The sequence below is a fragment of the Megalops cyprinoides genome, chromosome 15, assembly GCF_013368585.1.
Source record: "Megalops cyprinoides isolate fMegCyp1 chromosome 15, fMegCyp1.pri, whole genome shotgun sequence".
NCBI lineage: Eukaryota > Metazoa > Chordata > Actinopteri > Elopiformes > Megalopidae > Megalops > Megalops cyprinoides.
Window position 1 is genome coordinate 6,516,586 of NC_050597.1, and position 60,948 is coordinate 6,577,533.

The 60,948-nt window shown below is 44.9% G+C and overlaps 2 protein-coding genes across 5 annotated transcripts in view; one reads left to right on the top strand and one right to left on the bottom strand.

Moving 5' to 3' along the window:
* LOC118789858 (echinoderm microtubule-associated protein-like 6) overlaps positions 1-19,688 on the top strand; it is a 116,726-nt gene extending 97,038 nt beyond the window's left edge. Inside the window, exons 29-44 of the mRNA XM_036546546.1 lie at positions 344-358; positions 3,179-3,187; positions 6,207-6,285; positions 6,548-6,677; positions 6,874-6,972; positions 9,255-9,428; positions 10,093-10,301; positions 10,776-10,933; positions 11,687-11,801; positions 12,269-12,457; positions 13,707-13,879; positions 14,673-14,835; positions 17,235-17,338; positions 18,003-18,156; positions 18,302-18,402; positions 19,188-19,688. Of these exons, the coding sequence (XP_036402439.1) occupies positions 344-358; positions 3,179-3,187; positions 6,207-6,285; positions 6,548-6,677; positions 6,874-6,972; positions 9,255-9,428; positions 10,093-10,301; positions 10,776-10,933; positions 11,687-11,801; positions 12,269-12,457; positions 13,707-13,879; positions 14,673-14,835; positions 17,235-17,338; positions 18,003-18,156; positions 18,302-18,402; positions 19,188-19,212 (1,897 nt within the window). The 3' untranslated portion in view covers positions 19,213-19,688. The remainder of the gene's footprint in view (positions 1-343; positions 359-3,178; positions 3,188-6,206; positions 6,286-6,547; positions 6,678-6,873; positions 6,973-9,254; positions 9,429-10,092; positions 10,302-10,775; positions 10,934-11,686; positions 11,802-12,268; positions 12,458-13,706; positions 13,880-14,672; positions 14,836-17,234; positions 17,339-18,002; positions 18,157-18,301; positions 18,403-19,187) is intronic.
* A 3,130-nt stretch (positions 19,689-22,818) lies between these two features.
* On the bottom strand, positions 22,819-50,140 carry LOC118789662 (reticulon-4-like). Of its 4 annotated transcripts, XM_036546164.1 has the most exons (9): positions 49,254-50,140; positions 42,331-42,381; positions 39,617-41,170; positions 30,570-30,777; positions 28,969-29,107; positions 24,325-24,394; positions 23,610-23,656; positions 23,308-23,366; positions 22,819-22,900 (listed from the first exon to the last, which is right to left on the bottom strand). In XM_036546164.1, exons 1-9 carry the CDS (start codon positions 49,753-49,755, stop codon positions 22,858-22,860), a joined length of 2,673 nt encoding a protein of 890 aa, XP_036402057.1. In that variant the 5' UTR covers positions 49,756-50,140; the 3' UTR covers positions 22,819-22,857. The 4 variants fall into 4 exon arrangements, with proteins under 4 accessions (XP_036402057.1, XP_036402058.1, XP_036402060.1 ...); XM_036546165.1 differs by lacking the exons at positions 39,617-41,170; positions 42,331-42,381 and having other exon boundaries at positions 49,254-50,105; XM_036546167.1 differs by lacking the exons at positions 39,617-41,170; positions 42,331-42,381; positions 49,254-50,140 and adding an exon at positions 35,285-35,590.
* Positions 50,141-60,948: the final 10,808 nt, after the last annotated feature.

Sequence of the window (60,948 nt, forward strand, 5' to 3'; positions counted from 1 at the left end):
TCACTTTAAGTACAGGTCACCACAGCAGTTAGTCAATTATAAGTAAATGATCCAAACGTGTTCCTAAGCCTGTTTTGAGCTCAAATGTAACAAATTTAGAGGATAATATTTAGTCCATCTCATGTATGAATAGAAAATCACATGAGATCCGGACGTTTTGCTGTGGGGTTGGCCTGGTCACCCTTGTTTTTCCAAGCCCACGCCCCTCCCTGAAAATGACAAAGAACCATGTCCACAGCTTGCTCCCCATTGGTCAAAGCCAGCCATTTTCCACCTATCCCCCTTCTCTCTCATCAGAAACTCTTAATATCTGTGTTATGTTTTAACTTGCTTTCCTCTGGAGGCAGGGAATTGTCAAGTAAGTACCACCTAATATAGCCTGCATACAACAAAAAATGATTTAACAAGCTACTCATGTACTGTATATACACTGTAGACGGTGGTGATCAACACAAAAACCACAGATCTCTATCAGCCTGGGCCCATTCAGAATATATACATTTATCTTAAAGCATTCTTTTCTTATTAACATAAATGCAGTTTAATGGTAATGTAAAGGAAGTACATTATGAATGTTTGGAGCCAGTGGTTTCCCAGAGTTTTATCAAACAGAGATTCATCTACCTAAACGGATTCTGGCTGAAATTGGGGCACACATTTATTGACTTGGGGGCAAAAAAGAAGCTGCAGAATTCCTTTTGAGAGCAGACTATGGGATCAAGAGGTTTGCCTTATTACAATGAGAATGATGAGCACTATAAGTCGGTCAAAATATGTTTTTTAAATTATTAGTAGTACATCTATCACGTGTTGTGTCATACTTGACGTTTATGTGTCCCATTGTTTGATGTTACAGGCAAATGTTTCTTTTTGGTGTATTCATTTGGGTTTCTGTAATATTTCTGAATACAATTAATATGTCTTCCCATCTGGGATTTTTATGCATTTTTATGAGAGATCCCTTTCATATTTAATGGGAGGAGTGCTTACTTAAGATATTCTGGGCCAAATTTACTAAAGAATAAAGCACAGTGTAAAATGTGTGGGTTCTTAAGCAACCAACTGTCAAACAGATACACGAGGAAATTAACATAAGGTGTTGATCACTTGTAATGTAATTTATTAAATACGAAGGCAAAATATAGGCTGCAAATTTCCATAAAATACATACCTTTACAACAACAAAGAAAACCGGATTCAGGAAATGAAAGCTAATGGAGAAGAGCTGACAAAACATAATTTCTTGCAAAACACTTGGATGCGTTTTGTATAGTTCACAAGTGTAATCATTAGTCCATAAGGTATTTGCGCTACATTGCCGTTTCCACGACAGCTTGTGTGTTTATTAAATGTATTACTCGGAAGAGGACACGAGGGTCTCGGGACTATTTTAAACAAATTAAATGGGAAACAATTACCATGCAGTATTTACCACCGTAAATCGAATTAAGCGGCGCTGCAGGGGAGCGGCCCGTTGAAAATTGTAGTCGCACTCAATTGTTGAGCGGGTTATGGACGAACCTAACGGCTAATGGGAGAGCAGAAGGTAATAATAATAATTTTACAGTTTAATTACTCACGGTATCCTGTTTTTATAACGTGTTTGATGCCTGTGCATAACATTAATAAAATGTATTCATTTAAAGGAAAAGCGCAAAATGGAATTAGTGTTGCGCTTATGATTAAATTCATGGGCTGGCGTTTTTCATCTATGACCTCGCTATATAAAGTTGCCTAAATTCTCTTTAAATACGCGTATAGACACTAAAAGGTGTTTAATAACAGGTACATTAATAACAGACGGTGATGAAAAGGAATCATAAGATATCATAAGATAATTAGCATGTAATGGACTTCCCAAGTATGCAGCGCACGGATGCGCTAGACGGAGGTCTGAACGCATAATGATTGTGTTGAGTAGATTCCCGGCGTCAGTACTCAATGTACTAAAATGTAACGTCATAAAATATAAACAGCCGGTCCGTAGTTTGGGAATGAAGTAGCAACAAATTGTATATTAAAAGATGACGTTTGCATGTTCGGAAGGAGCTCACTCTGAAAAGGCTGTCAGATTTCCCAAATTTAAAAGATAAGGCTTCTGCGTGGTTCTGATTTTCTGCAATAGTACTTTTCACAAAATTGTTAGTAAGTCCCGTGTAACTTGTTGACCTCTACCGCCACTCTTTTCCATCCCAACATACGCAGTAGTTTAGTAAATCTGGCCCTCAGTAAACCATGCCCTTTAAGGAAACGGGAATAGTTATTTCTCTGGGTCTGAGGTGTTACCAGTATGTAAAGACTGGGAATACTTTGAACAGCCATTCCGTGCACAAATTCCAGGAATTCTCTTTTGATTGCAAAATAACCATAGAAACATTTCTGGAATGAGTTGTATAATGCTATGATTGGTGTTGTGTAGACAGTTCCAAACAAGGATATGCTACTTGGGATTAAATGCGGGGCAGACTCTAATGCCATTGCCTTTTTATTTTCCCTGGACTGTTTGTTTATTTATTTAGTGTCCAGAAAATTACAATTAGAATGTCCCTGATTTTTTTTTTTTCATTTGCTTCCTGATCTGTTTGTTTCATGGAGAGGTGTATAAGGAGAGCACGAAACAGGAGTAGGGATAAGTTCTGCTTTTCGAGTCTGTACCTCAGAGCAAACCTGCCCGCCCTGAGTGTGACCGTGTCCCAGGTGTGGACAGAGAATGCACTCCTTCCTTCTCTCTCTCCACTCCTGTCCCTCTCTCCCTCCCTCCTTCCCTCGCGCTCACGCTCTCGCCCTGAGAGAGCCCCACTCACAAAGTGACCATGTGTTCCCCTCACACTGCCTTCGTGGAAGCACTGATGGGCTTCTCTCTCCCTGTCCCCCCCGTAGGAGCTTTAGTACACAGTTTGCCCAGGGACATCAGGGTATGACCCCCCTTCTCAATTTGTAGACTGGTGCACTGCACTTTTTCCATTCCTTTCTTTTTTTTTCCCCCGAGCCTTTTTCTTTTCCTGGCATGTGTGAGGAGCATGGTTTGCGCCCGGCGGGAATGACGGTCTAGCTCTCCAGGTTGCTTGTGCATGTCCTCTAAGATGCTATAGCTACCAAAAACACAGAGCACAAGGTCCCCAGGTCCTGAACCTGAATCTACTAAAATTTTCACTTGGCTTTGTCTGCTGCACTCAAGGGGATCCAGGTAAATGTCTTCTCCACCTGTTGGCTGTGTCTCCTGGTCGGAGTGTCGCTGTCGCGGTGTGATGTCCTGTCCTTTGCCTGATGACAATGTTCTGTTCTGTTCTTCTCCTCACACATCTTTGCATCTGAACTTTGCTGTTTGAGAACTCGCGGGAGTGAAATTTCCTCATCTTATTTTTCCTGTTCCACTCTTCTCCGAGGGCACCCTCTGTGCCTGAACTGGCCATCTCCTTCCAAAGGCAGGAATGCAGTGGGGAGGCGTATCAATGTTGCAAGACCTCCAGGTCAAGAGTGATTCTCACACTGATCCAAGACCAACCCACCAAATCCTTATACAAATCCCAGCCAAATAAAACCTTATAAACATGCGTTCTAGCTCTCTGGTGTGTTGTGTGATTTTCGTCCTTGGTGTATTCCTCCAGCTGATTGGCTCTTTGAGAACTTTTCCCACGAGGCTCTCCAACTGGAAGCCCGATTGGCCTGGAGAGAACAATGGAAATGATAAAAGAGTTAGACAAAGATTAAAAAACGCATAAAGAATGTAACAGGAAAAGGCAGATGATGTAAATAGGAACTCCTCAGAGATGGCAACCCACAGCTGGTAAAATACTACCCAGAAGCTGAAAAGGACCTTGTTACATGCTTGCAAACAACAGTAAATATCTATTGTTTTACTGGTGCATTTTTTTTTATTGTGCGAAGGAGAGTGTTTTACCAGAGTGTTGGAGACTTGCCCTGCGCAACCCATCTATGGTTGCAGTTATGCACTGCTGTTACTCAGAGCAGTGGCATAACTAGTGCCTGACCACCATCATTGCACTGTTTTTCCTCCTGTGCAAAGTCAACATGGCTCCGTCTCTCTCTCTCACTCTTCCTTTCTTTTTTCTTTCTCTTCAATTATCCCTTCCCCCCTCACACACACTCACTCTCTCTCTCTCTCTCTCTCTCAGTTCAATTGGCTTGATGAAAAATTCTGCTCAAAGTGAGTGATTTTAAAAATCACGATCGATGATGAAGTAGGTTTTTATGTGATCTACATGACACTCACTCTCCCTCAGGTTGTTGCAAATGGCAAGATACTGCCAGTGTTACACATTCTCTCCTCTCTCCCAAGAGGAAAGCTAGCCTCCTCTTTCGCTCTGAAAGGTTTTCTCTCTCTCTCTCTCTGCCCCCCCCCCTTCCCCCTCTGTCTATCTCTCTCTCTCAAATGTGTATGTTACCGTTACAGTGTTCTAACTGTTGGACGTTCTCTCCCTGTCCGTCTGTCGGTTCTCTCCAAGGTTTGTGTAAACAGTGTGAGCAATGATGAGATCTGGCATCATTGCCAGTAGCTGTCCTTAGCGTAACTGATGAATAGTGTCTGTAATCGCACCATAATACAGGGACCCAAGCTTCTGTCATACTGGAAAAGGGGAGAGTTGAACTTTTTCTCAGCCCTTATGCAAGTGTGTGGGCACTCTTACAGGCCCAAGCAACCGTTATCATATTTTGACTATTTAACATAGTTTTTTGAGTCCTGATATGTAAGAAAATAATTGGCATCATTCTTAGCAGTGCTCTTTGGTTTCCGAATAATACCTTTTAATGTGATGCACATCAGTTAAAACTGTAGCACCATTAAAACTCAAATAAACATTTTCAGTCAAGTAGGTGTCATGGACGAAAAAAAAAATTTCTTTCACTTAAATGAAAAATTAAGAGTTTTTCTTTCACTGGCATTGAAATGTGGACATCTAATTTATCTAAGATATCTAATTTGAACAACAGGGATCTATTAAACTGAAGTAGGCACAAGGTATATGATAGGATACCTGTGTTGCTATCATACGCCTTTCCATATGTGTTTGATGTACGCCCTTTGCATTTCCTGTCGCAGTGTGATGATGTCATTGTGATGTATATGTTAGAACTGCACACTTGTGGTGTTTTAGTCTGTATATGTCACAAATGGAGTTTGTGGTGTTTGAACACAACTGACAACAAAAGGGCACAATGTATACTTGATGTAAATACATAAACCTGTGGGCATATATGTGAAAATCCTCATTGTTAATCAGTAGTTATTATCTTGTTAACTTGGTCTGCAGCAATAACATGATTTCATACAAATTCAGAAATTTGACAGGTCAGTCCTCTGTATCCCAGATCTTCAAGCACGTGTGTTGAAGATTATGGATTCGGTGTGGTTTTGAAGTGAAGTAGATGGCTGTGCTGTGTTTTAAATAAGCATGACCGTTAGAGTGTGGGGTCTCCCTGTGGGAAGCTCTGTAGCCCCTGCAGAGGTAAGACCATGTGTGTTAGAGCACCAGCATCAGGGATAGTGTAGTTCTGTCCCTTAGAATACCAGCACTGGAGTCTGTTCTATCATCTGTCTCTTCAGTCTGATGTGGGGGAATATTTCTGATGCACTGAGGAACATGAACCTTTTTAAGAGACTGGTCTCATGGGAGCAAACAGAGGTTGTTTATCTGGTACATGCCCCCCCCCCTTGATTCAAGTCAGTCAAGCCCTCAAGTGGTCCCTAAGCCAGCTTTGATACTGTGGCCTGAAGCATCCCTTTCTGCTCGCCAGAAATCTGTTTGTTCTCATAATTCAGAGAGGTGAGCTTCATGTTCAACAGTAAGGTAATTGTAATTCATGAGTCGTGAAGTTACTACTTCCAAGCTACTCAGCTGGGAATTTCTCCTGCAAGATGGAGGATGTATATAAATCATTTGAAAGGTGTACCTTAATAAATTAGTTTGCATTGATCTATATTACTGTTAATTAATAGATTAAATTATTGTCAGCTGTATGTGCTTTTAGAATAATCAATAGGAGAAGACTCAGTTCAATTATGAGTCATGAGAACTTGACTGTTCTCAAAATTTGTTGTAGTGTAGTTACTGAACTGGGCAGTACCAAGAACACAATTTTGTTAATTGTTGCTTTGACAGCAGCCTGATGGTACTGACTTCCTGTTTGTGACGGTACTGATTTGCTGTTTGTGATGAGACTGACAGCCTGTTCGCTTTCTGCAGGCCCCCGGTCAGCAGAGCCGCCCCTCAGCCAGACAAACTGCAGAAGAACAACGTCACCAAGAAGAAGAAGCTGGTGGAGGTTTGTACTTGCAGGGACCTAGCATGGGAATGTGGTGGATGAGTGTTCCAGAATGAGCGTTCATTCTGCTGCCTCTTATTATGTCACTGTATGAATGAGCGTGAGAGATGTGCTAAGGGCAACAGAATGGAGACAGGAGACAACTGCAAGAGTAGAGTTGGTCTGAAATTTACGGCTCCATCATCGATCGGGACTGTGCTTTGGGTCTGTCCTCTTCGCCTTGTGCTAGGCGGTGGTCCTTCAGTGCTCTCTGTGATTCCAGGAGCTGGTACTGGACCACGTCTTTGGATACCGGGGCTTTGATTGTCGCAACAACCTGCATTACCTCAACGACGGTGCTGACATCATCTACCACACGGCGGCGGCAGCCATGGTGCAGAGCCTCTCCACAGGTACGCACTGCCTGTGTGACACTCACACACAGGAAATGCAAGCCAGCCACAAATGCTCGGGTGTGGCCGTCAGTAGCGGAGTAGCTGTTCTGTTTATGTTTAATAAAATGAAAGTGTTCGTTATACAATGGTTTTTTTCCCCCGTTAATACAGGGTACAGTGACAGCACTGTGATTTAGTGTGTTCTTATTCTCAGGCACTCAGAGTTTCTACCTAGAACACACGGACGACATCCTCTGTCTGACTGTCAATCAACATCCCAAGTATAAAAACGTCATAGCCACGGGGCAGATCGGTGAGTGTGGGATCACCACACGCGTGTGTGTGTGTGTGTGTGTATGTGTGTGTGCGTGAATTGTGTGTGTGTGCAACAAATCTGCACAGTCAAGGAGGACAGACCGTACATGTCACTCTGCAGAGAGCAAGATGGCGGCAATCTGACTGCAGATTACCTCTGAAATCGTGTGCACGTGTGTCTGTGTGTGCACACACCTCTGAGTGTGTGAGAAGGAGAGTGTTTCCTCTCTCTGCCTGTGTGCTGGAGGGCAGTGTTACTTGCTCATTTTTGCTCGTGGTTCATTGCATTTGAGCCCTGTTGCCCTGTTATTTTCTCTTTTGCCTCGGTTGCTTTTTTCCACCGTTTCGTTTGCTTTGGATATGTTTGGCATTCTCGTGGTGCTGCCGCGCCATGAGCCACAGCAGCCTTAGAAAACAAAGTCACTTATTCCAGCTTTCTTTTGGTGCTTCCTCATTCCCATCGCTCACACACGACAGGCGACGCCACCGCCCTGCCAGGTAAGCCACGCTCCACCCCCCCCTCCCACCTCCGCCCCACCCCCCCTCACCCTCCACCCTCGCTGTCCTGGGCCGCGCTGTTCCGCTCGCCCCGGTCACATGAGCGCTGTGACGGCTTTGTCCTCGAGTGTGGATACCTGCTAATCCTCTTTTCCCCCACGTCTGTCAGCCTCAGCTGCAGGTTCTGCTACCTCAGGCTGTGTTGTGTGTTAATCTCAGGAAGATTCGATGTAGTATCCAGGCAGTTCTATCAACATGGGAGAAAAATAATTATTATGCAGCAATCTAAATATCCTTCCAAAATACGGTGGAGGAACTGCAGTATTGAAGGGCTGAAACTGAGACTTCTTTTAGCAGTTTGGTCATGTCTGTCTCCAGCTTTGGCCACTTTGTCCTCAGAGGGTCCAAAGCTGCAGGTTGCGCTGCGTCTGATGTTCTGTGTCACTCTGTGTTATATGTTATTACTGCTTGATTTAAATCATTGTTATTATGGTGGATAGGCTTGGAGTGTAAATGTTTCTGAAATACACCTGACCTTTAAATTTGACAGCCATCTATGAGTCACTGTGCTTTTATGGACCCAATCAGATCCTCTCACTGAGTTTAGTGACAGTGCTACGATACATAATTCAGTTGCACTTTGTTGTAAAAAAAAAAAAAAAAAAATCCTGTGAAAACACAGCATAAGCCTGCAATTTCTGTGTCCTTTTATGACCACAGGAGAATAGTTAAGAAAATCTTCACAGTGTCATTGGCGAAACACCAAGACTCACTTGCATTAATCAGAGGATTAAAACAAGCCTGATGCTTATTCACCTCACCTGCTGCTCCAGGTGTGAAGCATGCAGGACTGTGGCCCTTGTGACCTGGGGTAGCTCATGGCTCATGTTTGTCAATAGGGTTTGGAAGTCTGTGCTGTGTTTTCCGAGTACAGATGAGCCCTGTCCCTCTTGCTGAGTGTACTATAATGCACCGTGTCTCAGTAATTGGTCCTATGAGTCCTCGTGCCTCTTCCCTTGTCTCGTTAATGAGTCCTGTGAGTGGGTTTTGGCGCGCTAACCATGGTAACATCACATATCCATCAACCCTCACATCTCATAATGTTTTTTTTAGTGTCTTCCATGCAGTCAAACTCACGTCTCAAAAATGTAATTCACTCTTTGTTTTTGATTTTATTTTTTAAATTTTTGTTCCCCCTTTATGCTCCTTCTTTTTGGGATTACCAGTTGGATATGTTAGGCTCACCATGACAACCGCTGTAGTTGTGTGGTTGCAGTGCGCTTGAGTGCCGGGGTGTAGCGTATGCAATCCTCCGACACACTTGCACGCCAGTTTCAACTGTTTTTCACACTCGAAGTCAACCAGCGTGCTACAATGAGCTAAGCCCCATTGAAGGATGGGTGTGGCTTCACTGACATCATCCAAGCAATTCTCAGGTGTTTGATGATTCACAGGGTGCCTGAGAGCAGTGAGACAAGCAAACTCTGCCTACATACCCACCCCTGTTCCCAGCAGGAGGAAGCCGGTTTGATCCACCACTCTAGGCTGTTGTCATTGATGGCCAATGACGCATCTTAGATCAAACCTGGGCTGCAGAGCTCAGGTTGTGCTCAAGGTGATCACCTTAACCACCGAGCTACTCGGAACCCCCCAGTTTTTCACTCTTTGTGGATGCAGAGAGGTCCACAGTTCTGTGTCCAAGGTGCCGGTAGGTTGAGGGAGCGCGCTGGACGCCCGCCCGCGAGTCGTGGTAGACTGACCCACGCCGTGCCTCTGCTGCAGGGACCACGCCCTCCATCCACGTGTGGGACGCCATGAGCAAGCAGACGCTGTCCATCCTGCGCTGCTCGCACGCCAAGGGCGTCAGCTACGTCAACTTCAGCGCCACGGGGAAGCTGCTGCTGTCGGTGGGCGTGGAGCCCGAGCACACCATCACCGTGTGGCGCTGGCAGGAAGGTGAGCCCGCATCACTTCCTGTCACGGCCACACGCAGGAAGCAGTGAGCACTCTCGTCCGGATGGCGTTGGAGGATCGGGACTGGGGCCTGGCTGTTCAGGTTTCTGTGGACACCTTCCTCAGATGCATCAGATATCTGTATCCTGCCAGTATGCTTCCTTGTTTCCCCATTTTGTAATAGAAGAGGTTGTGGCTGTGTTTTACGACCCGACCACATTAGTCACGGTCATGACAACCGCGCTGATGAGATCCCATCAGGAACCAAAACGCATGACAAAAATTCTGAAACATGTTGCATTCATAACTCAAAAAATAGCCTGTCTGATTCTTCCACATGTGGGTGCAGGGTGCGTATAATTAGGCAGCAATGTGATGTAGTGGTAAGGAGCAGGTCTTGTAACCGAAAGGTTGCTGGTTTGATTCCCTTCTGGGACACTGCTATTGTACCCTTGGCCAAGGTACTTAACCTACAATTGCCTCATTAAATATCCAGCCATATGTTTGGTTAACGTGTAAGAATTATAACCAAGGTAAATTGCACTGGATTACGTGTATAGCCTGTGCAAGTCACACTGGATAGGGGCAATAATGTAATGGAATCAGCTCTGTGTCTGTGGTTCATAAAATTATGTTCAGTACCCTGCACATGTGTGTTTCTGCCTAGGTGCCAAAGTGACCAGTAAAGGTGGCCATACGGACAGGATCTTCGTGGTGGAGTTCCGGCCAGATTCTGACTCACAGTTCGTATCTGTGGGCGTTAAACACATCAAGTTCTGGACTCTGGCTGGCGGCTCACTTATCTACAAGAAGGGGGTGATCGGCTCAGTGGACGACGCCAGGATGCAAACCATGCTGTCTGTGGCTTTTGGTGCTGTGAGTTCAGCATATGGATGCGCACACAATGATCAGAGACATACTCGTCTTTACAACATACATCCCAAACACTGTCTTTGCCATAGCAGATGAGTAGGGCACTTCCCTGAATCTCCTAATTTATTCATGTATAATAATTGTAGTTGTTTATTTTATTCCCGTATAAACATTTTAATGCTAGTATTAAATGTTTGGCATTTAAATGGCAGTGTAGCATAGTGGTTAAGGAGCAGGACTTGTAACTGAAAGGTTGCCGGTTCAGATCCCCCAAGGGGGCACTGCTGCTGTTCCCTTGAGCAAGGTACTTAACCTCAGTAAATGTCCAGCTGTATAAATGGATTGAACATTGTAAAAACTGATATAAGTTGCTCTGGAGAAGAGCGTCTGCTAAATGCCAATTTTATTATTATTATTATTAATAATAATAATTTGATCACTGAAGTGAGTGGCTATGGTGTCTGTCCCTCCCTCCAGAATAACCTCACTTTCACTGGTGCCATAAATGGGGACGTGTACGTGTGGAGGGACCACATCCTGGTGCGAGTAGTGGCCAAAGCGCACACCGGGCCTGTGTTCACCATGTACACCACGCTGAGGGACGGGCTGATCGTCACCGGGGGCAAGGAGAGGCCGTGAGTACCAGCAGCGGGGGGCGGGGGGAGGAGTGTGCAGGGTAGTAATAATGGAGGCTTAGGAAGAAAGTATTAGTACTAGTGTGGTTCTAGGAGGATGTTAGGAGTACTAGCGAGGCTGTAGGAGGAGCTTATGAGTAACAGTGGAAGAAGAGAGTATGAGTTCTAGCGTGAATGTAGGGGGAAATTATGAATGATAGCTGGGGTTCAGGAAGAGAGTATCAGTACTAGTGTGGGTGTAGCGGGAGATTATGAGTAACAATGGAGGTTCAGGAAGAGAGTATGAGTACTAGTGTGGGTGTAGCGGGAGATTATGAGTACTAGTGTGGGTGCAGGGGGAGATTATGAATAATAGTGGGGATTTAGGAGAATATTAGGAGTGTTGGCAAGGGTATAGGAGGAGACTGTGGTTACTACTCATGTGATCACTAGGTCATGATGAATCACTGAGTCTAGTTGTGTGAAGAACTGGCCAGGCCATGCTCTTAGGTTATGATAGTACAGCAGTGTGATGTAGTGATAAGGAGCAGGGCTTGTAACCGAAATGAAATTGAAACTGTAATCAATCCCCTGCAGGATTGATTACTGCCATTGTACCCTTGGACAAGGTTCCTAACCCACAATTGCCTCATTAAATATTCAGCTGTATACATGGATAAAATTGTAACCAATTAAAGTTCCTCTGCAAGTTGCTCGGGTGTGGCTGTATGGCGCTCAGTAATGACATGGGGTGTGGCCGTGGGCATGTTCCAGGACTAAGGAGGGTGGGGCAGTGAAGCTGTGGGACCAGGAGATGAAGCGTTGCCGGGCATTCCAGCTGGAGACGGGCCAGGTGGTGGAGTGTGTTCGGTCCGTGTGCCGGGGAAAGGTAAGGACTGCTTTGACCCTACCTGTACCACACTGTGACCTGGTTCAGTATGGACCACCTCTGTAGGACCGCAACATCAGCACAGCACGAAACAGCCTGTACCACAGTGTGACCTGGTTCAGTATGGACCACATATGTGTGACGTGGCTCAGTTTAGGTAGTTCGCACAGAATACCAAAATCAACACGACACACCAAGGACAATTCCTTCGTAAAAAAATTCTTCAAAAAAGATTGAAAAGATTTATACATTTAAAATTTAAATTCTTCTAAAACGATCTTGTGCTTGAGGTCGCTCTAGATAAGAGCGGCTGCTAAATGAATATAATGTAATTGAATGTAATGATCTCAATGGCCAAACTATAAATCCATCTTATCTGTAGCAGTGATGTGATTAGTAATGTGACTCAATTAAGCACCAATTTAGCCATGAGTCATCTCTCCACGCTCCTTCCTTCTCCCGCTAAGGGTAAGATACTGGTGGGAACCAAGGATGGTGAGATCATCGAGGTCGGGGAAAAAAACGCCGCCTCCAACATCCTGATCAACGGTCACATGCAGGGGGAGATCTGGGGCCTGGCCACGCACCCCTCCAAAGACGTGTTCATCTCGGCCAGCGATGATGGCACCATCCGCATCTGGGACCTGGCAGACAAGGTGAGGGCCAGCGGCAGGAAGGTCAGGTGTCACCTGGGCCCCCATACGGCAAAGCTGCATCCTGCTGACCTGTTACACAAACATAATGACATCAGACACTTCAGAATGGAGATTTGTAGGTACAAGGGAGCACATGCCTTCCCTTTAAAGGTTGTGGCCTCTGTGATGATAAATTGAGGACATTTTATTGATATTGTGGCTAACTGACATCCGATGTCCAGCATAGATTTTCTCTGTTTTGCATGATTTTTAACTCAAATCTATTGTTTGCTGTGATGGCCTCAGATGTGTTTTGAATTTGGCAAAGTCAAATTCAGACATGAAATTGAGGCACTTTCACAAGCGTGTCTGTGGCAGTCACACATCATGTGACTGCTCTGTCTTGTGGCCGTCCACAGTCTGACTGCTATCTGTGGGACTACAGTAGTCTCCCATGCATTCAGTGCCAGCCTGCCTGGTCCCTGGCCAGCTTCAGCACGCTCATAGCAACTGCATGTTGATGCAAACCAAACACTCAGCACTACCAAAAAAACACAAAGCATGTTTGTCCAATCACTTTGAAGAATGATTCATCATGGGTACGGCCCACTCCTCTTTATAGACAGACCATTAAAAATAACGTGTGAAGAGCTAGCTTATGTATTTTACACGCCTTTATTTCTGTTTAAGTTGTCAAATGATAAAAATATTGTTGCAAATGAGCTTGGAGGTATTAGGACTCTTAGCTTGCTGACAGAGGTATCCTTTCACTTATGTGTAAAAAGCATCAGCAGCCCATCTCTACTTATAAAAGGGGTGCTGTGAACTACCTGTGTTTGCACAGATTCTGTGGAAAATCTCCTCCACTCCCCTGCACATATCTGTAATTCAGTGATCCTTAGCTCCTGTGATGCTGTGAACCAGAAATCCAGTGATCCACTGATAACAAAATATAGTGATCTTGTAACCCACTGATCATGTGATCTAGTGATCCTGTAAAACTGTGATCCTGTGATCCAGTAAACCACAGATCATGTGATCAGAGGTCATACGATCTAGTGATCCTGTAAACCTGTGATCCGGTGATCTAGTGATCCTGTAGCCCAGTGTTCCTGTGAACCTATGATCCTATGATCTTGTTCTGGTTTCTCTCTTCCCTCATGAGTGTTCTTTCTGAGCTGTTCTGCTGCTCCTCCTGCCACACTGCGTCCTGCTGTAGCAGCCTTACCCTCGTCGGCCAGTGACACAGTCTGCCTGCTTCTCCTGACAGAAACTGCTGAACAAGGTGAGCTTGGGCCACGCAGCCAAATGCGCCAGCTATAGCCCTGATGGGGAGATGGTCTCTATCGGCATGAAGACCGGAGAGTTCATCGTCCTGCTGGTCAACTCGCTCAAGGTGTGGGGAAAGAAGCGTGACCGGAGTGCCGCCATCCAGGACATCCGGTGAGTGGGGGGTATCACCGTCCTGGCAGGGATATTTACCGACTCGGTGCTTGTGCAGTGGTTAGCCAGACACCAACATTCCTTGTGTAGCAATATGATCATTTGTATATTTCTTCTGTGTCAGAGGTGAAGGCTACATCTTACAAAGTAACTAACATTTGTTCAATGTTGAATAGTATTTTAATGTTAACAATGTGTAGCTGGTAGTCATTACTAGCTAGGTTAAACTGCTACCCAGTGGGTAGACCACGCTGCAAGTTACTTATTTCAGTGATTCACATAAATGAATTTATCATGTGGCGTCACACTGTGTAGAATAAGATTTTAAAAAAATCTTAATTTTGCAATATTAGTGTTTAAAAATGATGAAATGCTGACTGATGAACAATGTAACTGCATGGCGTTGTCTGGTTCTGATGTGAGGGGACAGAGTTATGACACAGCAACAAATAATACCACAGGAGTTTGGAGTTCATCCATTCCGAACTGATTGGGATTGGCCAGACCAAATGCAGTAGTCTGACACACAGCAAAATGTAATAATCATCAGAGGTTAAGTCTACATCTTGCAGAGCAGCTAACTGTTGTTCAATTTTGAATAATATTTTAATGTTGGCAGTGTTTAGCTGGTAGTCATTACCAGCTAGGTTAAACTGGTGCCCAGCAAGTAGGCTACACTGTGAGTTACTTTGATACATCTCACTAAAATTGGCCTCATCTCACAGATTCACACAAATGCATTTATCATGAGGCAGCACGGCAGTTCAGAGTTCACCCATTCCCCAACCCCCAGGTTTAGCCCTGATAACCGGCTGCTGGCAGTGGGATCTGTGGAGAGCACGGTGGACTTCTATGACCTGACGCTCGGCCCCTCCCTCAACCGCATCGGCTACTGCAAGGACATCCCCAGCTTCGTCATCCAGATGGACTTCTCAGCAGACAGCAAGTACATCGAGGTAGGAGACCCCCCCTGAGACCTGTGGGGGCCACAGTGGGGTGTCCCCATGCAGGGACTGTGATGTCATAGGCCCTCACACAGGAGCTCCACGAAAGTCTATAGGGATAGCTTCTAAGGGATTATGACTCTGTAAGACAGGAATTTCTCATATTCACTTGTTTCAGTTTGGTTTGAATCTGGATCTGCTTTAAAGTCAATGCTGAATGAAGGCCTCTAGACACAGAAATTTTCCTTATATGGTCCATTAGGGTGAAGGAGAAATTGTTTATTTCAGTACCTACACAAAACAAACCTATGCTGAATTTTTTTGATTAATTAGATTAGTAATGCAAACTTGTTAATCAAGTAAACACTTGCTTATAACTTGTAACAATTAAGCTTTTTTTGAAAATTGATTCCAGTCCAATAATCTTTTGAGGTTACATAGCACATTCATAACTGAGTAATTTCATAATTTTTTTTTCTCAAAATATGATCAAAGCAGTTAAAAGGGGCCCAGATTTTTTAATTAACCCATTTTAAAAACATATTTGATCCTTCAGTGTTATTCTTAACCGAATTCAATTTAAAACTCTCCCAAACAGCTGTAATAAATGCCTCACACAGTCACTTTTTAGGTTTTAGTAACAGCCAATCATCAGATTCATAATGATAAATGACTAATATGTCTGGCTTTTATCTGAGATTAAATTGCTGTCGCCATAGCAATGACCTCTCTGTTTAACATGTGAAATTGACGTAGGAGATTTGCACTTCAGGGGCTCAGTTTAAAATGCAGAATGACTCCCCAATTAATCATTTTCCTATGAAGCAACAGCAAGCACTTCTAACAGTCCAACTCATGTTTTTTAAAAGCGTGTTTGCTTTCTAAGTACATATAATTACCAGCCAAAGTTCCCTGCAGACCTTCTGACATTCACTCTAGAGATTATTTCATCAGAACTTGGTCCAAAGCATAATTGCACAGAGATCTGTCTGAAACTTATATTAACTTTCATGAACTCCAGTATACATTAATATTAATAATAAATAAAATTTAATTTATGTTACCATTAATATGAATAATACAACTAAAGTAGAGGGGGGCACATGTATAAAATGGACGTAAGTGTATTCATAGAGATATGCAATGTCCAATAGAAAATGAATATTGCTGTATTAATATTTTAAAGTCTATGTGTGGTCTCTACCTTGTATGAAATCTCATGTCTCAGTAGTATGATTATCAGGAACACTAGTTGTTACCCTTCGTTTTTGTAAGTATTTATATTGATCTGCATCTTAAACACTGACTGCACCATAGGGAAACTGTTTGGTGGAGTGTGATGTGTTTATAAGGCAAAAGCTCTGTGAGTCACGGGTTGGCACTTGTGTGTAAGAGAGCATCAGATTCCTGCTCCGTCTTCACCTCTCTCCTCTTTAGTTCTCCCCCTCGTCCCGTCGAGTGAAACTCGAGGATTCCACTTCCTTTGGCCCTTTTTAGTCATTTATTAGCTGTTCTGTCGCATTATTGCCGTGACTTTTCCCCCTTTGCATTGGCAGCAACGCATGGTGGTGTCAGTTACAGTGTGCACCAGGCAAGAGGGGGTTATATTTAGACAGATACATGTATGGCAGGTCAGGAATATTTATAGTGTCTTGGAATCACACCATAGATGTCCCAGGGGCTAGGGTACAGAGATTGGCTGGCGTTCAAGTGTAATTGCGTGGACATGTATCATAGTGAGAACAGCGTATAGTCTGTTTGATTGTGAATTACATATTCATTTTGATACCACAGTGAAGTGGCTGTGGTTACTATTTGAGGTCCAGGCACAGTGTAAAGCCATGCAGCGCCCTCTCCAAAATGAACCGTGTCTCTCAGCTGTTGGAAACATCTTGTCTACGTGGGGGTGTAGTGCTGGAAATGTCAGTCCTCATAAAGCTGATCACCTGCTGTCCCCTGGGGAAATGTGCTCCAGACAACCATTAATGTATTTTAGTCCTTTTTTGCATAATTCAGAGACGAATATTTTGCCTTCAACGAAATGGCAAACGGAGAAAGAATTATAATGTACAATAGAATGAGGAATGACCACACCCAAAAAGGAGGAACATTAATAGATGCTTTTCAGACTTTGCAGTCTCCTCATGAGACTCAGACTCCACGTGACCACATTTTGTAGTGGTAATGTTAAAATGAAATCTAATTAAAGTGTTTTTTTGACATTTTGCTGTTTGAACCACAGTCCTTTTTTTCTGCCTGTGCTACACTGCAGACTGTAATAACTGTTTAGAACTGTTAGAACCTCATCAGGGTTGCTTCTCACAGTTAATGCAGAATCCATCAAACGTTTTTGATACATCTTTCTGTCAGAGTTGCAGATGCACACTAAACCGCTGTACCTGTGTCTTCAGGTGTCCACGGGGGCCTACAAGCGGCAGGTACATGAGGTGCCCTCTGGGAAGATGGTGACGGAGCAGGCTCTCATCGATAAGATCACCTGGGCCACCTGGACCAGGTGAGTGAGATTAGCCTGCGTGCAGACAGAGGCAGTTCTAGAACATTGCTGGAGATAAGCCTGCATGTGGATAGAGGTAGTTCTAGAGCATTCCTAGAGATCAGCCAAAGGGAGTTTTATAACACCGCTATAAATTAGCCCACAGGTAGACAGAGGTAGTTTTAGAAGTCCAGATTTTCATGTAAAAAGGTAGTGTCCAGTCAGAACAGCTCTGCAGGACCCATGCTCTGAGCAGAAGAAAACTAGAACAGCAGAAAGAATTTGGAAATGCCCAGTCGACTGTGTTTAGGGACAGGACGTACATATTGATCAACAGGATGATTTAGATCCATACTGTCTGTCTGTAAACACAGAAGCTGAGCAAATGATATCATCATCAGTGTCTAATATGCCTTCAGCACCAGCGGGCAATTTTGGCTGGGTTGAAAGGAAAAAATAAACAGTTCATAATAACGCTGTCAGTAGTGTTTCTTACACCATCCCTGCTGTTGTCATGTGACCACCCCCCTTGTGTATACTCATTTTGATGCCCAGTTTATGTCCTGTCACTTGGCAATTGCCATCCTTGGATTCATCCGAATAGCACCGAGGTCTTCAGCAGCACCTCTGGTTTTTGTAAATGAGTTGTCGTTGCAGACCCTTGATGTCCCCCCTGTCTCTGCAGCACCCTGGGAGAGGAGGTGCTGGGAATTTGGCCCCGAAACGCGGACAAGGCCGACGTTAACTGTGCCTGCGTCTCCCACGCCGGCCTTAACGTGGTGACCGGGGACGACTTTGGCCTTGTCAAGCTCTTCGACTTCCCGTGCTCTGAGAAATTTGTAAGTCGGTTATTTCATTTTATTATTTATTAATCTTCCTTTAGGTGCTGGCCAGATGGCAGGGTGTGTTTTGAATCCCGCCCGCAGGTTCTGTTCTTGAGCTGTAAGTTTAATATGACAGACACATCCCTTGCTTTCCCTGCAGGCCAAACACAAGCGTTACTTCGGCCACTCGGCTCACGTGACCAACATACGCTTCTCCTACGACGATAAGTATGTGATAAGCACAGGAGGCGATGACTGCAGGTACGTCTGATGTCCATTTAAGAAGCTGAACGATGCTGCGATTGATGCTCAAATTCGCCAGGATGTTATAACTTCATCTCTAAAATAATCCTGACAGCAGTTACTTTTCAATTAACATACGATAAACAACAACTAACGCCCTCAGTGGAAAGTAACAGTAATATTGAAACTTGCACCACCAGCTCTATTCGCTTTATCAGCCTGCCGCATTACCTGCTAAGCAGCTGACCAAAATATGGCCAAATGCTTTGACCATCTGTCACTAAACATGTTAAGAGTTTATCCCTGTATTGGCAGTGAATCTTTTCTTGATGACTCTGAGATGTTTATCATGTCTGTGTAGAGTTTGTAATGAAAGATGGTTTCATCCTAAAGCTGTCATGATCTCAGATGGCAGATGTGTGTTGCTAGGTTATAAGACTGTGTTGAACAACTTACAGTTTCAGAACGGGAAGGATTTGTCCTACCATGTAATTGTGTGCAGAGTTTAGAATACACCTTATAAAGGTTATATCCACGTTCAAAACCTTTGCATTGATGTCATAACTTTGTAAGTAGCTCGTATTACTTACATGGTACATCCTACTTATGACATTTACAAAAAATACCCCATGCATTCCCATAGCCCTGGGAGTCATTTTGCCCAGAAATCAGTCAGTTAATTTCAGCTCATCTTCCTGTAACTGCACTGTAAAAGCTTTCAGAGTTCTAGGCGAAGCTGATATTTTTTTGGTTCTTTTGCGGTTCATAAGAACTGACTCTCTTGTCTCTCTTGTGTCTAACAGTGTGTTTGTGTGGAAATGCCTGTAAGAATCCACCATCCTGCATACTGCAGCTACCCCCACCTCCGCGCCCCCCCCCCACCTCACCCTCGCCCTGATGGGAAGCAAGAGGAATCCCAAAGCCTCAAGTGTCTGGCTGCTACCAACCTGTTACTGAAATGCTGCAAATTACACATTCTTAACGCCCAAGGAGGATGCTGGAGGCAGTGGTGTGAGAAGTGGGATGGAGGGGCTGAGCAACAAGCTTCTCCAAGACCACTTAGCACCTTCACTGTCCTGAACACAGGCCAAAATCTGTACTCTGTACTCTGTACATGCTGGAACGGCAAGTGTTAACTGCTGCTTGGAAGGAAATGCTCGTCTTGCCACAGAAAAAAGGGTGTTTTTCTCACCGGCCTCCAAAAAAAAAAAATAATAAGCGTTTGTGTTTACATTCTCATCCGTTTTCCATGAAGGAAGTGGCAGGAAAAAAAAGTGTAATGCCAACTTTTTATTTAATTTAAACCTTGTAATCAAGGCATTAAGAACATACAGAACAAAATAGTTTCCATTCAATTTTACAAAAGCCTTTTTTTCTTTTTTTATTGTCAAGACATACATAAGTGCCTTTATGAGATTTTGATATGATCTAGTTGTGTTCTTTCACGATTCAAGTTGTTTTGTACACTTCTGGTGCTATTAGATTGTAAATCGAGGGCTCTCAATAGTGTTCATCTTATTAATTTGATATGCAGGAAAGGGGACTGTGTTTGCATTTTTTAGCACATTAAACTTGGTCATTACTCGGTCATCACATGGCATCTTCTGACGGCTCTTCCTCTCGGAGATACCCAAATGCCACTCTGAAAGCTCAGGAGCCGATCCAGGCACTAGTACTGTAATTTAAAAAAAAAAATAAATAAAAACCATGGATATTTTTGTTACTGCACAATTTATTTTCATGTTGAATTTAAAAAATATATATATATAAAAAGACGATGTATTCTAGAGTCACGCAATATGTTGGTCTGATCAGAAAGACTGATCATGCTATGGGCTCAGATTCCGATGTTGCCACGGCAACCTTCAGCATCCTTTGTTTCAGAAAGCTTCCTACACGTGTAATTAACTAGAGGGTGGAGGGTGGGGGGTGGGGGGGTAGCAAAGGATGTCTTCTGCTGACTTTGAGCCACAACACAAGGTGGAGAGGGTGTGGGGGGGGATACCTGCTACACCAAAGCTGACTATGCAGTCTGTGCACCACTGACCCCCCCACGAACATGTCCTCCTCTGTCTCCCGCCTAGCCATGCTGTCAGCCACTGTCTGTGACTTGTACCGCAATGTCCGACTCAATCTTACTGTAATGTTTAGCTTTCAGTGTGCCAGCAATAGTACCTATATCGTGTGTCCGTAATGAATATTGATCTTTGTCCCGTTTATACATTCTTTTGTAATTTTTTGTACATTTTTTTTGTCCAATTGTCTAGATAACTTGTTTCAAATAATTGTATCATATTGTAAATTAGAGAAATTTGCTCAATGCATGAAATTTATTTTTCAACAACTCCAAATGACATTGTTGTGAAGTTGCGATGAATGAGGCCAGATTTTATCCGTATGAATGACAAGCCACAGTTTTGTTTTTATACAAATTGATGTAATGAATGTGTGAAAAGGTAAATGTTCTATATATATTGGGAGATTGTGTAAAAAAATAATAAATTAAAAAGTTAAATTATTTTTCCCAATGTTCTGTGTTACTAAAAAAAGACAAGAAAATGACCTCTGGTAGAGAAGCCCAGCCCTTGATTAGTGGCATCAGTAACAGACTCGCGAGCGGCTCAGTAAAGATGCCTGTTCTGAGCAGAGGCTGCGACCTGCAGCCTGGCTTTGAGCTCGGCCACGTCATGTTGACAGCGACCAGAAACACCCAGCTGAGGAACTGGCTTCCCCCTGGGGGGGGGTAGGGGTGGGGATGTTGGTCAGGATTCCTCGTCACACCGCCCTCTGGACATACTTTTGACAGATTCTGGCACGGTTGAGCTGCTCGGGTGACATCGCCTGTCCTCAGTTCGGCATTCACGTGTTTCGCAGAATTTCATTCGCCGCACGTTGCAGGGGAGCAGAGGCTGCAGTGAGATGAGCCTAATGTACAAAAGTTTGAGAGGAAAAAAAAAAAATGCTTCAAAAAACACAAAACTGGACTAGCCCTCTGAGACCCCGCTTATATCAGCAGAGAGCCGCTCACAAGGTGCTGCCTTGCTAAATTACTGAACTGTCAGATCAAACGAGATCAAGTTACATTACATTACATGATTGGCATTTAGCAGATGCTCTTTTCCAGACCTGAGCTTATTTACAGAGGCAACTGTAGGTTAAGTACCTTGCCCAAGGGTACAGCAGCAGTGCCCCAGCAGGGAATCGAACGGGCAACCTTTTGGTTACAAGTCCTGCTCAACCACTACACTACACTGCTGCTACACTACAATTATAATGTAATTGAGTTTTTGGAGCTGTATTTGCGCCAAAATCAGGCTGCCACCTGTAGTCTCCTCTCACTCTAGCACTATGGTAACATGATGGACCAATCCCAGAGCGCCACTTTTTTGTCTATAAGCTTTATTGGTATTTTGTTTACATCTCACAATGCATTCCACAGACATTTCTCAGCAGAATTCATCACAATTGTATGAAGTATCATTCACAATTACTTGCAGAACAAACAAATGCTTGACGTTTTTTTTTTTTTTTTCCAAGTTACATAGTTTTGCAGCTTTTAGATATTGGGTCCACAGAAAGACAGCAGGGTTTGTTGTTTTTTTTTTTTCTTCTTCTTCACAAAGTCGATGTCTGTAAACGTGTTCTTCCAGAGTTTTAACGAGGCAGCTGCGATGAGGTGAACGTGGCGTAGTAAATGTTCTTTTACTGCAGAATTACTAGATGTTCCTATACAGAAGCATGAAGTGCTATGGAGCATCTCTCAGCTGGCTTCAGAAACGAAACGTGGAGCACTGCGGAGCTGGTGAACAAAGCTAGAAGCTCTTTGTGAAACACTACATAGTCAAATCGATAAAACAGTAAAATCACAATACCACTATGTTTTATCATACCAAAAAAAAAAAAAAAAAAAAATTCAGCATAGGTACTCAGTTCTTGCATCAATGGTACCATTTAATTTTGTACTTTTTTCCCCTCTTAAAAAAAAAAAACAAAACAAAAAAAAAAAAATGCCACCAACCTTCATGTCAGACTGAACAAACCGTGGGTGAAAATAATAATAATAATAGTAGTAATTATAATAAATGACCCAGCTCCTTCCACAGCATGATTTCCTAATAAACTCAAGACTGGCCCAGACAGAGCAAACTCCGTCACCTTTTGCTCCTTTTCGCAGGATTATTATTCTTCTTCTTCTTCTTCCTTCTAAAGACAAACCAGTGACTTAAACAAGATAAATACAATTTCAGATTTCTTCATATATGTAGTGGCGCATGATAACTGTGAGCTGGTGGAAACCCCTCCCCCACCCTGTGACTGGTTAACAGAGAGATCAGTTTACCCACGACACTAGAGAACTGCTAAACTGGAAAGAGATGTGAAAATCAGGACTGCGGTGTGGAGGGTGTCCACCCCCCCCACACCCCCAGCCCCCCCGGTAGCCCTCCCCCCCGCTTCCCCCACGCCGGCTGCTCCTTAGTCGGCTTTGCGCTTCATCCCTGGAACCTTGGCCTGGATCCTACGGCAGGAGATGAGAGAGAGGAATAGCACAGACTTAAACTGTGATACACAGACGTTTCTGCGTGTTTCAGTGTAGGCTACAGTCACATCTAAAAAGCTTACCCATCCTATCAGAGAACCATAGAAAACCACCCTGCTACTTTTAAGTTTTTTTAAGCAGTAGACATAGAAGTTAACCCATTTGCCATCTGGTCACTAATTTAAAGAAGTGAAACATTTTTAAAAAATCACTTCTGAACATGTTATGTTCATATTTGACCTTTGACATAACCCCAGATGATATGTCAAACCACTGGCAGATTCATCTCAGGACCAAACTGGATATAAAAGGTTAAGCAGAAGGCCCACATTACTACAAGATGCAACTTCTGTCCACTCCGTAACACATCTGAATGACATACTTACTTTCCAACAACATCTTTGATTTGGTTTTTCACAAGTGCCACGTAATGGTCAATTTGCGTCTGGAAGAAAGAAATCGGAAGATAAGGCAAAGCTAAAAACCAGAAAGAACTAAATTTGCAGGTCACCATTCCACAGTGATCAACAGTACCCCAAATATAACCTTATCAGCAACTCCGAACCCAGAATTCCTGTGTTAATCTTAGTGCTGGACTTGCTTTGAACCAATTAATCTCATTAGAACGTCTTTGCTTACTAAATAAGCACAGGCTTCCAGGTAAACGCGAAACAGTCTAGGTACATACCTGGTTCTTTTCATAAATAACTGGGCAGCTGAACACTCCAACCAGAGCTACGGAACAAGGAAAGGTTGTTTAATATTTAGTGATCAACCCAACATTATAGTCACCACGTAGAATGTGACCCAAACAAAATACACACACAACCATTTATACACAGAAAGAAAGGCTGGAGCGAACATAGCATCTCAATATCTGGTCATAATATAGAATATCTGTGCAGAGGTCAGGTCAATTCTACATCCCACCTCAATCTCAAACGGGATTACAATATTACAGTGCTAACCTCTCACATCGCTTATAATATTACACTGCTAAAATCGTGCAAGGAGATGCAGGCTATATTACAGTGTGCAGATCTTAGAAGGAAGGGAAGGCTTATAATATTACAGTGCTGAACATTTACAAAAAAAGGAGGGCTTATAATATTAGTGTTGAACTCTTGAAAAGCGGAAACGGGCTGAATTGGGCAAGTTTGCAATCGGCTTCACTCCAGGTGTAGTGTTCAGTGTTACCAAGACAACAACGCCACCCAGCATTTCAGAATAAGAGGAAGTTCCAAACCGACATTGCCCTCCTCTGTCACAAAGGAACTGAGATCACGTGAACTGCATTTGAAATTACTACTAAATTACTGGAGCTGGCAAACAATCCTGTTCTTGATTGGACTTCAAAGGTTTCAGCAAACGGAGAAACACTGTGGGAAAAGGTAGACACTTACCCAAGATGAGGAGAGTCAGACCATTGAACAAGGCACCAACATAGGTCAGGATCCACATCACCACTGCAAACTGCAGGGGGGGGGGGGAAACAGAGGGAGACACAGGGTTACCATCACTGCTACCTGTAAACCAGTAGATGAGACCAGGTTTTCACAAAACTGAAGCAGCATGATTCTCAGGACCAGCCAGATACTCCTTACTGCATGGGGAAGCCATCAGCACAGGACAGCCTGTGTATAATAAAATGACTAATATTTCATCCCTATCAGCTGAGCCTTCTGTCACTTCCTGCAGAGCCCCCCAGACCAAACAAATGTCAATGAATATCAACATCTGTAATTTATGGAATGTTTTAAGGGTCGTCTTCTTGAATATTGATGAGACAGAATATAACTCTCGCATTTAAAATTGTACAGGTCAAAACCTGAGATTTCAAGATTTCAAAACCTGACCCCAAGATTTCAAAACCTGATGAATTTAACTAATTAGTGACCTCATGGCCGAACATTCAAACATCTGAATAAGTGATGTTTCATCTCAAATAAAAGTGCTCCAGTTTTCTGAACTTATGTACAGTGATATTCTGAAAGGAGAGTATTTTTTCATTTTGCAGTGTAGGCCAGCTTATCTGTGGTACCTAATCTAAGTTGAGGCTTCCCCCCCCCCCCCCCCCCACACTGTTGACAGTTAAGAACGTCAAACCCACCAGCTGGTTATTTACAGAGGTGGGTGCCAGCAGCCAGAGTTGCCATGTGCTGGTTCCACACAGTGACCGCCCTGCTCGCCTCATGAATATTCATGAGCTGAATATGGTCTGAGGACAAGCGAGGGGGCGGAGCAGACCAAACTGCAGAGCTGGTCTGAAGAGGCATTTAAAAGTGATGTCATTTCAAGTGCTAGGTTTTTTTTTTTTGCACCTTGGATCATATTTAAGAGCCAGAAAGGTAGCCTGTATTAAAATGGATATTTGGATTAAAAAAAGGCATCATCAAACTACAGCTAACTGCCCTAATTATCATTTTGATTGGATGGGTTTTTTGGCATAGGTTCAGCTGTGAATTTTAAACTGCGGCTCTGCACGTGATACCAAAAGATACGTTTCAATCACAGAGCCAGATGCCGTCCCCAGCTGCTGTCCTGACGCCGAGAGATGCCTCATTCTGCAGCAGATATTCACCTGCTCTCTCCCGCCTTACTGCATTACAGCAGTGTACAGCAGCAAACCCCTCCTGCTAGCTCTCCCACTGCAGGCCGCCTCAGGCCTGTCACCACCACCCATCCGGGATGCACACAGACCAGCCTCCTCCCGGCGCTAAAGATACCCTCCTATCAGCGCATCTGCCTCCAGACCGGGTTATTTCTGCATATGGCTGCACTCCAGACCCCGAAAAGGGCCCAGCGGGTTCCAGAGACAGGCCGTTATCCCCCAGCCCAAACCCCGCCCCCCTCGCTCCTTACACGGCCACTTCCTGCTCTGCAGTGTGTCATGTGACCGCTGTTTGCAGGGGGGCCGAAGCTTTGGAGACCGAGTGTCAGTCTGGCTGTACTTGGAGGGCCACAGAAAATTTTAAAAATCAGCTAATATGAAATTAAATTCAGTCCAAACCAGACATTTTTATTTACTGTGTATTTAGAATGTGCACTCTCACTCTCACTTAAGACAGTACTTACTCATACCGATAAACACATTATTCTCATGTTATGAGTAGGACAGAATCCTTAGTTGTATAATTAACAAGTGAACTTATTATCACCAGTAACATCAAGAACAAAAGTAGCCTAGTACTGAACTTCACCAAAAGGCTTGAATAAAGTTTCATAACTTCCTCCCACTGGAAAGGGGTTTTATCACAGTCTTGGGGATTTTGCACAATGTACATGCAACAACAAAAAAATTCCTTGACATTGCAAAATGTTATCTAGCTTGCCATTTGCGCCAGCGAGCCACTTTCTGACAAAACTGACATTAGCGTAAAGCTGGAGTTCAGTTCCCTCGGTATCCAATGTTAGTGTAATCTCCACATTTGGTTTCATTTCAGATAAAGTTTTACTGATAAAACCGATACAGGTCTTCACTCTTTCCCGCTGATCTCCACTGACTGCACTCAGGGTGCTAGCTCATGATTAGCACAGTCGCTGTGACATGAGGTTTTAAAGATACAATCACATTTAAAACCACAAACTAGCTATCTAGATAAAAATTGAAAACTAGCTGGCTAGCTACCCGTGTCTGAGCGAAGTCAACATGGCAGCTAACGCACGCTGGTTGCTAGGTGCAAGCATTTTTTGAAAAGGCACAATGAGTGCGTTTTAGCTGAATATAGGCTTTAGCACATAGGCTTTGGATGACTGAGTAATGCCTGATTATGCCTTGTTTATACTAACTGGACAGGGCTTTACCAGGCCTAGGGTAGAGTGGATGATGTCATCAGCAGTGCATCCACTGCAGACGCACTAAGCAGATGGTTAGTCCCGCTAGCAGCCTCTCTCAGATTCAGGGTTCGAGAGATTACTTCCTCTCACACAGAAAAAAGGTCTTGTAAAATACTAATTCCTATTATTACGACTGTTATTGTTATAGTTTGGTATTACTACTATGGATACACACACGCACATGCACGCACGACGTGCAGGCATGGGCACACTGACATCACACACACACACACACACACACACTCTCTTCACCTCACACTACCTCAACCAACACACAATACAGACACGCCGCGTCTTTCAAAGGAAGGAATATAACGCAGACTTGAGCATGGTAATCCAGAGATAAACCGTCCAGAGGAGCTGCTCGACACCCATGCTTCTAAAGCCAACCCAATGTCAACACCGTTCTATTCTTAGAACCGGGTCCTCTGTGAGAGACGAGCCTTTTGTGCTTAACGAATATGGTTCAGTGGGCTGTGAGCGTGTCATACTTGGACAGCAAGCCCTTGAGGGAAACGGGAGCCTTTTCTGTGTCAGTGCTGAGGACTCAGGCCACAGATAAAACAAAGGGCCTGCTGGGTAAATCAGGTCAGAGAGGAGACACTCAACAGCAGCATCAGACAGCGCTACACACAGCGCAGAGACAGACTCATCTCACATCAGCACTGCGGGAAACACAGAACAGAGAGGGTTTCGCATCAAAGGAATCTGCACTATCCCTGTGCCCGAAGGGGCTCGGCACAGGGATAAATCATTCTCTGCATACTGTGACTTGGACAAATAAAGATACTGAGATCTTTTTTTTGAGATCATAAAACCAACTGCTCTTACTGCAAACAGGGTTTATCACTTCAATCCATCAATTTGTCTTCTAACGACACTGTCCCCTAGAGGGTTGCCACGGCAGCCAAAAATGACAGGGCACAGACGCAACGCAGGACCACACCCTGCAGATTGCACACACGGACGCACCCAAACGGGAGCAGATACACACACACACACGCTCGCGCACACTCGCGCACAAACTCACAGGAAAATGTCAACCAGCACATTGAGCACGTGTTTGGACCATGAGAGGAAACCAGAGTAGCTGCTCAAAAGTGAAAAGAACACGGGGGGACGATGTGAATCCCACAACCCAGCACTCCGCAGCTATGAGGCAACCAGGCTACATTCTGCAACACTTCTGCAATCTTAATATGAGCACAGGTCAGGAATCTCACAGTCGTGAGCCGTTCAGAGTTCACTGCTGCGATTGCATCAATGATCTACCAAACCTCCTCCCATCAGACCTCTTACAGTGGATGTGTGTAAACCTGGAGCTACGTGCTGCACTCCCTGTGTTCTGTCCGATGTCTCTCTGAGCTATAAAGAGGCAGTCACGTTCGGTATGCTAACAGACTCATAGTGGGGAACTCCAGAGCATTCTGGATCATCGCTGACAGAGGCTGCAGAGGGCACGGCTTCGGCAGGACTTCCCTACACAAGATCACCCCGGAAACACGTCAGCCTCTGCTCCTGATACTGTCCCGAGTCAACCCATCACACCCTCTGGCCCAATCACTGCTCCCAAACTAACAGGAAGCTTCAGCATTTGGCAGTTAAAGTCTTCCATAATGTGGCCATTCTGTCCATTACACATAAAAGAAACTAAAGGGTATTTCAGAGGGTCTTTAAGGGGATGTTACGTTACATTAGATTACTGTCGTTTAGCAGACGCTCTTATCCACAGGGACTTACATAGGTTGCAGTTTTACCCATTTATAAAGCTGGATATTTACTGAGGCAATTGTGGATTAAGTATGTTGTCCAAGGGTACAACAGTAGTATCCCAGCCAGGACTCAAACCAGTAACGTTTCGGTTACTAGCTCTGCTCCTAACCAAGAAGCCACACTGTTGCCCAGTCTAAACAGCCTAAAGATCAGCAGCAGTACTGTATCTGGCAAACTGACACCAAAACTCTTCACTGAAGCAGCCATGGTTCTGTGGGGGACAGGAAGCGGGGGTGTGTCCACTGTCTCTATGTGTGACTGCAGCGGAGATAGCGAACAGACGACTGTCCATGTGGCCAGAGAAGGGCCCCGTTACCCCCATTACATAGGCACACACTACCCTGCTGTGGGAAGACTCTAATCTTCCAGCTGAGCAAGCAGTGAGACACGGCATAACCCTTACGAGGGGAGAGGGTTTGGCGTCCGCAGCTTCTCACCTTCAGAGAGTCCACCAGGTCCTCCACCAGGAAGAGACGGCGCAGTTCCTTGATGCCGACGTTGAGACGCTCCAGTGCCACGTCACTGTACTTGTGGACCATGTCCTCGGAGAGAGCCACATCGCGATCCAGGTAAACCCTGCGGGGAGGCGGGGGAAATGCACCTTTACACACCTGCTCTGAAAGATCACATTCAATCACCGTTTCACTTTATCCAAGGCAATAAGCAATGCAGCAGCAACGAAAAGACGCCCGCTCACACAAACACGGGCGCGCACACACACACACACACACACACACACACACACACACACACACTTACTGACCATTGGTGCCTGTACTGATAGTGAGGGACTGCATGCTAAAAAACGCAATGCAAAAGGGATTCCATGCTTAATTATTTTCATCACAACACATTTTTCACAATGCCCTGGGAAACTCCGGAATGGCTTCACATGTGTGCTTCCTGAATTGACCTGAAGTCTCCAGAGAGGCAATCTTGCGAATGCAGCACTGCTTGCAATTTTCCATCAGAAAAAAAAAAAAAAGTCCATAAAACTTTGCAGCCACTGAGGCATGAAAAGCCAAACAGTACTTTGGATTATCCTCCGATTAAAATGCCACCAAGTCAATCTTAACTCGTTCTTAGTGAAGTGTTTGCATGTAGCTGCCAAAGTTGGAAGCTCCGTGTTCGCACTATGACCGGGTTATGTAATCCTCTCCCCCTCTTACACTCTGAGCACACATTGGAAGGAATTCTCATGTGTCGTGTGTCTAAGGGGAGATCCAGTTTCAGAGTAAGATTTCACAGCGCAGAGAACCTCTCATCACACACAGGCAGACCTGCACGATGAGTAAATGTAGGACTTTAGCATCATATTACAGAACCGCTGCTAACCGTGCTGGGGAAAAATGTCAAGTACATTTACCTTCTGACCGTGATCAAACAGCACTGAGCAAACAGTGTTGACTTATGTACCAACACTAACACAAACACTTGACAGGCTGACCGTCAGTCTCAGAACAGGTTGCAATGATCTGTGCTGCTCTCCTTACGCTAACAAGCCATACTGCCTGATCCTAACAAAAAAGGTTAAGATTATGTTATTTATCAACTTCTGATCTCTGTCTAATGTAACCCACCACTCACCAACCTTGTATTTCTTATCTTATTAAAAGGGAGAATTATTTGCTTTTTGGGTAAACTAATTCACAATCAAAAGAGGCCTTGGGTTGGGACAATAGAGTGCCAGAAGAAATCAGTGATGGGAGAGTGAGGCATCATGAACCACAAAACAGGTGGAGAACATCATGCATAATCAGTGAGTCACAAATATGAACAAATCATGAAACTTTAACACAGAGAGCAAAAGCTCGATTGGTTAATGAGTCACCGACGTGATGGAATCACAGTTCTTTAATAGCAAACTTGGTTCATGAATCACCGATTGGTGCATATGGCAGTTTTATTCGTGAAGGTGGTCACGAAGCCTCCTTTTCCCATCCCCGTGAGAAACCCAGGCTACAGGCACAGAGAGAGGATGAGGGTGTGTGAGGGCGTGACAGGGTGCGGTAGGGCGCGGGAGGGCGGGGAGCCTTACTTGAAGGGGTGCCCCTCGTCGGACTTCTGCACAGCCTGGAGGATGCCCTTATATATCCGGAAGGTGATGGTGACGGAGAGGAGAGCCAGCGCCACGTAGGAGCAGACGCTGACGATGCTGCACACCGTCAGGGAGAGCAGCAGGAAGAGGCTGGCGCCAAACACCACGCCTGTCGTCTTAATGTCACGCCAGTACAGGAGGTCCACCACTAGGGGGAGAAAGAGAGGGTGACAACGCTGCCGGGGGGGGGGGGGGGCATGCAGGGTACAAACTCCTGACAAGCTCTGATATGATGGTGATTGGGGGGGTGATGATGAGTGAAACACAAACCAATGAAAATGGCAATTTGCTGTACCGTGGCACAGCCTAGAATTCTTATCTCATTGGCACAACAGAAACACCTCTTTTTCCCTCTATAGTCACTTCTATCCCGTCTCAGCTGGGAAGCAAAAGTATAATATCCATTAAGGTACGATAACCAAACCCATCTGAAACCACTGACACCATTTTCATAGGTACGGACACGCACAAACTCTGCTAGGCTGGACTGACACCTGTGAGATCCATCACTGACAGACTAGGTACCACCTTGACAAACAGCAACATTGGGTGTCCCCCCTCTAAAGCCAAATCATGGGGTCATGAAACTGAACTTACCACCCTAGCAGACCAGAATACAGCTGCACCTGCTGCAGGCTAACCTTCAGGCCACAAGTTCACCCTTCACAGTGGCTGTGCATAGCTGCGGCTTATACAAAGCTGAATGTATAGCTACAATAAGCAATGCCCCTTTTTAATAATCCATAAGCAGTCTGAAAAAGCAGGGTTTACTTCCTGACGCACGGGAGACAGAACTCCCTCCAGATTGAATTTCATCATTCTCATTCCTCATAGGTCAGACTAAGATTAGGGGTGCAAGAGAATCTGAGTTTCCTTCCAAGTCGCACATCTTTTCCACACAGAAGAGACTCTTCAAACAAAGGGTAAACACGGTCCCCAGTTCTCCATCACGGAGCATGAGCGTTTGGGAGCCCCATGCTGAACAGTATTTTAAAAACATTTGCCTGTGCAGCTCGTCGGCCATTCCTGCTTTGCATGATCTGAACGTTATAGCGATTTACCTTTTAAATGACATACTGTACTACACCATTTCAAAACGCTTTCTCGTGATTAATGGATGTGAACTGTCTGAAAAGCAGAAAAAACCGTGGAAATAAAGAGACATTTGTGGTAGTTTTTCCCCCAAACAGGGAAAACAATTTGTTCCACTCAAAAAACTACAGCTGCCACTGTGGTGCAAATTCATAAATGACACACGTAATTCACCAAAACCTTAGGATTTCCACACTCCATTTTCAAGATTTCCAATTTCATGAACTACAAATCAACAACGTTCATCGACAATACGCACTAGCAACCATTACCCAGGTACCACCTTGCTCGCTAGCCAGCTAGTCAATTAACTGCTCTGGTGCCAGGGTAACCGAAATGACACTTGCTAATGCGTTTGCTCTGGACATTACGTTTGAAACCCAGCCACTCCGTGTATATATGGCTATAACTCGTGCATGTACAGCGGGCCTTTGTCAACGGTAAAATAAACGTAGGTAAAGGAGACCTCCCTCATTCCAAACGTGGCTGTCTACATTTGGTAAGCATGAACTAGCAACTGGCTCAGCTAAAAATAGCTTAAGTATTATCAGCCGTGACTTACGCGCTTGCCTCATCCAATTACAACCCTTTTCTAATCAAGCCCGTTTTCTTATCAAGACATGTTATATTTACGATTTCTACAGAGAGAGATTCCTCTATCGCGCCCGCATGGCTGTCAACGCCAGCCCCTTGCTGTCGCACAACACGCTGGGTCTGTCTGGCTATCCTCCCCCTTTCTAATCGGGCCTCTATGTTCGGCGCAGCGCGGCGCAAACGCCCCGATCTCAAAGCCCTCAAATCGAGCCGACCTCACACTCCGACGCGATAACAATGTCTCTCGCACGGCGACCCGAACAGCAGCAGCAAATCGTACCACGACAGGAAACGGAGAAAAGCGAAAGATAAAGGACTAACCCAGTTTGGCATCCATCTTGTGCCTGCTTTCGAGCAGCAGCTCCGAGCGCAGCTGAGAGAAAAAGGGGGGAGGTTTTTCACTTCCTGCTAGGTCAATTGGAGGTCTTCTGATATATCGCTACGCAATTCTGTCCGGCGCTTCTGACTCGTCCAAGTCTGCTGGTCTATTTTCTTTCCTCTCCGGTATTACTCGTCGATGTGAACGCTGTTAAACGAGTGCCAACGACAATGGGTTTGTTTCCTCCACGGTGCGCGAAACACAAACGACTCAAGCGACAGAAGCTCTAGAAATTCCTGTTATGTCATTCAAACCCCGATCTCGGTCCGTTCCAATCGCATCTAATACCCTGCTAATATTTAAAATAATAACTTCACTGCCACTAAAGTTCAGAATTCTTAATCATGACACAAATAAATATGTGAAATATCTTAAATAAACCTGACAAAATCTCAGAAGGCTGCAATGCACCTCCACCAGAAGCTATTGCATGTTTTGCCCTTAAAAATCTAAAATGTAATAAAGCAACTACATCCTGTATTTCACAACGCAATCAGGTCTCCAGCATCGGCAGTAAATCGAGAAGAATGTTGCATTACTAAATGGAAAAAAAAACCCCTAAACTTGGCACATTCAGCTTTGACGCTGTTGACGCGGCTGTTGTATGGTGCAACTGTCGCAGAATGTTATTAATGCAAGCGCTAAGATATTACAAAAGTCTGAGGATAAATCTATACTAAGCAAAATAAAATATTGTACTTCTACGGGTCTGTCTGATAACGCGCAGGAAAGGCTTAAGACGGGGGAAGGGCAACTGCGCGCTCATTAACCTGCGACTGGCGCATGAACGTGAACGAGTAAATGACAGCGCATTGGCTACTGACTTAATTCATATGTCTGACTGAAAAAGTGTGGACTTCTTGTCGCAGTTGCTAACTGAAATAGGGATTGGCGCTTTCTTTCAGTTCACTGCGCAAAACTGTGCGGCTTCTTATATTAAAGTAGCACTGCATTCTTTTCCAGCAAGTAGGGGAACATTATGTACAAATACGCACGCAGCCGTCGATTGAAAGGCCGAGAGAAGAAGCACGGCAAAGTAAATTTATGTTCAAGTAAATAAAACCTGGAAACTGGGGGGGCATGGCCGAGGCTGCATACAGAGATCCGATTGGCCAATCCAGTAAGATTCACAATACACCCCACTGAATTTTGTGGGTCAAAGGTAACCAGCGGAAATTTGAGGCCTCTTGCAGGCTGAGTGCTGGGAAAGTGGTGGTGGAACACCCCCACCTCCCAAACACATGCGCACGTGAACACACGCACACACACAAACGCACGCACTCATAGACAGGCACAAAGCTGCAGGGCTACTTACTTTGCCATGTCTAATCTGCCATGCCCAAATCCTGTATCAGATTAGGCAGAAATCCAAGGCACACCTAACTGCAGCCAATCTCTCCTACACGACACACAGGGGAGAACTTCCCTACTCTCACCTTTCAGTCCCGCGTTCTTTGTGCTGTCATCTTTTGTTACGTAACCTGAGGGGGGAGCCGACCCCTGACCCCATCATTTTCCAGCAAGCGCCCTCTTTGTTGCGGTGTGCAACCTGGGACGCCTCACGGCAAACACAGCACTCGAGACAAGCAGCGGCATTGGGCCGTGAACCTGCGTCCCTCTGGTGTCCCTCAGATCGCATTCGGGAGAGCCCACTGCTAACGCCTTTCACCATATCTGATCCTGCGCTATACTGTGTGCGGGCCATGGAGAAATCACCATGTTTTGTTGTACGAGTTACACACACTGAAGCTGTATATTCATATGTATGCGATATGCAAGGCTCCAGTGTTACTACCGTTAATCTGAGAGGGAGCGGAGCAGTGCCTGGCGTTCATGTTTTATGTATTCACTTGAGACACAAGAGTTTAAAGGCTGGTGGGAACCAGCAGGGCTTTCTGGACATCTGCGGTAGTGTGTTACCAGTATTTTTAGGGTTTTTACTAGGATTGTTGCTACAGTTTTTGACAAATTAAGTTCTTTGAACAAAAAAAGCGGTAGAAGGAGACACTAAGCACAACAGGCACACTACCCTGAAACGGCCTTGCGCCTGCAGGTACGCCTCAGTCCAGAGCGCTGTGCTGCAACGTTCTGCCCCTTCTGCGGGGTGTCCTTACTCCTCAGAGCAGAGCGAGTGGCTCTGGAAATTATTCAGCTGGCAGGACTGCAGCGAGCCCCAACTCTGCTGCCTCCGAGTCGCCCCCTCGTACCGCCCGCAACTCCCAGAGCCACGCACTGACAGCCGGTGATAAAGCCCCTCTGACGACCGCTTCACCCGAAACTCCAACAAAGCCACCAACTCACTCCCCATGCAATCACATGCACCGCAGCCAACAAAGAGCAACTGTTCACTTCTACCACAACCAGACACACTGTCCTTTTCTCACCGGCATGCTACAGATTATACATTAATTTATTATCTTTTGCAATCTCTGCTCCGTTGGGTTACAATTATCTATTTCCAGCAGTAATCCAATCCAGCCATCATACCGATCTGGAACACTGAGGAGCGTGTCCCTGACCGCTGGTGCCTGTGTGCGGATAATCAGCAGATCTGAGGGGAGAGGACTTAAAGAAGATAAAGGCGAGATACCCTGTTCTCTCCAGTGTTTGGGAGGCCGGCTGTCCATGGTGTCGCGCTCAGCTGAGGGGGATCAGAGAGGCATTCCAGAGGGCGGCCCCGAGTCGGTGCGCGATGGCGGCGGGCGGACAGGAGGGTGAGGTGCAGCGGACTCACGGCACCACGGAGACGGCGGAGGAGGTGCGGAGACTGCAGCTGAGCGCAGGGGTGGCTGCTACTGCGGGCTGGGGTCAGCTGACTGTCTGCTGGCAGCAGCCGGGAGCTCAGTGACGCAGCGACTGGAAGCCTCCCCACGCACACACAAACACACACGCGCACTCACGTACGCACACACACACACACACACACACTAGAACGAACACACCCACATGCGCGCTTGGGGAAAACTGCTCGTAGTAATCATTCCCCGGGCTCCAGTGGCGCCGTCTGAATTTTAACCTGAGCTCAAAGCGCTGCCGCTTTCCCAAACAAAACCAGTTTTCCGCAGATCCACACAGCAGGTGCGCAGGGAGGGGAGTCAGTGTGTGTGCGTGTATGACACAAAGCCACATGCCTACCTTAATCTTAACTGGCTTAATCGTGTGCCTGCATTAAAACCGTCGCTTACTGCAGTAACAGTGCTGCATTGGTGCAATGCTGCATGCAGTATCTTAACCATCAGAACGTAAAATTTCTCCTGTTTATAAATGCTGCAGTACCTTTATGCAGCAATACCTCTTCGAGAAGAGGGATTTGGCACAGCAAAGTGATTAAGACATCTACGGGTTCTAATTCCGTACAACAGACGTGATCATAGACAAAACACCGTGGCCGCTCTCAGGCAATGGGGCCAAAATTAAGGAGGGGGGGTCAAATCTGATTGGCTGAAAGACTAGCGGGTGTGCTGACGGGACTCTTGTGTGCTAAAACTGTGGATAAGGAATACACCTGGATAATGAGACACCTGCCAGTGGAAAAACTGACATAATGGATTGTAAGGCAAACGTAAACATGGAGGTTCGGTGCTGCTGATTGGATAGAGCAAAGAGCAGCACAAGCAGGGATGTTCCAGGCATTGCCACGCGATCAGTGTGAAGTAATGGCTCCTATAGACAGGATTAGATTATCATTCTAATAACCACAAGCATTAATTCTCCTGATCACATCTGTTTAGAGTGCCATTCTAACAACCACAAACATAAAAACATCTGTTTAAATTACCATTCTGTGAAAATAGCACAAGGGGATATTCCTCCATCAAAGCTTTCTCAACAGATCAGAACTGAGAATTTAATGGGAAGATGCCCAGCCAATTTCTCCATTCATGTTATTAGATAAATATTTTCATCTGGTTCAATAACAGAACTAGCATACCTTACTACTCTAGGGTGCTTTGTGTCCTTCACACAACTATTCCATTTTTTTTACTAGTCTTTCTCGCAAGAAAGTCACAATTTATAAAAATTAACGAGAAGGGCAGACTACCACTACTCAGTGTACCCCCATATCCTTATATCAACATCTGAACATTTAAACTATTCTCTGCTGAAGAATTTTATTAATGATTGTCCTATACTATAGGCATTTTAGGTTTGACACCTCCCCGTTAAGGCAACGATAGTGTTATTACGAAGTTAAATTAAGGAGGCCTCTCGAGAATAATGTGGACCTGCACAACAGGAGACAACAGGAAAATGGGCTTGGTGCACATTTGCGCACAGCCCACTAGATGGCAACAGATTAACACCAATTCCCAAATGGCTGGCTAACAGGATTCTCTCCCCATTCACAAACTGAGCTCCCTCAGTCTTGTCATGGCTTCAATGTACATAATTTCATTGGTACTTTTTACGGTTTTATTTATAGATACATGGCAAATTTCACAATTTTTGCTTTAGTTCTGATTCAAAGAGCTGAAGTGGTCTCACCGTCAGCCTGCATTTCATTTCAGCTGTACTGTTTTAGACTCTAAAAGAGTTTTATTTTTAGACAGTGAATTTCACAATTTTTGCTTCAGTTCTGATTCAAAGAGCTGAGAGCGTCTCACTGACAGCTGTGGGACCTCTTATGTGCCTGGAACAGAAGTGTCTTTCGACCACCCTAAACAGGGACAAAGGTCACCTACTGAGTGTGCAGAGAAGACACAAGCACAGTGACATCTGACAACGCACCAACAGCCAGTCACCGCAGTGCGTTGTAAAAAAATTCCCGCAATCTAAGTTACGGTGTATGGCACACGAGATATGACAAGGATCGAGATGCTTCTTTCGCAGATTTGGACAGCACGGCGTTTAAGGCAGGCCACACGAATGAAGCAACACGTTCGATAAGCTATCTGCGCTCAGAGGGCCAGCGCTACAACACGCCAGCGTGGAGGCCTCTGATGTACCCTCTCCCTGTGAACCCCCTCGGCCCGCCCCGCTGCTGGGGTCTCTCGTTTCACACCTGACAGAAGAGCCCCCCCAGAGCCTGCAGACCTCAGCACATGCCTCCTTCTGTGGGGGGGGGAGACGGCCTACAGTGAGGGGCTTCTCCGATTTTACCGCCTTCCTTTTTAATTGAAACGCAGATTAATTTCTGTGATACAATAACGCATTACCTACACGTCTAACGGGTTCCCTGAAGTGACAAAGCTGTGCCGAACGTGTCCGTTTGGTGGCGGGAACTCCATGGGCTGCAAGTCGTTTTCAGACAGGGCATGGCCCCCCTGGAGACAGCCTTCTAAAAGCAGGTCTCTGCAGTTTACTGCCAGACCCCAGCAGGCCCTGGGGAAGTCTAATAAGGGACATCCTGGATGCAAAGGACCCTGGGGTATTAAAACAGAGCTAACCCAGACAAACAAAATGAAGCTCCATTTAGATCTACAGCCAGTCTGGCATCGTTAAGTGGACATCACAGCCTGGCATAACCCAGTTTTCATAACCCTGGAGGAACCTCTAGAGAAGGCTACTGCAAACAGCAGTGACAGAGAAAACCTCAAATTCATATTTTCAGCGAATCTAATTCCACTGGGCAAATACAGCTAACAAATCAGAAGTGATATGAAAAACGCCTTGATCTCAAACAAACAGGCTAAGCCTTAACACGTTTATGTATGCGTGTGCGTGTGTGTTCTGAAGTACTGCTCACAAAGTAATCTGCTTCCTTTGATTTTAGAAGTTCAGCGTCTTCTACACCATTTTTAAACAGAGAAAGTAAAATAGCGGCTGGATTATTCATGCTGGTCCCCTCTGAGCACTAAGCTGAAGGTGGGGTGACCAGACGGCCAGTGGCAAGCCACGGTGGGGGTCACACCCTCATATCCTTACTGCAAACACCCCAACACTCTCCTCAGCCAGGAAGTCCCAGTTAGTTTCTGAGAACACCGTGCCTAGAACAAAGGGTGTGTCCAAGTACACAGTGCAAGCAGGCCCGTTTCCATACCCCGGGCAAGTCAATAGCACTGCAGTGCAGCACAAAGACAGACCTGGAACCAGTAGGCAGAGGGTTCAATCTGTGTTGTGACACCGCTAACATATCCTGGTGCATCCTGAATTTCAAAACATGCCCGGCTGTATAAAAGGATAATAACACTAAATATGTTCCTTTTAAAGTCATTCTAGATTAATTCTTTTGCTTAATGAGAAACAGCATTATGATATTCCTCTGGAATCTTGAGAAAAGGTGGTGGGGGTGTAGCCTGAGAAAAGTATGTCTTTGTACTGGGCATTTCCTTTAGACAGAAGCACAACAACTTTGTGCAAAGAAATCATAGTACACATCGATACAATATGAAGTTAATTCAAAAGAAAACACCCACATTCCTGGTGCTGGTATATTTCATTTAGGACTAATTGTAAGGCTTCAGACTGATATTACGTACATTATATATTCATATACAAACACAGCAGCAACTAAATAATACTTTATAGATGAAAAATAACTTACCCATTTAACAACAATGTTGGAGCTATATTAAAAACAAAAACACTAATTTACACAAATAAGTAAGAACATGAATGGACCCTGGGAGCCAGTGAGGCAGTTATCTTCAGTACTTACCAAAAAGATAACAATATCCTCCAAGATGCAAACAAAAAAACAGGTGCATGATGGGTAAATAATGAGGGAAAAAAAAACAAGGAGGAAGCTAAATGGGAATCTAGACCATTCAACTAGCCACGCACACACACAGACACCCCAATGCAGCAGTTAGTTCACATCCAATTCAAGGGGAACGAAGAAGGATGCAAAGAGAAGGAACTGAAATTAAGAATGGCAAAAAAATTAAGGACATGGAGAAAAGAAAAGCGTGGAACGGAGAGAAATGCTCTTGAGGTGAACGGGATGACCATGTACCAGACTGAAGACCTGTGCTGAGATTACCTGCTCGAGTGCTCAGGTATGGCATGCTGGCAGGTTTAGGGGGTTCCGGATGGGACGTCCCGCTAGCGGCCGTGGGCTTGGTAGCAGGAAGTGGCTCAGGCTCGGATGTGGTAGAATGAGCAAGAGGGGCAGGCGAAAGAGACGGGGTCTCCTGGACCTTCGGCTTGACGTCTTCAGTGGGAGCGACTGGCTTCTCCAGTTCAGACTTGAGCTTCTGAGGTGAGCTCTTGGAAGCAGGCTGGGTCAGGAGAAGGTAGGAGCTCTGATGTGAGCCCACATCCTGCAGCTCTGGCTCTTCGTCCGCCACCAGCTTCCCCTGTCCAAAGTCCGACAACAAGTCACGTTCCGTACCCATATCTTGCGCCTTCGCAAACTTTGAATGGTCCAGGCTTTCCAAGAACTCGTCGATCACACCCTTGGGGGGCCTCTCCACGAATTCGAACTCCTCCGAGGAGGCCTCCGGCTCAGACGTTTCTGCCTCAGGCTCCTCTGGATAGGATCCCCGCACCTCCTTTCCTGGTGCGCTTTTGGTTTCCTCCACACGCTTGCTCTCCATTTCCACCTGGAAGCTTGCTGGATTCTTCCCCATAGCCTCCAAGACGGGCGACAAGGAGTCGGTCATGGGGCTTTCAGAGTCAGAGTCCTCTGCCACAGCACGTTTAGGGGGCGGGCTCGGGGGCAGGTTCATAGACTCTGGACGGTTTGGAGGCTCCGTTTTTTCCATCGGTTTGACCAAATCTTGACCTGAAGACATCCAGTCGTTTTCTTCCTCCTCCACCTGGGAGAGGCCTTTGTCCTTCGTGGTATTCTGAGCCTCCTTCACAAGGTCAAAGGCACCGAAAGCCTTCTCCTGGACTGATTCAGTGTCCTCAACCCTTTTCTTCTCAGCTGCCCGAGCTTCTGTCTCCTCTGCCATCTCCTTCAAGAGCAAGACTTTGGAGTCAAAGTTAAACGGATTGGTGGCCGAATGAGATCCCACCTGAGGTCCGTGACCCGGACTGTGCATGGAATCCGGGCTTCCTTCTGACGACCCCGAATCCAATTTGTCAGGGTTCAAAGGGGACAACTTCAGGATGTCTGGGAGAGAGGGCTGAGCTGAAGATTCCTCAGGCTCCAGGGGCGATGCAGCCAGATTTTTCGAGAGACTGGATGTTTCCATGGCCGAGTCTGAAGCCAACTGGGTCAGACCAGCAGCACGGTCTTCTCTGTGTTCTGTGTGGGATGAAGCGCCTTCTGGAGATTCGCTGTCATGTGCGTACTGCACCAAGTCCGGCGTAGGACTTTCAGACATTTTCCCAGCCCCGGTGTCAGGTGCAGTCTCGCCAGCATGCGGCAACCCACTGCCAGAATCACCTATGGGGGAGAAGTCTTGGAAGGGATTCCTGGGAGCAGCGGACGCCTTCATCTCTCCAAGAAAATCATCTTCTACATCTGCCCTGCCTGACAGCATGTCGGTTTCATACCAAGAGGGCTTGGAAGAAAATAAGTCTTTAGAAGACGTGTCCATGGCCTTTATGTTGTCTTGAGACTGTAGGTATGGAGTGTTCACGTTCGCTGTTGGGTTAGAGGAAGCAGGTTCAGGGTAAAGGTCAGTAGTAATCTCGGAATATATGGGAGGGTGGAGTTTGAAGAGTCAGTAGGTTCTCCAGGTTCTCTATCAAACCTGTGACACCCTAGTCTGCCTAGCTTCTCATCCATTGAGGACACGACTCCAATGTCTTCACAAAACAGTAAATACCCTGGAATGTAAATCTACCTTGGCAGTCATTAAGGAATTAAGGATTTTTTTTTGTAGTTTAGAGAGGGCAGCTGCCTTCATGCCCTCTTTAACTAGCCTTCTCTGGGAGTGCCAATCATCTCATCACCCAAGAGGCCCAATCTGGTGAGTGGATCAACAGCTTGTTTTACATTCTGCCATGTCCTCCTCTGCACACAAAGGCGCATGCTGCGCTAATTCGTGTGGAAGTTCTGGAGGGGGAACTTGGGAGGCAGGAACCAAAAGTCGTGATTTGATTGGAGAAGCTGACTGAAAGCCCCCAAAGTACCAAGGGAAGAAGGGGGTGGAGTCAGGGTCACCAGCTCACAGACAGGGGGCATTGCCCACCCATCTTTCCATGCCCCGGGACAACAATGACAATGTCACATGAAGTTAATTCCATTCTCAAAATGCTTGGGGGGATGGGGGGGCGGTCATGCTAGACGTCAAACTAAAAATGCTTCACTGGCGATTCCCATCAAAGAATGACATTAACTCCACACAAATTCAGGAGTTCAGTGGTATTCAAGTCTAAAAAGTGTCGCAATATACTGACACTTAACGAAATTCTGCTAACGGATGTTTGCAAAAAGGATTTCAATTCACCTGGCAGTTAATGTCAATCAATGATGGGAACAACCAGTACAAGCAAACTGCTCAACAAGCAAGTAGTATATTTGCACAGATTTTAACTTGGCTGATATGTCAATACTACTGAGTAATAACTACACAGACATAGGGCCAGAGGGGAGGGAGGAGATTCAGGGCACAAAGACAAACACACAAAAGGGACATTTTTCTAAGTAGTCAAATTTACACCCAAGACAAAAAGCTCTACCAAGAAAAGTAAATCATTCATGCACAAACACAAGATCTAACCACGCATAAGAACAGACTATAGCAGACTAGGGACCGGGACAGGTAAATCAGGAAGAAAGAACTTGCAGAAAGAACTTGCCTGCAGAAGACAGTGGTAGAGATGGAGCAGAGGAAGAAATAACAGGCTCATCTGGAAGAATAAAAAACAAACAAAAAAAAACAAGAAACAGGACCAGCTTAGTGGGCATCAAGAGAGCCAGCAGGTCTAGACAGAAAAGCACAGAACCGCAGGTACAAAGTACAGTGTGTGAGCAACAAAGTCAGGCACACAATCAGTCTATCAAACATTGCATTCATTCAGATACAATTCAACAGTCAGAGAACAAACACTTAATGGTGTATATGCAGTTAGGGGAGCCACTGAGCAATTTAACCTTAATGGCTTCAGCATGCGCCAGACTGTATAAATGGGTAAAAATGTAGGGTATACAGACCCCCCCCCCCCCCCCCCCCCCCCAAAAAATGTGCAACTGCTAAACAAACTAAATTAATGCATTAACAAAGCTATCGGACCACTTACATGTACTAAATCACAAACAGCTGTACACATGATTACCCAACCCCTGCTCTGCCTGGTCACTCAACACCCAATCAAAATGAAGGCTGCAATGTGTGGCAGCTGGGACTCATGCCAGAGCATCAGCGCATCTTCCAGGGACTGAGGGAGCATCAGGAAGAACAGCATCAGTGCGTTTGTAACAGGGAGTGGAGTAAACACCGTGTCGCTCCTTTGTTAAACTTAGATACATCCCAGTGCATCTTCATCTTAATCACCCTAAAACTGTTTTAATAGCAGTTTTCAGCTTGTGCAGAGACCTGCCTGGCCTGTATACCGAAAGCAGAAAGGCAGCAGCAGTTAGCTAGTAGCTCCACACTCCCACACTATGTGAGCAACAGTCATCTTCCTTAGTCTCATCTCCTGCACTCTTCCACAAAGCCAAACTGTAGCTGGTGAAACAGCACTGACAATCTCTTCCCAACATACAGTTTCTTAAAAGTTGAAGCACTTCTGATACTGTACATTCTTAACAGTGACCACTATCAAGAATTGCCAATTTTACATTGCAAGCCATTCCCTTTGATCTTGCAACCACTTACAAAATGAATTGTGAGGGATGGACATCCATTAAACCGTTTCTGTTATCCTGACATTGGAATCATTTGTGAATTCAGTGTAAAGTTATACCATCTGTGGTATGAGAATCTGGATTCCTTGATTTTTTTCAGGCATACTATTTTGGTCTTAAAACAGTCAGTTTTAAGGGGTATGGAAGCAAAGAGAATTGTGTAATTAAGCAAGGAGAATAAGAATGTATTAATATCTGGAAAATAATGAAACAGGATAGACTCTTCTTCATAATGTCTGAGACAAAGTATGAGGCCAAATTACCTTTTTTGAATACGTCAAGCTGATATGTTGATGCCCAACTATTTATGGTGCTCTAAACTGAACCTTTGCCCTTCAGGAGTCTTGCAGCATGAGAGGACTGTGCGTGAATTAAAGAGACTGTCGTCACTTTCATCGCTTATAATTTCATGCCATTAAAAATTATGCAAACAAGAACTTATATGTTGCACTTGCAACTATCCCAATATATTGCATTAGCATAAAATAAAAAAAAACAAAATTTTAATTTAAAAAGAACCAAAGGCACAAATGAAATACAAAGCAAAATGATTTTAATTTTTTAAATCAACAAAATAATAATCCCTGTAGAATCTCAACCGATTCGCTTATATTTATTATAACGATGAATGAAACAGACTTAATTTATAAGACATACACAAAATAATTTGATCAAATCAAGAATGTCAGCCATATCAAATTCTTTGGTGGGTGATTCCTCTATATCACAGTCATGACCAAAATGTTTGGTTGCTGATTTTTCTAGATTGATAACATGAGCAAAATCTTTGTTTGTTCGAGATTGAAGATATGAGCAAAAGCTTTGGTTGGTGATTTTTTTCAAGCTCTCCAGAACATTTACCTCTTCTGTCTAGTTTCCAGTGTCTGGGAAATAAATCTGTAAACAAACCAGTGAGAAACATGACACTCAGCATTAACAACATATGCATTTATTTTTACTCTCATATTCAGTTGAATATATATCAGTCTAGGCTTCAACAAAACAAATACAAAGGACTCAGTGTCATAAGGGATAAAGTGATCATGTTCTGACCAATTAAAACCTCCTAGAGTTTTAAAAAATGGCAAGCCCAAGTCAAGCCCAAGGTTAAAAACTACAAATTCCTGGATACTTCTGATTCTGCTTCCAGCCCAGTTCCAAACCAATTCCATTTGTTGGATCAATCCCAGTTACAACAATTCTCAACTGCCCTCCTACCAGGAAGAGTCTGAATTAAGCCATTTCAAGCCTCATAAATGGGAAAAAACACTGCTGAATTCTTATGTGAATACATGCTGTGCTTGCCACTACATTCTCAAGGCATGGTACACCTCCAGGGAAAGATGTCAGAACTTAAACTTCATTTCATGTTCCATTATCATCATTTTTAAACTAACAGGGCTACTTGGAATTTCCAACATTTCCTGAATAAGCACACACCGATTTTCAGAAACATGGATAGACCAATAGCAAGTCTTCATTAAAAACTGAATCCTGGGTGGCGACAGGGACTGGAAGTTAAGCATGACAATAAGTGTGTAAAGACCATGTCTGACAAATGGAGCAAAGCAAATGCATGAAAGCTGTCTGAAGTTAATGAAGTATGGAAGGATATAAAGAAATGAAATATGCATCTGGCCATGGCTCATGACATAAGGGGCTGACAAATAGGCCATTTTACACATATTTATCTAGATGCCAAACAGATGCCTGATCAACTAACGCTGTGGAAAGTCCAAAATCTTGTTGTGTGGAGACTTTGGGCGTGGCCAGAGACTATGAGCCATGGAAAGCAGCTTAACCACATGTGTAATCAATTCCTGATGAAATGTATGATGACTACACAAACGGATTTTGTGACGATTTTGGGTGTGGCACTACACCGACGAAATGAAAAGCCTTTCAAGCAGAGGCTGCAATCAATAATTGTGCTAAATCTGAGCCGGATCGAACAATGAATGGGCGAGTTATAAGGGCAACACAAACAGGGCAAAAGGAAACTGACAGCTTTCGGCCATTTTGGCTCAAAATCCACAGAACTAGCTTCCTAGGTGGTGCTGAACAATGTGGACCTTGTACAGAGAGAAAACACTGTGCACCCCAACGAGCATGTTAAATTCTGCCTTGTATTCACTGTCTGTGCCGCGACAATGAACAATTGGAAATTAATGGAGGGGGCATCTGCGGCAACAGCAACACAGCAGACCGCAAAGTCACGATGACCTTAACAAATCAGAGCCTGTTTGTTTTCACATCAAAACCTCTCCGCTTTCTGCATTTTACCTGTTTGTCTCTCATGTTCATACATTCAAGGCATTTTCTACCCAGAATAGATCTACCACCGATACAAAGTCGGCTCTGTCAGCGTTAAGACGCAACTGGCTTTGCATAAGGAATTTTCCACCAACTATGGCTAATAATATCAGATCTGAAATGACAGGATAGGCACAACTGCACAAGTGCACAAATGCTGCTCTATACGGTAACACACATACAAGGCATGCTGGGAAAATGGAACATTTCAGCCCCAATTACACTGACACAGCCCATACTTTACAAAAAAAAAACCCTGCTGGAAACCAGTTTCAGCACAGAGTTAACATACAGGCATTAAGGGCAAAGAGGCTTTCATGCATTCAGAACTGAATTTCAGTTTCTGTAATCTTAACAGACATCTAAAACAGAAAACCCCAAACCTGATCTCCCATACCTACTCTGCAATAAGCAAGACTTCAGAGTCATACTAGCAGTTTCTACCTGACTCATGTGTAAATGGTACCCCTGCCAGAAACTACCTAATATTATCAACAGAAACTCACTTTTACCACCTGTCAATTCACTACTCTTGTCAATCAAGGACTCCTTATATAGCAGCATACCCACGACTTAACCATCCCCATTCTTGCAAATCAACCAATCAGTAAAAGGACTGCCTTATATGGGTTTGACAGCCAATAACAAAGGAATATGGTGGAGGTGCATAGTCTCATGATGACCTGTGGCCTAGTGTCCAAAGGGACAAAGCTGTTCCAGCACCGAGTGTGATCCTTTTAAAAAATGAGTCAGTGGCCAGTTGCAACACTTCCTGTGCACGTGGCAACACAGCAAGTTATTTTAAGCACAGTAGGATTTGCCATTTTCTGTGGGATTTATGTTGTAAAATTAAACAAAGCGATGTTCAAAGAGACACTGCATGACTTGCATTTGGGTGTCGGGTTTCTGTATTTGCATCAAGTTACGGGACTGGCACTGCTGACTCATGCCCATGCAACCATTCACCCCCGAGCATCTAATAGTGATCCAAGATGGCAGGGTACGTGAGGAGTTAATGCAAGCTGGCTGACTCTCAGAGCACGTGTCTGGGAGGGTGGGAACAAGGAAGTGTGAAATGAAAACGTGCAATGACAGAGAACATGCTGTCTGCACCATTTTCACGAGACATTACCACCAGCTCTTTGCTTATAGGTTCCGGTGACTGGGAGGTTGTTTTAGCCCCGTATTAAAGGCCTCTGGCCCTGGGGCAGTGGAGACATTTCTGTTTTTTTTTTTTTTTTTTTTTTTTTTTTTAAATTCCATCTGGCCTGTTAATCACATGACCATCACATATCTCCAGCATGTGGTCACCTGTGTTAATTTACCATAAAAATTAACCCAATTACCCAATTAAGAGCACAGATGGGGGGAAAAAAAACAGAAACATCCCAGGCATTCCAGAACGAGGTTTCCCTGTCCCTGCCTCCCTTTAACTGTAAGTAATTCAGAGAGAGCGCTCCACAACTTGACAGCAAAGATAAGAACCGGACTGTCATGTTTCACTTCAAGCACCTAACTTCACTAGTCTCAGATATGGGTGCACTGGACAGTTTTCCAGACAGCTGCCGTGGCAACGCTGACTCTCTGTCATGCTGCCCAGAACATATAAGAGAACCGATTAGAGAGATGAAGTCAACACGACTGGTTCTTAGACACAGAGTAAACAAGTAAAATGAGAGGGACCATGAACAAAACAACTCGTTTTCAAAGGCCTTAATCATTTAACCTAAAGAAGCCATGATCAGCTGTGATTCCGCAGGGTTTAAAAGAAGAGCTACGTTCTAGATTCATGTTATGTTATGTTCTGGAAAAATCCTGAGGATCTAAGCCACTTTCTTCCCAGTTGAGTCTTCGGGTTTCACCAAAAAGGTATGACCTGCAACAGCACACCTCTTCCTGAGTTCCAGTAATTAATGCAGTTTAATTAACTAAGAAAGAATTCCCATGAGGAGTTCCATCTTGGCTATGACACACAAGAGCATGGTTTCAGAGAAGACACAGCCAACTCCTCCACCAATACGGCTGGTGTATTCAATTGATGCATATACACAAACAACTAGATTAAATAATATTCTCATATCTAATTTGTAAAACACATTTTACTTTGCAAATGCGAACTACAAATTCATGGCACCGAGGGAAACTCTGAAAATCATTTTTTCATACTGTTTAAACGTGAACGTACTTCATGCTCACGTTTAAGCATTTGCGCATTTCTGCATTAGGGATAACCGTCCTAATCAGTATGGCACTGCAAAATTCTTCCTCTCCTCGTAACCTCGGGGCCTCACGGGTTTCTATGCCAATTCCTCCTATCTGCACCCGGGCCCACACCATACGCGCCCCACTAACCCCACCCTAAACAAGCCAAACTACACCAGAAATAGGAGGGCACTCCTCCGCCAGCGCAACTGGCGCAGAAGATTGGACAGAATGCGCCATTTGGGGCCTTCATCGTGATTTTCGGACCCGTCAGTCAAGACCGGGACGTGAACTTGTGCCCCTCCCCAAACCCCCCCGAATGCACGGTCACCGACAGCGCCTTCTGAATAGCTATGCTCGCATTCAAATAACCGACTGCTAACTAGCCATGGAGCTAATTGGATACCTGTTTAAAATAACGTATTTTCATTGGGCTCTAGCAAGGATATACCGAAACACACAAGCAAACAGTAATATAAGCCAGACTGAAATGCGTGATAACCGTATCCAGCCACTCAGAGTGATTGCAGTTTTGTTGTGGTTCAAGGGGCGAGACTATTTTTCATCATCATATAAAAATTTGCCATTATCGACCCCTTTCACAAACTGCAGACACCGCCCAGACAAAACTCCACTGTGTAGAGAAAATCAAACGGTCACTTTTTAAATGTACCGAGCTGGCTAGCTAACGTTAGCTTAAGCCTTTTGTTCTGACGTTTGGCCGCTAGCTTGTTAGCTACACAAATTGTGCCATCTCTGAACTGAAATCACATATAAAATGAAGAATCTGCTGTAAGTTTAGGCCCAAAATAAACTTTTTTTTTTTTCTATTTTCAAAAAACAATGTTTGTCATTCCGATTGCGCTGTCACCTAGATGTCTGTATTTCACTGGGTTACAAGCTAGCGAGCAAGCAAATTGCACACCAAATCAAATAATGCAATTCAATGCAAACCCAACCCATATTCGCATCTGGTGTTTGGCTAAAACAGGTGGGCCACATCATCATCCTTAGTGCCAACCAGCAACCAAGCACAAAAATAACGACTGTTCAATAACACAAAAATATCATAGCAGAAGCCAGCCGCCGATCTCTTTGCTAGCTGCCCTCAGCCAAAAAATGTCCTTGTCCACCAATACCCTCATAAAGATAAGATAGCTAAACAAACACGTTGGCGCATTGTTAGCTAGTCTAGTTAGCTAGCTAGCCGACTGGCCATTGTCCCTTTAACTCCCGATTGTGAAGCCTGACGTTATATCTCCGTTCGTTTTATAGAAATTATTAAAATAACACCGTTTATCTCCCCGGGTAACTCGCAAATATGGTAATTTACTCCCAAAGACAACAGTTAGCGACTCACAAGACAGTGGTGAAGCCGGAGAAGGCGACTCTTCCGCTAGACTCGCAGGTGCCTCTGGTTTGACGATTTTCTCATCCGATTCTGGTTGGACGGTTGTGTCGGCTGCTTCTGGCTGAGGAATCGTCTCTTCCTTCGCTGGTTCGGGGGCTGTTTCCGAGATCTCCGTCGCATCCGTGTGCTCTTCCGTGGACTCCAACGTTGCAGCGCTGTCAATTGGCTCCGCAGCCTTGAGCTCTGTGGCTGGTTCAGGCTCGGGGCCAGAAGAGGAAGATTGCATTTCACTGTGTGGATCCTCGGCGTTGTGACTTCCGACAGCATCCAGCGCCCCGCCGACTAAATCTAAAATATCATTCTCATCGACCACGCTTTTAGGTACGGCTTCGCGGTCTTCTTGGACTCCCGTGGCATCTAGTTCGGGCGCATTTTCTACCCCCAACTCTGTCTGAAGTTTGGCGACTTCATCACCCGTGTCAGTGGTTGTAGACGAAACGTGCTCCTCCATGTTCAAAAACTCTTTTTAGAGTTTTTTACAAACTGCTTTTAAAGGCTCCCAAATCCCCCCAACTTAACAACACGACGTGACGAAGGTTTAATTTTGGGTTACGAGGTCCGAATTCAGTTACTCAAATGCGCCACAACTTCCAGCCACAGTGAAGCCCAGGACAGCTTGGAAGTCCTGCGCACACACAACAACGCGCCACACTGCAGAATATTGAAACAGAACCGAAGCCAGGACTGGCCAATTACTATACAGCAATTTTAACTGATGCCGTTTCTACCCAATATATTTTAACAGGGGCAGTTCTTCACCGCCCACTGAAGAAGGTACGACGTGACCAGTTACGCCCCGTTCACGACACTGAACCTTGAGAGTGCGCCAAACCGAACGTGCAGGAGGGTAGTTACCACTTCGTAGTTTGGAAAGCCAGGATGACATAACACCCGTTTCATACACTGTACCGTGGGACAAAGTTCACTGTGAACAGAACACTAGTCTCTTATGTAACACAAACTTTTTTCATTGGTCAGTCTTTGTTTGTCTTGTAAATGGAGGTGAGAAAAAAATGTTCAGACGTCGTAAACAACCGCCCTTGTGCAGGGTACTTTTGAAGTTACAGTTTAAGAGTACTGGATTAACCGAACGCAAACACGGTGCATCGCGCTACCGTGCCTGTCATTATATTCACCTTGTTCCACTGTCAACGAGATCACCATTTTGCTGGCTGCAATGAAACACATCGTAGGAAGCTATAACAACACAAAACCTGTCTCTGGACTTCATTTAAATTTACGAACAGTTGCGGAATATTTAATCATAACGAACGAAAGCTTGCAAGATCAAATTTCCCCCTTTCAGCAGAGGTGTGATCCAATACGAAACTTAATTCCTCCAGTGTAATTTGAGACTGTGCACATTTTGGGGGATTACCAAGACAGAAGCAGAAGCTATGCACGTGCAGGGCTTTGCTGCAAAGTTACATCATGGTCTAGCGGTCGAGTTTGTTTTCGTGATATTTCTTTTTCAAGTTTTATTGCAGGAAATCAGAAAACCTAAACTACTGGTTAACTATTCATAGCACTAGCTAAACATGCTCTCAATCAACAACTATTCTGATGTCGATTTTCCATTAACTGTTGCCATTAACAGAGAATCAGTTTTAATCAACTGGAAAATGGGTTGCTTTTTAAATCTCGTCACAGTCGTGTTACAGATCCGCGTGGTATTCAACTAAAATTAACATTTACTAACACTCTTTCTCTGCCTAATGTATTTAACTAACCTGTTTAATGTACTTTTGGGAAGAAAACTACGCTTACCCTGGTGCTTCCCAGTATCTTTTAGTTATTCATTACATTTAGTAGCAATGACACTTAATAGTAACTGCGTATGCTTTCTCTGAATAACTACAGCCAGGCACAAAGTTATTATTATGTAAGTAGTATACGCCTGTGAGGGCTGGGTTTGGGCCAGAAATGGAGATAGCATGAATATGAATAATATTTCAGCGAAGCGGAGCTAAAGCCGTCCATCAGTTCTGTTACATTATTATGCTACGACATGTCCAGACACGGTGGAAGCTTGTGCTTAGTCTGCGTTATTTCGATTCACTGTGGTTACATTCGCGTGCACCTATACCTAATATATGGGTCGACTTACACTATAGCGCCATATGTCACGGGTGAGGGCCAGCACTAAATATACATGTAAACGTATAGGCTACCCGTGTATTGGATGTGAGACTTAAAGGTCATGGTGGGCGTCTGTCAAAAGTGACAATACGTCACCTTGCTGTGATGTCTGGGTTTACAGGCCCCACTCCAAATATATATTCCTGTCAGTTGCTGTCCAAAAGGAGAAGATTGTTTTACAGCACAGCGCTCACAGCCTTATCTAGTATGCCTTGTGTCAGACACAACAGCAGTCATAAAACCTGCAGCCTTTTATTCTGAGTTCTGTTGTATTCATCTATTGCTTCTGATCTGATGAATTCTCTGCAGGCCAGTATTACTGAGAGTACCCGAATGTGATCATACTCGCAGACGACCATTTTAAACTCTTTACGGACTAAAATCTGCATACAGGGTTTATATTTAGGCATAAACAAAGAATGAGAATAGATTTTAGGATTGCTTCATTTGAATTTTTTTTGTAAGAATTTCTGCATGAGAGAGGTGATTTGACAGAGCTGGTGTGGGGGTCGTGCTGGCATGCTTGCATGGACGCTCCACTTTAGCCTGTATGTAAAGATTCCCCTGCAATGTGCTGAGGGTGACAGTTCCCTTTTGGCTGGCTCTTGGATTACCGCGAGGTGCAGGCCCACTCCAGTTGCAGTCACCTGTCAGCACGGCCTCGGAGGCCGAGACACACACACACCAGCACAGAAATGGATCGAGAATTTCACAGGCTTTAGGAGAGATGTCCACTTCCACAGACATTCGAAACAGATTAAAGTCACTTCCACAGCCATTCAAACAGATTAAAGTCATCCATCAGAATAAGATCTGGTATCATTTTCTCTACTCAGTCAGGATTTCAAACCATTTTGATTGCAGAAATCTGTTGGTTTCTCCAGAAACAAATCAGCTTCTCCACTCGGGTTTGTCTCAAACCAGCCACATTGATTGATGCTCACATTGATTCCCCTGTATGCATGTAACCCTTTTCCTTCTTCTTCCTCTTCTTCTTCTTTTTCCTCTCCTACCGCTGTGCTGCAGCAATTAAAGCTGCACTTTGTACAGGAGCAAAGAGAGAGATTAAGCTTGCGGGGAGCTGACTGAAGACCGCATAGCTCCGGTCTCAGTGCAGTCTGAGAGCTGAAGATCAGTCATGGGGATTATCTTTTCTGTTCATGTCGCTGCTGGGAAGTACTGTATAAACCCCATATTAATGGTGTTTTAACAACGCAGCAGATCAGTAATTTTCAGAGAAAGACGTTGAAGTCTTTTAGCACTTGGTTTCATCATTCACTTGACAGCCTTTGTGCCTTGATTGGGCAAACCTTGTGCTTGAGTCCTAGAGGATCTGTGGTAATGAATGAAATCACAGTATGTAGCATGTAGTACCAGGTGTGTACACGGTAACAGGACTACAGAATTTTTTCATACATTTATAGTGTAGACATTTTTAACAGACTGAAACAAAAAATGTATTTAACAGAAGTTATGCTAGGCATGAAGGTGCCTAGGATCTAGACACACATTTGTGATCTCAACACTATGGTGCTGACACTTGTTCATGTACAGTTAGTGGTGTCCTGTGAGTGTAATTTTTCATGCCACTTTATTAGCTCCTCTGTGTAAGTCACTCTGGATAAGAACGACTACTGAATGACAATGATGATGTAATGATGATGTCATGGGACCCCTGCAATAAAAATGAGGCTTTGAGGAGCTGTTTTCTTGCAAAACAAAAGATGTTCTCTTGGATGAAATCACCCTCTTTCTGACCTGTAATATGACATATTTAACATGAGTCATTCAGCATGTCAGCATGATCATGTTCTACCAATGTTGAAACAACCTAAAGAGTAGAAGACCATGTTTGGAAACAGTCTGCATTAGAGGTGGCACTGCAATTGTGTTCCATCTGCCGTCTGGGACATTGATTTTAGAGCACACTAAGGTCATATGGCCTCATTTGCCAGCCATTTACCAGTGATCTCACACATTAGCATGGTTACTCTCGATCAATATTTTGTCTTAACTCCAATGACAAGACTAGTGTCACTGTTGCAGCAGTCATCAGCTCTGAAATTGGCGTATATTGTCTGTCAAATAATTTGTGCGTAGTGGGTCACGCAGTAGTACCAATGACAAAGCCAAGTAGGGAACTGAAGGTCTTTAGCTGTGTGTATGAAAGCTGTCACAAGACAACAAGACTACAACTACCACCGCCATTCCTGTATATAAGTGAAAATTGGAATGGGGTAGGCTAAAATGGGATCATATGAAATAAGGGGTCAATTGACACAAAGGTCCAATCTTTTTTTTGATCCAAGAGCTTAAAATCTATGCACATATTAACTGTTGAACTATCCATTCGACAGCTCACTGGTTTGAGAAACATACAGGTTCTGACAGTGGCAGTTTTCCCTCTGATGGCTCTAATGTTTTCCTTTACCCTGTTATGGGCTCTAACCTTCAGGGTTCACCTCAGGCATACTGTAGGCCTCAGAGTCACTGAAGATGGATGCATTTTCCATTTGGAATGGCTTGCAAGTCAACCTGGATAAGTGTATGTCTAAATACACACTAAGCACATTTTTAAAATATGGAAACACAAGGTAACACAGTTTATTAACAAAGCAGTGACTGAATAAGAGTACTGGGTTGATTTTTGTTTTTCAAAATACATTAGCCACAAACATTTAACTGACAGGTAGAATTTATACTGGAGATAGTCGTGTCTCTCACAACAGACCCTTTTTATCTGATAATTTTTCCAGATGTATCAGCTTTGTGCAAAAAGGCCTTCTTCATCCGCTGCATTTTCTCCACAACAACTGTGCAGATTCAGAGTGAAAAAGGAGGGGGATTATGTTCGCAGTGAAAGGGAGAGAGGAAGGAGGCGCCACTCGAGCATAGAGCGTCTGCTCAGACGGGCTGCTCTCTCCTCTGATTCGCTGGCTGCGCTGCGCAAGCCAGCCAAACCTGGCAAGTGGCATACACCCGGAGCTCGGCTTTTTGGTGCAGAGCTAAGGTGGGTGGAATTAAAGCGCAGGAGCTTTTTCCCTTTTCACGAGGAAACCGCTCTGTGGCTGTGGAGTGATGCGGAGGCTGCGCTGTGCCTTAGTCACCACTGCAGGCCTGCGGGGTTTGACGCAGACGTCGCCGAGACAACCCTGGCACAACCCGGCCACATCACCACAGCGGGAAAATAAATTCTTAACTGCTCCCTGCAATAACTTTTAGGGTGTCACCTGATTGCAGATGGCCAATATTTTCTCCTCTCTCCATTCGGCCTGCGAATGCTGTTTTACAGCACTTGCCATAACTTAATAGTGGCTGTTCTCCAGGAAGGTTTGGCACACTGGCGTAGATGACACGGCAAATAATTATGTTGCCATGGGCAGATTTTGTTGTTGTAAGATTATATTTCTGAACATGAATCTTTGGATGTTTTTTCTGAGGTTTTCTTATCAGCTATATATGACTCCATAAAGAAAGTATGTTTATTGCAATATTTTTAAAGTGACCCGGAGCTGTGTAAGAAAGGTGTTAGCGAACAACTTTATCTCAAACGACCTTAGTGTAAGATACTGTGGCATTCCTTTCCAGTGAGATAAACATTTAAAGTGAGGTTTTAAAGCATGAAAAATGAGGCATTTTTTGGTGCTGTATTTCTAGTCTCTGCGCAGGAAGTCAAAACAAACCTCACAGCCATGCCTGTCTGTGTTAATTAGGTCATCGCATAACAATTTAAAAATGTTGCTGTGATGTCGCAAAAAATAATTACAAGGCCACCGAAACCATACGGCACTGGTTTGAGAATGCTGCAATGTGAGGCAACAATGAGGCATATCCTCCAGTGGTGTGTGCTGGTGCTGTGGCTCTCTTCTCTGGTGAGAGTGAGAGAAAACAGAGCAGGCTGTAAGGAGAAGAGCAAAGGGAACTCTGAGCACAACAGTCAGAGATGCTAGCATGGCTAGCATGTTAGGGAGGGACTGGGTAAGAAGAAAGGCTGATCCTATCATAACCTGAGTTGCCTTTATCTCTGTCTGTATTGTACCGGCTTGTTGTCTGTAGTACCTGGGGTTTTGAGTGTCTTCAGGGCGCTAACTAACTGCAGAGAACCTGTTGGGCCTTAGAGGTTGGGTTGAAAATCCAAAAATTTAAAAAAAAAAAGTCTTATTATTTGAAGCATGGGAGCCACCATGCATCTTCACTGCGGTGAGAATTTTGTACTCCTGTTTGCAGAGGAATGTAGCCCCCGGTGTGCAGTTTAGCCTTCTGCCCAAGCCACACCACAGCCTCGCTGCCTCAGGGGCTTTCACAATGGCAGTGGATTTCACACAAAGTATGCGTGTCATGTTCACAGACACGAGTTCCAATCTAACTGTTTAGGCTTGGCTCAGACGTTCAGATGTGAGGAGTTACATCTGACGCCTTAACACAATGCCAAAATTCCACGCGCAGGTCACGTGATCAGAGACTTGCCCTTATCTCTCAGTGCTGGAGCTGCCAGGCTTCCTGTGTGTGTAATGGACATTGCAGCTGCAACACAGTGTAACACAGCACTGACTGCATTATTTATGGACGAAGGCATCCTGGCGTCTCACTGTATCTGTTTCTGAAGGAAACCCGAGAACTTAAGATTAAGGAGGGCAGCGACGCTGCTTAAGAAGGAATCCGCTTATATTTCTACACTGATTTCCACACTAATGAGCACCCAATAGCAATTTAAAAAAAAAGTGTTCTCTAAAAAACCGTCTTGATTAAAGAATAAAATGAATGAATAAATAAAAGCTGACTGATACCCAGACAGAAAAATGCATTTTCACAATGGAAAAATAACAATAACTTATTTCCTAAAAATTCATTTTAAAACAATGGCTTCTGTATGTTTGGCCATAGTTATATAATATATTGTGTCAACAGAAAGCAGTGAAAATCAGTGATCTGTCACTCAGTGTTTAAATTAGCCCCAACCTGAGGTGAGATCTGAGGCCTTTGTTGTTGCTTGCCTTGTTCATTACAGTTCCGGCAGGAGGACTGGCTATTATCAGTGACCACAGCTCTGCTGGAGCCAAGACTTACATATTCCTCTCAAGGAAGAGGAGTTCACTGTGTCACTGGGATCTGAAAAGAGGTTTCTCTCTGACCACCTGGATCTGAGGAGTGTTTTTTTCTGTGACTGCCCCTGAGGTCTGGTTTCTCTTGTGGCTGCTGTGGTCTGAGGATAGGTTTCTCTCCAACTGCCTGGATCTGAGGACCAGTCTCTCTCTGACCACTGGCACCTGAGGAATGGATTCTCCCTGACCACCTGGGTCGGATGAATGGTTACTCTTTCTGGCTGCTGGAATCTGAGGCGCAAAAGCTGGCCTGGATCTGGGGAGCGGATTCTCTCCTTACGTGTGAGGTGGTACAGAGCCAAAAACAATCCCGCCACCATCTGTTAGAAATCTCAAATGGGACAACCGGAGTGATCTCAACTCAGTGCAATCCGCCTCCAGCTCCAGCACCTTGCATGGCTGTTTTCCCAAGGAGGAAGCCCTATCGCTGCAGTGAGCGGTGTGTGGGGAGCGTTGTCAGCTGTCTGCTGTCGATTCCCTGGGGGTTCCTACGGTACGTGAGAGAGAAGTCCCTAGGTGCCGTAGCCAGGGGGACCAGCCCTGGGATGTTCCAGCTTGCTGGAGGTTCACACAACCATCCTGTTTAGCATCGAGAGCAACTCACCCACCTGATACCAACTGAGCAGTATTTGTATGTTTACAGGGTTATAAAAAGGCACGGTCGCACGTATACATCAGTCCAGCCTCATCATCTTGATCGTTAAAAGAGAGAGATGTTTGCTGCTCCTGGATCTGTCTTTTTGGCAGGCCTCCACGTTGCTAAATTGAGCCGAGAGCCAGCGGCCGAGCACGGATGCTTCTGAGTCGGCGGCTCCGGGTTTTTATGCCGTAATGCGATTGCTCCTTCCCGGGGGCGCACTTCTGCTAATTGACGCGGCTGCTTTAGTCGGTGTTTGCGTTAGAAAGGGGGGGACACACGCTGTGTAGCTCAGCCCTCCTGTTTGGAAGGTATTAAGACTGCTAGTGAAATTTCGAAGGCCCGGATTAATCAGGTCTGACTTATCAGCATAGAAGACAATTTACTTTCTGACTCCAAACACTGAAGGCCCGTAGTGAGCAGGATGGTCTGGGCTGAAGTTCCCTCAGTTTTGATATCATCCCCTTTACAACATTCATTTTATTGGCAGTCACCATTTTCTGTGGTGACATTTTAAAATTTGATTTCATAATAATAAAAAAATTATTATTACAATTTTTCATAATTTCTACACCAGTCTTATAAAATCCAGACCCCATTCAGTCAGACCCACAGTCGATGATCAATACACTGTGTATAGCCTATGTATTCGATCATGTTGCTTCAATGTTAGAGTTATGTTGTAAAAAATGTTGTGTGGCAGCTGGGCTACTCAAATGCACAAACCAGCCGCAACTCATCTCAACCACGCACTGAAAGACCTGACATAGGGGCACCTCTGCCTGTCCCCGAGAAGGATTGCTGCCGGCTTCAAATTGTAGTTTTATCATCATATTCCTATGTTATAATCCCACCCTGCGCTGTCTTCATTGTGCTTAGCGGGGGATTAGCATCGGGGCAGGGGGGTGTCACAGCTGGCTGTCTCAGAAGGCTGGTTTATTACACTCTCCGTCTGACCCCTGACTCTGCACATTCTGCTCATGAATAATGAATCTGCTCCTCACAGACAACCCCCCCCCCGAGCAGAGCAGCCAGCTGCTGAGGAGAACGCCTTCGTGATCGAGGGTAAGAATCCCCTGCATTTCCCAAGCCTCACATTTGAGCACAAAATGCCTTTTAACCTCATCGTTGTACCAAGACAATGCGCATCACTGTTGGCACAGAAAATGCACAGTCAGGCTACAGCAGCCATTTTCTAGTACATCATCCTGTGCAGTCTCTGCGACAGCTATCTTCTTCCCCCTAAGCCCTCTGTTTTCCAGTAAATGCAGTTGGGGTGCTTTGCTGGTGATTGCAGGTTTGAAGCCGGACTATTCCCCTCCCCCCTCTCAGAGAGCTCTGGTTGAGGATGCAGTGTTAGATAGGGGATCATTATGCGCGGTCATGGTGTGGGTCGTGCAGGAGCCTAACGGGCTCTCAGTGCTGACCCATGCCCCCGACAGCTCTCTGCTGTCACGGGTGTCATACGAGCCAGCACCCCGCTCCGGACGCAGCAGAAGACAGAAGTGGAAACACCGGTCTTCTGATCATTCTCCCCGGCGCTCCCCTCCTCTCTCCTTTCCTGGGTGCTGATGGGATGCCTGTCAATTATGTTTATTTTTAAGGCCTGTAAAAGGACACCTCCTAGCTGGGTTTGGAGGCTCGCAGCAGGGCGGCAGCGTTCCCTCATCTCCCTGCTCCTCCCTGCGTCTCTCTGCACCGGGACAGCTGTCACCGTGACCTTGCTACCCGGCCATCAAGGCACTGATAGAGACAGCTGTGGGGGCAAAGCCGCCCCCCCCCCCCCCAACCTCCAACTGCCTCAAAGACGAGGCTTAGCATTCTTGCCTCAAAATGCGACTGATCCCGCTACTATGCATTTACTCAAATGCAGGTGTCGTGCTGAAGGTTTAAGCTTCACCTGCCGGCTTAAAATGCAGTGCTTCTGGTGTTCTGCAGAAGAGCATCTCCAATCACATGTCTCAGAAATATACCTACAATAGCATCACTGTCTTGTTACAGACAAGACAATATCCACATCAAGGCCACATATTTTAACCTCCAAGGACTGTCTTAAAATACAACTGGTCACTTAAATTATGGCAGCGATGTCACCTAAACCCCACAGGAAGGAAGGGCCACAATGGCAATGCATTAATTTTAGAATTGCTTTCTGAAGAAGAAAGCTATTGCTTGTCACCTCTTAATGCTGAAAACCACACCTAACTTGGTTGAATATTATGCTAATCCTGTTTTTTTTAAAGACAGAGCACCAATTAGTGTTTCTTACATCAATTAATTAGTAGGCTGCTTAAAGCCCACCATGGGTATTTCTTTGAAGAATTACCTCAAGTTCAAATATTATTGTATGTTTGTGGATTAATGTTTCCTTCAGTGTATTTCTCAATGTATCCTGGAACCATTTAATTAGTATTAGACAATAAAACCCAGGGAATGTGTTTATTTGATGGTACCAAACCTATAACAAAAAGTTGGTCCTCATTTGGCTGGTTTATAATCTTGGCAAGTGCAGCCAAAAGCTTTTACTGGGTTTGATTTGCACAGAGAGTAATCAAAAGAGTCCTTCCAAGGAGAGAGTTGTGTAGAGTTTTGCATTGATGGTGTACTTGTATGGCCTTCTATTGCCAAACAGACATGTGCAACAGATGTGACATTCATCTCTTAGGTCTAGTGTCCTTAGACCAGAATTCTTCATGACATAATGAGGGTACAGAAATAGCACATCAATCTTTGTACACAATTTTGTACCATTGATGTCGGACCACGTGTCACAAATAGTTTCAAAGCAATGCCACTCCAGTCACACTGTACTGTCACAAGAGCATTCTGGGATAGCACGAGGGAAGAATGCATGCGAGCTATCATTCTGCAAAGATAGAATAAGTATAAGTAACCAATCACACAGGGAGGCTGAGCGGCCCCACCCCATGACAGAGAACCATGCTGTAGCAGGAATCCGCAGAGTCACCGGTGCGCTGGAGGTGGGCTAGGGTGGGGTGGGGTTTGGGGGTTGGGGGAGGTTGGTATTGTCCTTGACGGGGCAGAAGGTGGGGGGGGGGGGAGGGGTGGGGGGGGCGGTGACAGCAACCTTCAGCGCAAATCCTCGCCTGTGTTCTGAACACAATGGAGTGCCCTTCTCTGCCACCAGTGTGGCCACAGGATGCCACAGGATGCCACAGGTCACCGCTGAACAAAGCCTCAGCCGAGCTCTGTGGGTCCCCTGCGGCCAGCCTGCAGCTCAGGCAGACAAAGGCCTGTTCTCACTGAGGAGGGATCTGCTCTGCGGCCGGCGCACAGCCATGCACCGCACGCAGGACGCAGCCTGAAGGCCCACAGACACCCTGCGCTGTGCTCGGAGCGCTACCCGCCGGCTGCTCTTTTTACATGGGGTGCCTGCTCATGGAAATAGCACGGTGGTGTCATTTTCTGCCCTTCTGTGAAGGCTTTTCTTGACGGTGTCATTTTTCTGCCTTTCTGTGAAGGCTTTCTCCTGATGGTGTCACTCTTCTGCCTTTCTGTGAAGGCTTTTCCTGACGGTGTCATTTTTCTGCCTTTCTGTGAAGGCTTTTCCTGACGGTGTCATTTTTCTGCCTTTCTGTGAAGGCTTTTCTTAACTGTCATTTATCTTTGCTTCTGTGAAGGCTTTTCCTGACGGTGTCATTTTTCTGCCTTTCTGTGAAGGCTTTTCTTAACTGTGTCATTTATCTTTGCTTCTGTGAAGGCTTTTCCTGACGGTGTCATTTTTCTGTGTGTCTGTGAAGGCTTT

Excerpts from the sequence above, each read along its gene's own strand:
- LOC118789662 (XM_036546164.1), bottom strand. The coding sequence starts at position 49,755 with ATGGAGGAGCACGTTTCGTCTACAACCACTGACACGGGTGATGAAGTC. Across the intron at positions 42,382-49,253 it reads TCCGGCTTCACCACTGTCTT|ATGAGCCTGTTATTTCTTCC; the intron begins GTGAGTCGCTAA and ends TTATTCTTCCAG. Across the intron at positions 30,778-39,616 it reads ATACCTGAGCACTCGAGCAG|TGGTGGACCTCCTGTACTGG; the intron begins GTAATCTCAGCA and ends TTCTCCCCCTAG.